Here is a 72,089-nt window from a genome sequence, read left to right as displayed (position 1 = left end):
CTGGGATGCAGAGGACCCAGGTTCGAGACCCCGAGGTTGCCAGCTTGAGCACGGGCTCATCCGGTTTGAGCAGAACTCACTAGCTTGGACCCTGGCTCTGGCTTGAGCAAGGGATTACTCAGTCTGCTGTAGCCCCACCGTCAAGGCACATATGAGAAAGCAATCAATGAACAACTAAGGTGCCACAACGAAAAACTGATGATTGATGCTTCTCATCTCTCTTTGTTCCTGTCTGTCTGTCCCCATCTATCCCTCTCTCTGACTCTCACTGTCCCTGTAAAAAAAAATAAAATAAAAAACAAACAAACAAAAAACACAACAAAACTCTTAGAAGAAAGCATAGGATAAAAGCTTTACAACATTGGATTTGGCAATGATTTCTTGGATATAACACCAAATCACAGGCAGCAAAAGAGGAAACAGACAAATTGAGTTTCATGAAAATTAAAAAAATTTGTGCATACAAAGGCCTTGGCAGGGTCACTCATGGATAAAGCATTGTCCTGACCCGCTGAGGTTGCAGGTTTAATCCCTGGTTAGGGCACATAGGAGAAGCAATCAGTGAGTGTACAACTAAATGGAAAAACTAAGTGGAACAATGAGTTGATGCTTCTCTCTCTCCCTCCCTTCCTTCTTCTCTGTCTCAAATCCTTTGGGGTGTGTGTGTAGGGGACACTAACAGAGTGAAAAGGCAACTCACAGAATAGTAGAAGGAAATATTTGCGAACCGTATAACTGAAAAGGGATTCCTATCCAGAATATATAGAGAACTCCTGTTTTCAACAGTAAACAACCTGATTCAAAAATGGGCAAAGGACAAAAGAGTTGAATAGACATTTCTCTAAAGAAGATATACAAGTGGCCAATAAGCACATGAAAAGGTGCTCAATACCATTAATCATTAGGGAAATACAAAGGAAAACCACCAGATACCATCCCTCATCCATCAGGATGGGTCATTATCAAAACAGAAAACAAGAAGTGTTGGCAAGGATATGGAAATATTGGAACCTAATACACTATTGTTGGAATGTAAAATTATATCGCTGCTGTGGGAAACAGTGTGGTGGTTTCTCAAAAGTTAAAAATCAGATTACCGCCTGACCAGGCGGTGCACAGTGGATAGAGTGTCGGACTGGGATGTGGAGGACCCAGGTTCGAGACCCCGAGGTTGCCAGCTTAAGCGTGGGCTCAGCTGGTTTGAGCAAGGCTCACCAGCTTGGACCCAAGGTCTCTGGCTCGAGCAAGGGGTCACTCGCTCTGCTGTAGCCCCCTGGTCAAGGCACATATGAGAAAGCAATCAATGAACAACTAAGGTGCCGCAAGAAAGATGTTTCTCATCTCTCTCCCTTTCTGTCTGTCTCTGTCCCTCTCTCTGACTCTTTCTGTCTCTGTCACACACAAACACACACAAAATCAGATTACCATATGATCCAGCAATTCTATTTCTGGATATACACCTCAAAGAATTGAAAGCAGTGTCTCAAAGAGATATTTGTACACCCAGCTTCGTGGCAGCATTATTCATAGTACTTAAAATGTGGAAGCAGCCCAGGAGTCCACTGATGGGTGGATAGATAAGCACTTATGAAGTACATATATAATGGAATATTATTTGGCCTTAACAAGGAAGGAAATTATCCTGACACATATACAACTCAGGCACACCTTGAGGACATTATGCTAAGTTAAATAAACCAGTCACGAAAGACAGAAACTGCATGATTCCACTTATGTAGGATGCTTAGTGTAGTCAGATTCATAGAGGCAGAAAGGAGAATGTTGATTGCCAGGGGCTGGGGAAGGTGGGAATGGAAAGTGTTCAAAGCAAGACAACAGGCCAAAATGAAGTTGCCCCACGTCACCAAATCAAGACTTAATTACAGTTTCGGCTCTCCCAGAAATGGGATCTTAAACCAGTCAAGTAGGAATCACTTGATTGGCACCAGTGAGGCAATCTGCCTGAGAGTTCCCTGCCACCCTCTAAGGAAAGGAACACAATAACTCACCTGCTTTTGTCAGTATAACCTCCTTGTTCCCGCTCCCTTCTGTCTATAAAAGTATTTGATTTTGTAAAGCTCCTCCGAGCTCTTTTCTGTTTTCTAGATTGAAAACTACCCAATTTAAATAGATTTTTTTGCCTGACCAGGCGATGGTGCAGTGGATAGAGCGTCGAACTGGGATGCAGAGGACCCAGGTTCGAGACCCCGAGGTCGCCAGCTTGGGCACGGGCTCATCTCGTTTGAGGAAAAGTCCACCAGCTTGAGCCCAGGGTCGCTGGCTCAAGCAATGGGTTACTCGGTCAGCTGTAGCCCCATGGTCAAGGCACATATGAGAAAGCAATCAATGAACAACTAAGGTGTCGCAACGAAAAACTGATGATTGATGCTTCTCATCTCTCTCCGTTCCTGTCTGTCTGTCCCTATCTATCCCTCTCTCTGACACTCTGTCTCTGTAAAAAAAATTAAATTAAATTAAAAAATAAATAGATTTTTGCTCAAATGAGCTCTTTAAAAATTTTACTATGCCTAGTGTAGTGTATCTTTTAACAAGAAATATTGTTTAATGGGTATAGAATTTCAGTTTTACAAGAGGAAAGGAGTCATGGAGATGGATGCTGGTGATGGTTTTTACAATAATTTGAATGTATTTACTACCACCAAACTATACACTTAAAAATGGTTAACATGCTGGCCCTGGCTGGTTGGCTCAGCAGTAGAGCATCGGCCTGGCATGTGGAAGTCCCGGGTTCAATTCCTGGCCAGGGCACACAGGAGAAGCACCCATCTGCTTCTCCACCCTTCCCCCTCTCCTTTCTCTCTCTCTCTTCCACTCCCGCAGCCAAGGATCCACTGGAGCAAAGTTGGCCCGGGCACTGAGCACAGCTCTATGACCTCCACCTCAGGCGCTAGAATGGCTTTGGTTGCAATGGAGCAACATCCCAGATGGGCAGAGCATCACCCCCTGGTGGACTTGCCGGTGGATCCCGGTTGGGCGCATGTGGGAGTCTTGTCTCTCTGCCTCCCCGTTTCTCACTTCAGAAAAATACAAATAAATAAGTTTATTTTCAAAGGCAAAAAGAAAAATGGTTAACATGGTCAATTTTATGTTATGTGTATTTTAACACAATACAAATTTTTGATTAAAAAAAGTGAAACAAACAAAAGTAAGAAAACATGAAATTTAGGACAGCATTCCCTCTTGATGGGGCCGACAGGAGGAAGGAAGAGGAAGACACAAGCTATTGAGTGCTTCTCAGCTTTCGTTGGGTGGCAGGATCAGGGTTGTTAACTGTGTTGTGTTTTATAACTAACAGTTTGTTAGATGTCTTTTTTTAATATATATATATATATTTTTTTGTATTTTTCTGAAGCTGGAAACGGGGAGAGACAGACTCCCGCATGCGCCCGACCGGGATCCACCCGGCACGCCCACCAGGGGCGACGCTCTGCCCACCAGGGGGCGATGCTCTGCCCCTCTGGGGCGTTGCTCTGCCGGGACCAGAGCCACTCTAGCGCCTGGGGCAGAGGCCAAGGAGCCATCCCCAGCGCCCGGGCCATCCTTGCTCCAATGGAGCCTTGGCTACGGGAGGGAAAGAGAGAGAGAGGAAAGAAGGGGGGGGTGGAGAAGCAAATGGGCGCTTCTCCTATGTGCCCTGGCCGGGAATGGAACCCGGGTCCCCCGCACGCCAGGCCGACACTCTACCGCTGAGCCAACCGGCCAGGGCCTAGATGTCTTTTATATACAGAGAATATTGTATTTTAAAATATAAGTAAAGCCTGACCTGTGGTGGCGCAGTGGATAAAGCATCGACCTGGAATGCTGAGGTCGCCGGTTCAAAACCCTGGGCTTGCCTGGTCAAGGCACACATGGGAATTGATGCTTTCTGCTCCTCACCCCTTTCCCCCTCTCTCCTTTCTCAAAAAATGAAAAAATAAAATCTAAAAAAATAAATTAAAATATAAGTTAGAAAATATTCATAGATGAGAGAAGGAAAGAGTCTAGGTTGGAGGCAGGCCAGTTGGTGTAGTAAGCATGGGCCGGGGCGCAACCATGACACCCATGGGACAGCGGGCCCAGAGCTCTGGGAGGAGGTCACTGGTGGGTGCCAGAGGACAGCCTTAGAGCCTGACGGCGAGCCTGCAGGGCTGGGCTTGCCCACACGAGGGCGCTCCACACTGCCACATGGGGGGTTGGAGAGGCCAGATTCTAAGGAAGGTAAAAAGGAGGTCTTCTTGGGGGCCGGGGGATTAGGGAGGAGAGCATCCTCTCTGCTCACAGATTAGCCCCTCTCTCCAGGTTTCTTATGTGGTCCAGCCTCGAAGGTCAGTGTGACGTCCCTCTGGAAACTGGAGACAGCTGGCTTCCAGGCCCTGAGGAATTCACGCATCTGTATGCCAGCACAGCCTTCGTGGGGGGGAGGGGGGAGTGTCTGTTGAGGTGTGAGTGGTATGCCTGTGTCCTGTGTTGGGAGTGACTATATAGGGTGTGGGTGTGTGGCCTCCTCCATAAAGACAGTGGAGGGTAGGAGGGCGTGTGGGAGGGGCAGTGCTGGCTTCCCAGACTGGGTCTGGGACTAACAAGGGCTACTAAGCAAGGTCCAACCCAAGTGCTTCAGCTGGCTGTCCCCATTAAAGGAGTCCCCGGTCTGAAAGAGGAGGCACACACCTTGGCCTTCAGACTGGCCCGGCAGGACTGTGTGTTGGGGATGTTGGGGACATCCCTGTGGGTCTGCAGCTCCCGAACCTTCTAGTGGCGCCGTGCAAAGGCCACGCTGCGCAACGGCCGCCAGCCCTGGCGCCTGCCAGTCCTGCTGCTCGGGAGCCTGGTGTCACCAAGATGTACCCGGGGCATAGCCCAGCAGTGACCCTAGAAACACCATTGGTCTCATTTTGGATGAGAACATTGTTTTCTCCTGAAAGCTGCCCAGGGCAGTGGCAGGGAGCCCAAGTTTGGGGATGGCAAAATATGCCATTCTAAAATATGCCTCTTGGGCATAATGATTATTTTGAGAAACAACAGATACAGGAGAAGCTCTGAAAACAGAGCAAAGATTACTCTTTCAAAAGGGAAACCTGCATTCATAAAGAAAACCTTAATTTGTAAGGTTATCTCCCTTTCTGTGCTGGGAAGAGACGGTGACTGGATCTTGAGAGCATCTGATCGCTGGAGAAGGCAGCGATGTGCCCGGCTTTTCCTGGTGACCTTCTGTAACAGGCCCCTCCACTCCCACCTTTTTCTTCTTTAGCTAAAGATGGTATTTAAGATGCTGGCTGAGGCCACCTGGGAGAGTGAATGCATTTCTCCCTGGACACCTCCCATGTAGGAGAGGTGTAGAACTAGAAGCTTCTGTTTGTTTTTCTCGTGCTATTCTGTCTTTTATTTCAGGGGGCTTGGCCAAGGACTCAGAAGGGAAATTGCTTTTTCTCCCCTAAGTGGGGACAGTGACCAGAGTCCAACAGTCCTCTCCCCTCCTGCCATGGTCACTGGACAGCTGCTGCACGTGAGTGAGCTCTGCAGGCTGTACCCTGGCCTGGTGTCTCAGCCGGATATTTGAGAGATTAGGGCTGGTGGCACTTAGACCCACGCTGGAGCCTCAGGCCAGCAGGCCGAGGCCCTGGACAATGTCCCAGGGCAGCGGGAGGACGAAGTTGAGGTTTCTCTTAGCCAGACCAGGAGGAGGAATAGCAAGCCCCGGACTCCCGGGGCCTTGAACCATGGGGACAAGCGCAGCATGCTGCAGAGCCTAGGAGACCGAGCTGGGGAGAGGAGACCAAGGACAGAGCCTCAGTGAGCTCTGGGTGGTCCGTGTCCTTGCCAGACTTCTCCCCAGCTGAGCTTCCCCTCAGCAGCCTCGCCTTGTTTAGTACACACCCTCATTCCCAGGAGCGCAAACTCCTAGGCCAGCCCGAGTACCAGGAGGGATATGAGAGAGCAGCACCTTCTGGGCGGGGCCACGCTAGGGTACCGGGGGCGGGGCAAGGCTTCGTGAGCATGCTGCTGAAGGGAAGCGGAGAGTGCCACCCAGAATATGCCTCTGCAGATATTATTTTAAGCTGCTTATATATATATATTTTCAAGTAAAGCAAGAATTTATTGGCTGTGAAATAATATGCTCAGAAGGGCCTGAGCAAGCATAAAAAAGGGCGCCTTGAGGACAGGTTCGGGGGTCAGCCCCGACAAGCTGCCGCTGCGCCCCTGGTTGCAGTTCTCCTGGGGACCCTTAGAGCTCAGGAAAAAGAGAGGCAGGGAAAAACATGCTCTGGGAGTGGGGAGGGGAAAGAGAAGGAGGAGGGGGGAAAACTGGCATGCTCCCCTCCCCCTCCCAGAAGGGAGAGCGCTAAGCTGGTTATTTTTAAAAAACAATACCCTCCCCCAAAACTGCGACCTTCCCCTCATTGTCTAAAAGAATTTAGATGTCCCCCACTCCAGGAAGGGGACTGTCATCATAGATAGCTAGTTTAACATGACCCGAAGTGTGACAGACAGGGAGGGACCCAGCCAAGGCCCTTTGATCAGAGTCATCCTGTGTCCCATTGTTAAAGAAGGCCCAGCAAACATTTGTTTACCGCCTTTGCTGTTCCACCTGGTGTGTGAGGTGCTTCAACTGCCCGGGCAGTCCTCGGGCCCATGTGTCTATGTGTGAGAAGTCTAGTTATTTTCCTCTAGTACAGGGGTCGGGAACCTATGGCTCACGAGCCAGATGTGGCTCTTTTGATGGCTGCATCTGGCTCGCAGACAAATCTTTAATAAAAAAACCCCCAACATTCTCATGTATTACAATCCATTCATTTCCTACCACTCATATTCATGGTTGTGGGTGGCTGGAGCCAATCACAGCTGTCCTCCGGGACAACACCAAATTTTACTGGATAAAGCGTAATGTTCACGGGTCATTGTATGGCTCTCATGGAATTACATTTTAAAATATGTGGCGTTCATGGCTCTCTCAGCCAAGAAGGTTCCTGACCCCTGCTCTATTACATCTGTCTTGTGTTAACTTGGTTATTAGACCAGCCAGAAGAACCTAGAAGGGTAGAAGGAAAGTTGTTTTTCTTTCTTCAATGGTCATTAAATAGGAGGCAATGGTATCAGGCCTGAGTTGGTTAAAATTCCAGCTCAGCCATCTAGTAGCCATGTGACCTTAAGTGAGCAAATTACTTAACCTAACTGAACCTCAGTTTGATCAACTGAAAAACGGGAACCATAATTACCTTGCTGAATTTAGAAGATGTAGAAATTAGGAATATAGAGTGCTCAATCAGTAGTAAATGCTGTTACTATCATTATTTTCTGAGGCCCAGACCCCCTTAGACTGACTCCAGGCCTCCCCTCAGCGCAGGCAAACCCTATAATCGGCCTGTGCTACTGTGATAGCGAATGGTAGGAAGTTAATATGTTACCCAGGCAGTAATGGGTGATGTCCCTGTTGACAAGTCTCTGGGAAAATACCCGATTCCAAGGACTAAACCTGCTGGGTGGCAGGCAGCCCGTGGATGTATAGGTGGGTGACTCCCTCCCTCTGGGGTCTCACAGCAGGAGGAGGACAGAACTTTCAGAGCAGAAAGACCAGGGGTGGCTGCCTGTTCCAACAGAGGTGGGGGCCTAGTGGCTTTGTCTAAGGCCGTTGATGTCCCTTGTACTTTTCCTGTCATGGGGGTGAGGGGTGAATGGGCAAGTTTTTCCAGTGCTGAGGGAGGAGAGAGGACTGAATACCGGCCATGCGTCCATAGCTTTTCCCTCTCCTTGCCCCTCTGCGGCCTCCCGTCCTGCCCTGGAGCCTGCAGCGGTCCAGTTACGTTCTCTTAGGCGAGGAGCCTTCCCGGTTCCTGGTACGTACGAGCTGCCTCACAGATGTTGCAGGGCCTTGCATACAGGCCGTAAGTTAATGGGAGGGGGGAGCTTTTGGGAATCCAGTCCAGAGGCAGCTTCAGAGTCAGGGAACCTGTGGGTGGGTACCACTCTGGGATCAAGGACCAGGAGCGAACGGGGCCCCACCCTTCTGGGTGTGCCCGCTGTTGAAACCTGGCAGCCGTGCCAGGTTCCTCCCTCACCCACTCCCTCTCCTCTCGGTTCACTCGGCCTCCTCCTACACTCCCCGCAGTCTGCTCCGCCTTCCCCATGTCCTCCAGACACCATTATTTCCAGCTTAGACGTGGCAGTGCCATAACCGACATCCTGCCCCGTCAGAGTGATGATTCTGAAATCAGAGTGGTGGGGATCCTTCTCTCTGCTTGAATCCCTGCTAGTGCACCCTACGGCCCACAGTGACGTGTGACGTCCCATGGGATCCTCATGGCCCTGCTTTCCTCTCCAGCTTCTTTTCTTACCCATCACTCTGTGAACCGGCCAGGCCAACTGTCCACGTGTGCCCGATGCCAAGCTCCCTTCACCTTCAGGGTTCTGTAGAAGTATGTGCTCCCTTAAGGTGGTGTCCAGCATCATCACAGGCACGCACGCACGCCCCTTGTTTTCCTCTGCTTGATCTGGTTAGTTTCTAACTCTTCCTCCCAGCCTCTGAGACCACTACTGCTGGAAAGCCCTCACTGACCTCCTCAGGTTGGTGCCCCATCTGCCCTCACAGCTCCCAGAGCTCCCCAGGCTTTTATGACCCACTTTGACTTTGACCACTTTCCTTTATGATTCCACTCCCTGTTCGCCAGAATCGCGTCACTTCTCCAGGGAGGCCTGTCCAGCTCGCTGCTGTACGTCCCAGGGCTGAGCCCGGCACTGGCACCTGGCAGGCATGGAGCCGCCTTCATTGAGCACGTGTTGTGAGCCAGGGGCCGTGGGAGAGCTCACAAATGCGTGAACACTCGTGACGCTGCATAGCACCCAGGACCCGTCCCCACCGATGTCCTGTCGTCTGGAGGCAGAAAGCTACAGCTCCGTTTTCCAGACCGACTCCTTCTAGAGTGCTGGGTGCACGTGCGATCCAAGGCACATGCGATCCAAGGCTCAGACCCTCCCGTGGGGTGTGGGAGGTGGAAGGGAGCCAGTGGCTCCTGCCTGCTGCTCTGGCTCCTGCCCTCTGGCCAGCAGGGACACACAGATGGGCACCTTTTCTGCAGCTGTGTGCAGTGCACCCGCCTAGGGCACTCCCTGTCACAGCCCTGTCAGCGCCGTGGGGGCTCAGCCGTGCCAGTGGCAACTTCCTGCCTGGCAGAGGGAGCAGATCTTCCAGGCTCAGCCACACCGCCCCTCCCCCATCCAGCTACGCCGCCATCCCAGAAGCACCTAGCCCTCTGGATCACATCCCTTTCCCTGCACTGAACTCTGGCTGATACCATTATTATTATGCTTATTCTACAGATGAGGAAACTGAGGCACAGAGCCACACAGCAGGGAGTGGTAGAGCCAGGCTCTGCACCCAGGTCTTCCTGAGCCCACCTTGCTCTGGGGAATGTGCTGTGTGTGCCGGGCGTGGGGGGAGGCCCAGCGGGCTGTCAGGCCGTGGGCTGGGCCCATCCCAGGGCAGGTCCCGAGCAGGTTCCCGAGGCGTCCGCCCTTCCTGAGAAGCACAGCAGCTCAGGTTCCGGTGGCTGTCCCTGAGGCTGAGGCTGACCCACATGGGACAGCCCAGGTGTCTGAGCACCATGTCAGAACCTCCCGTGGTTGTTGGGCTGGGGTTTGCCAACCCAGATCGGCAGTGTTTGGAGAAACAGTTCAGTGATCCGTGCAGAATCAAAAAGAGGTGGATGGTACCTGACCAGTGGTGGTGCAGTGGACAGAATGTCAGCCTGGGGCACTGAGGACCCAGTTGCGAAACCCCGAGGTCGCTGTCTTGAGCGCAGGCTCATCTGTCTTGAGCGCAGGCTCACCAGCTTGAACGTGGGGTCACTGGCTTCAGCAAGAGGTCACTGGCTCTGCTGTAGCCCCTGGGTCAAAGCACATATGAGAAGCAATCAGTGAACAACTACAAGTTGATGCTTCTCATCTAACTCCTCTCTCTCAAAAAGAAAAAAATCAACAAAACACCCTTGGGAATCAGGTAAGACCTCCTGTAAGAAGACACATGAACCAAGTTTCAAAGGATAAATGAGTTGGTGGGGGGGAGGGGGGAAGGGTTTCTGGGAAAAAGTTAGGATGTAGGAAGGCAGAGAGGTCTGAAACCAGGTCCTGCACTTAAGAAACTAAGACATCCAGCTGGGCTGGGGAGCAGGGTGTGGGCGGAGGGGAGGATCGGGGAGATAAGACTGAAGAGGTGTACACAGGGGCTGATCAAGAGGGCAGTGCGTCAGGCTCAGGAGTGTGGACTTCATCCGCAGCTATAGGATTTTATGGAGTGGAGTGACATTAGATTCTACTGTTTTTATCTTTACTGCTTTTATTAAACTTATAAAAGCAGTTGAGAGGTTTGGCCTTTTTAGAGAAACCATTTTGGCAGCAGTGTTGAGGCAGGATTGGAGGTGGTGAGCACAGAGATAGGGAGGCTGTTGGAAACCAAGCCCACGGCAGGGAAAAGACCAGGAGGGGACGGAATGGAGAAGAGTAAAGCAGTGGAATCTACACAGCTGGGCAGTTGAGGAAGTTCATGGGTACAGGGGGAGGGCTGGGCAGGAGTGGGAGCTTAGGGGCCCTCCAGAGTGCCCAGCTCAGCAAAGCTACTGCAGGCCTGTTCCTGCTCACTCCTAGCAGTTGAGAAACAAGATAGTACTTGGAATTTGAAAGGAAAAGGGTTGTTATCAAAAAGCCTCTACTGCTCCCTTCTGAAGAGCATATGTAAACAGGGCCTGACATAAGCATGCGGACCCTTTCCTTCTGGCCTCAAGGGGGGAAAAAGCATTGCAGAGAAATGAGAGGAGAGATGAACCACAATGACAACCGTCATAAACCTTCTCTTGATAATTCTGCATGTACAGATTGTTAGCACACCAGGTGATTTTTAAATCCCAGCCCAGTTCCCCTCCTGGCTTCTTAATGGCTGTTGGCCACTTCCTCTTGGGACCAGGCCAGAGTAAGCTCAGGAAATGCAAACTTTTAATTCTGGAATCAGGAAAGCATATTAGGAGAGGAAATCCACAAATGAAGAAATCACATTATGAATTCCAGAGTTTTTTTTTTTTTTCTTCCGAAGCTGGAAATGGGGAGGCAGTCAGACAGACTCCCGCATGCACCCGACCAGGATCCACCCGGCATGCCCACCAGGGGCGACGCTCTGCCCATCTTGGGGCATCGCTCTGCTGCAATCAGAGCCACTCTAGCGCCTGAGGCAGAGGCCACAGAGCCATCTTCAGCGCCCGGGCAAACTTTGCTCCAATGGAGCCCTGGCTGCGGGAGGGGAAGAGAGAGACAGAGAGGAAGGAGAGGGGGAGGGGTGGAGAAGCAGATGGGCGCTTCTCCTGTGTGCCCTGGCCAGGAATCGAACCTGGGACTCCTGCACTCCAGGCTGATGCTCTACCACCGAGCCAACCGGCCAGGGCTGAATTCCAGAGTATTTTTAAAGTTTTATTTATTCATTTCAGAGAGAGAGGAAGGGAGAGAGAGAGACAGGAACATCAATCTGTTCCTGTAAGTTCACTGATCCAGGATTGAACCAGTAACCTCTGTGCTTCGGGACGACACTCTAACAGAGCTGTCCGGCCAGGGCACATTATGAATTCTAAAGCCAAGGAAAAGTGTTATAAGATTGTAAATTTGTTGGGGACAGGGCCATTTTACTCATTTTGGTGCGGGACCCTAGTGATCAGTTTGGTCATTGTTCATCCTTCAAGATGATGCAGAATTTGATTTGGCCTCTTCCATTCTTGTACGTTTCCAACTTTCATCCACTACAACCTCCACTCTAACCATTGAGCTATCTGCAGACTTCCTTTGCATTTTTCTGAGGGCAGGGGAGATAACCTGCTGGAGAAAGGCCTACTTAACGGGTATTTTTCATTATGCGCATTCACCTGGGATTTTGCATGAATCAGATGATAGAATATGAGCTATACAAATATTACCAGCTCTTCATTGTTTTGGTCGATGGTTTAAATGACACTTGCTATATACTGCATTGCAGACTATTCAGGCAGATTCAGATTATTATTTTTTTAATTTATTTATTGATTTTAGAGAGGAAGGGAGATAGGGAGAGAAACATCGTTTTGTTCCTGTATGTGCCCCTGACCAGGGATTGAACCAGCAACTTCTGTGCATTCTAACCAAGAGCTACCTGGCCAGGGCTAGATTTTATTTTTAAAACTACTATGTGTTCAGTATACTACCATGCACTCTACAGTATGCTTAGTCCTCACAATAATTTTATTTACCAAAGAGCTTCACAAAAATTAACTTGCTCAGGAATATACTTTTTGTTCCTTTTAGGCCCTCCTGAGATTGATTGGGTTAGAGCAGTGTTCTTAACCACCAGTCTGCAGATCCGTGCCAACCCGCCAGAAATTTTGTGCCAATCTGCAAAAGTTAACACTCTGATGCTGTATAAAAAATTCACTCTATAATCATTGGGCAATTTCTGGCAGACTAGCGGTTGAAAAACACTGGGTTAGAGACTTCCCCACAGAGTACCCATCACAGTGCCAACATACTCATTCCCACTAGACTGGGAGTTGTGGGCCAGGAACTAGATTGTGTTCAGTATTGTCCCTCTATCCAGCAAATAGGCACATTAAAGATACTCCATACTGTTCACTGTCTTCCACTACAAGATGCATGGCATTAAAAAAACAAAGTTCAACCAAGTAAATGTGAAGATCTAATTGTCTATTAAGCTGTTCATCCTATCTAACAACTGGAAGGGTGCTCAGATGAGTTGTACAAAATGGAAGGTTTTCCAGGCAGAGGGTGGGACTGAGAATTTAAAAGACTGGGTTTCAGGCAAGGACACCTCTCTTTTGGGAGGCCAGTGGTCTTATCAGGCAGATTACCCACAAGCATTGATCAGGAAATTCCAGACTGATTGGGTTAAAATTCCACTCCTGGGAGAGGCTGAAACTCTTAATTAGGTTAGTTATTGTTTGGTTTGGTGCTACGGCTTAACAAAAGTGACTCCAGTTTGGTTTGCTGATTCTTTTTTTAAAAATGGGAATACATACTGTGTTTCCTTCATGGATTCTCAAAGCCTAGATAATTAGGAACTAGTAAGGGTCCGTAAATGCTTGTAGGTAAATAAATGATAGCTGGGAAGACAGGCAAAGTCTATTCGGCTTTTTTTGTGTGTGAGTGGAATCAGTGTTATATTTTTCTGATGCTGATTTCAGTGAGATAATATTTAAGACTGTAGCACTGTAACTTGGGGAACTGCTGGCCACTCTGGCTTCCTGTGTTAGATGTTCACTTGCAGCTGAGTGATGGCATACCTTGAGACCACTGTGCTCTTGAATTCATGTCACATTCAACTCCCTTTCATCAGATGCAACCCTTGAAGCAGGAAAAAAATAACCTGTTTGTAATAATCATCAGGGTCATTTTCTAGGTCAAATGGAGTTTTTTTCCTCTGTAAACCAGTAGTATGTGCTATATTAAATGTTTTCCTTTAGAATAAAAGTAACTGCCTGACCAGGCGGTGGCGCAGTGGATAGAGCGTCGGACTGGGATGCAGAGGACCTGGGTTCAAAACTCTGAGGTCACCAGCTTAAGTGCAGGCTCATCTGGTTTGAGGAAAAGGTCACCAGCTTGAACTCAAGGTCGCTGGCTCCAGCAAGGGGTTACTTGGTCTGCTGAAGCCCCGCGGTCAAGGCACATATGAGAAAGCAGTCAATGAACAACTAAGGTGTTGCAATGCGCAATGAAAAACTAATGATTGATGCTTCTCATCTCTCTCCGTTCCTGTCTGTCCCTGTCTATCCCTCTCTCTGACTCACTCTCTTTCTCTGTAAAAAAAAAAAAAAAGTAACCATCATATTAAAATTTAGAATATGGAGAAAATATAGAAGTCACCTGATTTTACTATGCTCACAAAATGATGAGCACATTTGTGTCTGTGCATGTACTGTGCATCTCTGCGGACACAGCATGGTAGTCTGTGTTCTTTTCCTTTAGCGCTGTGCCATGTTTACCTCCCAAGGGTCCATTTATATAGTTACTGATAAATATTTTAGGATTTTTTCAAATAAATTGATAATTTCAAAGACAGACATAGTTTTTAAAAATAAATACCAAATCTGGAATTCTAAGTAAAAGATGTGAATTCATAGTACTTGACAAAGATTATGAAATTGCTTTTGCCAATGTTATACCAATTTATTTGGCCACCAGCTGATGATAATTTATCATTTAAATCATGTTATCAATGTAGTAGGTAAAACAGAAGCTTCACCAGTCTTTCCTTTTTTGTGTGTGTGTGTGACAGAGACAGAGAGAGGAACAGATAAGGACAGACGGGAAGGGAGAGAGATGAGAAACATCAGTTCTTTGTTGTGGCACCTTAGTTGTTCACTGACTGCTTTCTCATATGTGCCTTGACCGGGGGGCTATAGCAGACCGAGTGAACCCTTGCTGGAGCAAGTGACCTTGGGCTTAAACTGGTGAGCTGTGCTCAAACCAGATGAGCCTGCGCTCAAGCTGGTGACCTTGGGGTCTCGAACCTGGGTCCTCCACGTCCCAGTCCGATGCTCAATCCACTGTGCCACCGCCTGGTCAGGCTAGTTGATTCTTATATGTGCCCTGTCTGGGGGTTGAACTTATAACCTTGGTATATCAGGATGATGTTCTACCCGACCAGGGTCCTCATCTGTCTTTCAATTTGCATGTAAGAACATTGCTAGGGGAAAAAGAACTTGAATCATGATTGGTTACTAGTTGTATTTCTTCTCTTTTAGAATCATCACAAATATTGAGGGGAGAAGTTTATCTGTTAATTGGGCATCTATCTCTTCTCTATGGAAGCAGAGTAATGTTAGAGTAGAAAGAGCAAGGACTTTAGGTTTCAAATCCACCTTCCTGAAAGAACTGGACATATATGCACCAAACCTGTGAGTTGTTTGTTTCATCTATTCATTTAGACTAAAGGGAGGATCTGATCAAAAAGGAAAATTTGACTGTTTAGCTAATACTCTATTATTATTTTTAAGAGTCACTCACACACTGTCCTCTGCAAGAGATGTCACGTATCAACTAACCTTCAATGACAACCCTAGGAAGGTTAATATCAATTATTAACACCTTACAGAAGATAAATCCAGATGCTTAGGGAGACAAAGAAACTTGTTTGAGGTTGTACAGCCTCTCCCTGAACCTCAGCAGCCTACATTGTAAAGTAGCCAGGAGACTGGGATTTCTGTTGCTACCCAAGCCACCACTAGCAAGTCAGGGTAACGTCAGCAAAACAGTAAGTAAATCACTGAAACTAGTCTCTCTCGTGAATGCTTTCACTACAGCCCAGACGGAATGAAGGGAGTGACTGAATCTAACTCTGCAGCCAGACACATTTTAGGAGTGCTGTACTTGAAATCTAAATGCTTCTAAATGCCGAAGCAGCTTGGCTTAATTGCCCACATTTGGGCACATCAGGCGAGCTTGGGCTGTCACTTTCTTGTCAGGCAGTGAAAGAATTTTCATAGTGACACAGTCTGTCATTCACTTTTTCATGTCTTCTAGGCAAGTGCTTGCCCTGATGATTAAAACAAGCCATGTGGCAAAGGTGGAAATTTACGGTTAACCTTTCCTCATCTTTCCAGGGTAGAGGGGCACAACAGATTATTAAGTTTATTATACTGTGAACCATTTGCTAGGGAAGGTAAACCCAGAGATTTAGATTTTCCAGACAATCCAATACCCAGTTTATCAACCTGAAATTCAATACAAGAAAACACTGGCTCATACAAAAAATATTAAATGGCTATTAACTATTTTCCTTTTTAAAATACAGGAATCAATACTGACATATTTATTTATGGTACAAACATAAAAGTCAAGTTCAGACAACCCAAGAATCCAGAGGCTTATTTGTCATTATGATTAAATCGGGGATAAAAATACCTCTTTGAATTTTCCATAATTTGTTTTACTATCATCCTTTCCTGAATACTTTTTGTAGAAATTATTCCTTTATCTTGGCTAGTTAAGGGAATTCCAGTTCTCAATAGGTTTGACTACAACATGCTGATAGATAATACAGTCTTTTTGGTAGCAAGGTCACCTGCAATTTTCTAACCCATCATGTTTCTTAAATGGTTTTCTAGCTGTTGTCCTGGGAGCCTGTTGTAGCATGTACTCTTGAAGGCTTTATGAGCACAACCATGTAAGAGCTGCTATGTTCTCTCTGTGACTTTCAGAGGGTGTGGGGCAGGGAAGAGAAAGATAGGCAGGCACTCTGTGTGTACATCGATTTTTCCCAAAGCAGTCACTGAGACTGTGTGACCTGAAATGAAACTTACATAAAGTAAGGGACAAGAGCCTGCGTCAGAAGGCCTCCCTGCTTCACTAGTGAACACAACACTGTGACAGAGGATTAGCTGCTTGTCAACAGGAATAGAGGGCACAGAGTAGGCCAGTGTCGGGTTTGAGTGGTTAGCTCCCTGATCTTACCTAAACTGATATTAAATAAATCCCTTAGGCCTGTATCTTCAGTGGGAGGAAGTCAGGGCCGGACTGGGTGATAAAAGGTTTAGTTCCAGCTTTGAGCCAGTTTCTTAACCCTTGCTTCTGAATACAGCAGCTTCAGAACCTTTCTTCTAAGAAAGGGTGGTTAATCTGCACCATAAATCCTTCCCTTCACTAACAAGATTCAGTTAATGACCAAAGACCAACAAGCAGGGCCTTATTTGTGGTGGATATAGCTCAACAGTTGGGACAGAGGAAAATAATCCTATACACCTGCTCTAGTTCTCCCCACACATTTCCTTTACTGATAGTCCCTCACAGACAGTGATGGTTTTAGTAGAAGGGGAAAGAGGCACACAGAGGTTATAGACTCAGGTCCATGGAAAATGGCAGAGTCCAAACTAGAGCCAGGCCTGTCAGCAGTCACAGCAGGCTTCTCCCGTGAATGCCTCCTCCATCTGCCATGACACTGGGGCACAGGGAGGGATTCTCACTGTGTCCTACGGCTAACTGCTCTGGCTACTTCCAGAGGGTTTTTCAACATTTCCCTCTTGCTTGCCTTCAAGTAGAAAAGAGGAAAGGAGAAAAATCAAAACAAAGAAGCCATGTACACAAAGCCCAAAGCACATAAGCTGAATGATTTAATTTAATATTAGCAAGGGTCAAATTGAATTTTAATAATGAAAATAAAGACAGTAATATTTCCCTCAAAACATTTTGGGGAAGAAACATTTCTAAAAAATAAAATAAAGGAAAAAATGTTTATTTGGAAAGGCCAGCCTCTTACATTAGGTTTTTATCTATACTTTCACTGCCAATTACAATAATATTTTAAAATACATTGTATGAAATGTATAATTCACTGAATGTCTATCATTGTTCTACCTCAATTTAAAAGCTATTAGGTTAAAAAATATTTAGTTTTCATTCTGGCCCGCCTTCCCTCCTGTCCTTATACTAAATACATTTCTCTACTTTTCAAATAATTGAAAAGGGTCACAAAACTTTTAGGTTTGTGTGGAGAGAGAGAATGTGTCCAATAATTCTAACCAAAACATAATTTTATTTAAGAACTAAAACAAAAACTTTGCAGAAAAAAAGTTAGTTATTAAACTATAAAACAAAACAAAAACCTTTAGCAACTTTCCTCCCTTACAGGTTTGCCTAGAACAAAATCTTTCTGGCTGTCTTTAATTAGCAAACATGAAAACAAAAACAAAATAAAAAAAGACTAAGTATCTCACACATGGCTGTAAGCTAGACATAAATATAAATGGAACTGCTATGAATCAGAGGGAAAAACTTTCAGGTAAAACAACAAAAAGATTCTAAGTCTCGTAGTTTTAACTGATGTTTTAGAAAAACCTAAGCTGAATTTAGCTGCTGTTTGAAATATCTGTATACATTTAATTAGATATGTTGGATTTGCTAAGGAGGCACAAATAGTTTTGTATATTTTATTACTAACTTTTATAGTGAAAAAATAATACTAAATGACGTCAAAAATGACAGTGATCTATCTGTAACCACTCAAAACGTGTCTTTGAAATGGGGGGCAAAAATAGTTAACTTAATAAAGTTAACTCAAGAACTTGGCTTCCGATAAGCATCCTAAGAAAAGATACCAGAGGGGTGTTGCTGAGAACAATGTGTCTAGAATAGCCAAGATATTTCTAAAAATCTGTCCCTTAAGTTTCCTAAATACATAGCAGGCAGGCACATATGCCACGCAACTGTTGATGCTAGGAAAATATTTCAGTCAGGATTTTATAAAATCCCCAACTTTCAACCAGTATTTCTATTCAGTCTGTTGTAATGATGTCTGACAATATGTTACAAATAACATTGAAGCAAGATTAACTTTAAATATTAGATTTGCTTCGAACAAATTAGTTCTTTTTCTTTGTAACGGAACACTTAAAATAGATGAATTCAGCAGAATGGTTAAAAAAGTTAAGGCTCCCTAAAGATTCTAAAGACTAAAACTTAAGGCACATATTATAATCTTCATGACACTGTTAAAAGCTAAGATTAAAAAAAAATATATCCGACTTCTTTTCCTCATTCTTTGCCAACCACTCCCTCCCCAGAGGATATGGCGTTTTAAATTTGGGCTAATTGTCAGGAGTGAAAGATGAATTCCATCAAGGAACACCAGGTAGGATTTCCACACAAACGTCCACTATTTGCATTGAGCACCACTGGGAGATTACAGGCCAGGAGAACATTTTTAGACATCTTGGATCACAAGCTGCTCCATTTACTCTCAGCCCCATGATTTCAGACTGGACTCTCCTCCTCTCTGGGGCTTCCTTCCGGGCCTTTCTGCTCTGGCGGTTCCGCTGTGTCGGTCTCTTTCTTTGGCTTCTCAAAATCCAACCCAGTCTCTTCTTCTTTACTCTCCTTTCGCTGCTGCCTCTCTGCATTCTGTTCTCTTTCCACAAGTCGATAATTGATGCCCATGCCAATGAAGAGATAGATGCCTGCGACAATGAGAACTATGCCACAGGCCCAGTACGTGTACTTGTAGTCCCCATACATGTCATTGAGACGACCTAAAGATGTCCAGAAAACAGGTTATGTGGATAAAAGCAAACACATATATTATATCCTTTCCGAAATAAAGCTTAAGGATGCACTCAGATGATGTCAGTCTAATTCTTAAATAGCCCAGGAAAGGCAAATTAGTTTAAAAAAGAACTGCTAAAAATTTGGTTATGATGTCACACTTGATTTTGGAAGGCTTTGCGTATTATTATTTTTAACGACTTGAAAAAAGTTAAATCTTGCCAAACGTGAACTGGGACAGAACTAGAGGTTATCTAGAAGCAGTTTCTCTCTGCACAGTGGAAGAAAACTTGCTCACAAGAGGGTTAGGAGTCTTGCGCAAGGCCCCGAGCTCACCCCAGCCCCTGGCCCCTGCTCCTGTGACACCAGCATTTCCCAAAGAGCATCCCTATGCTAAACACCCGTCCTATGGGAAACAATGACCTAACAGGAATACCTTTCTGAGTGCTAAGCCTCACAAAGGGCAGATTCTATCACTCCCACTGTAAAATGTAAGAACTGCAGTGCAGAAACCTTAGGGAACTTGTCCAAGGCCACAAAGTTAGAAACAGGCTGGCTTCAAACCCAGGAAGTCGGCCCTGGCCGGTTGGCTCAGTGGTAGAGCGTCGGCCTGGTGTGCAGGGGTCCCGGGTTCGATTCCCGACCAGGGCACACAGGAGAAGCGCCCATCTGCTTCTCCACCCTTCCCCCTCTCCTTCCTTTCTGTCTCTCTCTTCCCCTCCCGCAGCGAGGCTCCATTGGAGCAAGGATGGCCCGGGCGCTGGGGATGGCTCCTTGGCCTCTGCCCCAGGCGCTAGAGTGGCTCTGGTCGCGGCAGAGCGATGCCCCGGAGAGGCAGAGAGTCGCCCCCTGGTGGGCGTGCCGGTGGATCCTGGTCCGGCGCATGCGGGAGTCTGTCTGTCTCTCCCCGTTTCCAGCTTCAGAAAGATAAAAAAAAAACCCAGGAAGTCCGAGTCTGAGCTACACCTGTGGCCTCTGTGCTACAGGATCCTCCCTAATGTTTCTACAGTCAGACATCTTTAGTAAAGGCAAACTGTATTCTTTTCTATTCAAGACTCAATGCAGCCAGACCTGTGGTGGCGCAGTGGATAAAGCGTTGACCTGGAAATGCTGAGGTCGCTGGTTCGAAACCCTGGGCTTGCCTGGTCAAGGCACATATGGGAGTTGATGCTTCCAGCTCCTCCCCCCCCTCTGTCTCTCCTCTGTCTCTCCCTCTCCTCTCTAAAATAAATTAAAAAAAAAAAAAAAAAGACTCAATGCACATTAGCATGTCACAGGCTTTGCAAGATCCTACAGTACAGAAATCTATTTAACCTGGTGTTTTTAAACTTTGTTTTTGCCATGAAATCCTTGTTAGAATAAAATTCACTAGTATCTTATCAGATTGGCATCTGAAGAAGTTGTCTAGAAAACCCTACTCTACCCCTACTCATATAGCCAATTCGATTATGACTCCATGTGCCTTTCTAACTCAGGGCATCATCCACTCGGAGCGTTTACTCTCCATACAGCACACTGGGTCTCCTAGGCCCCAAGAGAAGGATGAGGAAAGGAAATAGTATCTATAGGCTAGTGGAGAGATATTAAATAATTACACAAAATGTGACAAGCACTACTAGGAGGGTTTGAAAGCAGAAAACAGGGTTAGGACCAGTAGGTGGAGTCAGGAAAGTGTCTCTTAAGGAGTAAACTAAGCCCAGACTTATAGGAGGGAGGCGCTGTCTGGGAGAGGAGATGGGGCAGGGGTCCAGGCAGAGAACAGCGAGTGCACAGGCAGGTGGTGGAGGAAGCACAGGGGTGAGAGAAGGCCCGGCTGCAGGAGGAGAGCACAGGCCAGTGGTGGGAAATGAGGCTGGAGGAAGGTGGGCGGGGCCAGGAGGGGCCCTGTGGGCCACATTAGGGAATTTGTTCTTCACCCTAAGAATGATGGGAAGCAACTCGAGAGTTCTAATCAGCTGAAATATCAGATTTGCTTTTGCAGGGATAATTCTGCGTATAGAGTAGAAAACAGACTAAAGGCTCTCTAGAGTGGATATAGGTAAACCAGTGAGGAGCTACTGGGGCAGCCCAGGTAATAACTATGGATAAGGGAGGCACTGTGATGGAGAACAGTGTGTAAATTAGAAGAATATTTAGGAAGTGAAAACTGACAAGATTTGGCAACTCACTAGGTTTGTCAGGAGGAAATATGAGTTACATCCAGGAAGAGAGTCAAATTATTTTCCACCTTTGTGTTATCTATTGAGCTATTAATTTAAAAGATGAAGTATTTAATAACCTTGGGAAATATTTCCCAAATTATTTCTCAGTTACTAGCTGCGTAATATACGGCAACATATTACTTTTCGAGGCCTCTATTTCTTCACTTATTAAGTGGGAACTCTTAACAGTCCTGACCTCATAGACTTGTGATATATAAGAGGATACAGAAAATAGTTAGGACAGTACATTATGAGCTTACATGGTAGCTATTATTATTACTACTACTTTAGAGTATTTTTTGAAAGAGAGGAAGGGAGAGAGATGAGAAGCATCAACTCATAGTTGCATCGCTTTAGTTGTTCATTGATTGCTTTTCATATGTGCTTTGATGGAGAGTGGGGCTCCAGTCATGTTAGTGACCTTGTGCCTAGCCAGCGACCATGGATCATATGAATTATCCAATGCTCAAGCTGGTAACTCCTCGCTTAAGTTGGTGAGCCCGCGCTCAACCTGGCAACCTTGGGGTTTTGAAGCTGGGACCTCAGATTCCCGGGTTGAAGCTCTATCCACTGTGCCCCCACCAGTTAGGCTTATTACTACTACTTTAATTATTACTACTAAAATAAACTCCCATGATTAAAATGTAATTACCACCAGTGCTTTAGAGGTGGAGTTATGTATGTTTCTTATAATAAGCAGGTAAGTTTTACAAAGAGAAACAATGTCATCTGTAAAAATACTTGACTCCCCTTTCAGCTCCTGGGTTCAGTTTAACTCAGTTCTGTAGTGGTTGAGCAGTTACATTGTGCCAAGCATTGTGTCAGCACCGAGGGTACAGAAATGAGAAAGACTTGCTGTCCTCCAACAAGGGGCCCACTGATCTCGGCTTTCTGTCACCTTCCCAATCTTCTATGCCTGTTTTGTGTTAACAGAAGCATGGAGATAGGGAGACATACTATACCTAAAAGTGGTGGCCCCAGGAGAACGGGACAGCACTCTACAATGGTCACCAATCCCACGGCGCTGGAGAACTTCTGGGGTCCAATGAGGTCCATCAGTGTTTCAAACAATACTGAGCTGAGCCACCCAAATGCAAATCCAAAAACTCCTGCATAAATACAGAACCCAACGTAGCTGGTGGACAAAGGTACCAGCAGGTGACACACTCCATTGGCAATAACAGCAGCAGCAAAAAAATACTGAATTCGAGGTCTTATCCACTTTGTGTTGGCTACAAGTCCCATAGATGGTCTGGCTACCATGTCAACAAAAGCCAGAATGGAAAGAAGGAAGGCAGACTTCTCATTAGAGTAGTGCTGACTCTTGCCATAACTACTGAGAAAGACCAAAGGAGCAAATAGTCCAAAAAACATGAGTACGTTTCCAGAGAGGTACAGCAAAAAGCCTCTGTGAGTGAACAGAGAGAAGTCCAGGAATTTATTTATTGTTTGGAAGACAGACTGTTTCTCCTTTTTTGGGTGTCCTCCAATGAGATCTGTGTTTGCATCACCTGACACTTTTTTTCCATCAGATTTTCCAGCTTCCTGAAAGGTTTCTTTAGCCCTATATTTCTCTGCAGTGGCCGGTGGGGGTCCTATTGGTCTCATCAGGGATCCGGCCACACAGCAGTTCAGTAGGAAGCCTCCAAGAATTAGGAAGCTTCCTCTCCAGCCAAATATATCAAAGAAAGCTTGATTGAGGGGGGCCAGGGTACAGAGGAACACAGGGCTGCCTGCCATGGCCAGTCCATTTGCCAGCGGCCGCTTTTTGTAGAAATACTTGCCAATCATGGTCAGAGCTGGATTCAAGTTGAAGGCAAGCCCAAGACCTGGGAGGAGGGGAAGAAAGAATCACATACTATAATAAGTGTCAGAGATATTTGGAATTACTTAACCAGACCAATAAATTAAAATAAAGGTATACTGAAAGGAGACAAGGATCTTCATTATTGGAGGAAATACTATACAGTGGTTTAAAGTGTGAACTATAAAGCCGGACTAGGTGGGTTCCTATCTCAGCATCACTTCGGTGGAATGTCAGACATGTTGATCCTCCTGTGACTGTTTCCTAATATGTAAAACAGGCGAACAGCACTGTTGTGAATAAAGCACTTAGAACAGTGCGTGGCATGTGGTAAACCTTAGTTATTTTTATTATTGTTTATATTATTGAAAGGTGAATAACTATTTGTCAAATCTAGCAAAATCACCTGAAGGTTCACTATAGCCATAGGAGGACTTTAAGTAGACTGTTACCAGAGAGAAAATAGCATTACAATAGAAAAGACAATACAAAATTATTTCTTTTACAGCAGCACCCAAAAAACTAAAAATGTACAGTTAACAAAGGCTACAAGTATGTAACTTTACTGAAGTGTTGAAGAATTAAAAATGGCACAAAGGCCTGACCAGGCGGTGGCACAGTGGATAGAGTGTCAGACTGGGATGCAGAGGACCCAGGTTCGAGACCCCGAGGTCACCAGCTTGAGCACGGGCTCATCTGGCTTGAGCAAAAAAAAAAGCTCACCAGCTTGGACCCAAGGTCGCTGGCTCCAGCAAGAGGTTACTCAGTCTGCTGAAGGCCTGCAGTCAAGGCACATATGAGAAAGCAATCAAATGAATAACTATGGTGTTGCAACAAAAAATTGATGATTGATGCTTCTCATCTCTCTCTGTTCCTGTCTGTCTGCCCCTATCTATCCCTCTCTCTGAATTTCTCTCTGTTCCTGTAAACAAACAAACAAACAAAAAAATGGCACAAAGTTTTCGGATAATAAAACACACACTGTCAAGATGTTAACACTCCCCAAATGAATGCATGAATTTTATGTGATTCCAATGAAAATATCAATGTGTTTGATTTTGGAGTTGAAGTAAAATGACTCTAAAACTTACTTAGAAAATACATGGGAGTCAACAAAGAAATATTTGGTGGTGCAGGAGGAGGAATTGAACTAAATAGCAGATATTTAAAAGGACTTCTAGCCCTGGTCAGTGGCTCAGTGAATAGAGCATCAGCCTGGCATATGAATGTCCTGGATTCAGTTCCCGGTCAGGGCACACATGAGAAGCAATCATCTGCCTCTCTCCCCCCTCTCTCTCCCTTCTTTCCCTCTTCCCTTCTCACAGCCAGTGTCTTGACTGGTTTGAGCGAAAGCTCCGGGTGCTGAGGATAGCTCAGTTGCTTTGAGCATGGCCTTAGGCACTAAAAATAGCTCGGTTGATTCAAGCATTGGCCTGACAGGGGTTGCCGAGTGGATACCAATCAGGGGGCATGTGTGACTGACTCTGTCTGACTTGAAAAAATAAAAATAAATAAATAAATAAAATAAAAAGACTTTTAAGCCTGGTTGGCTAGCTCAGTTGGTGAGGGCATCATCTTGATATACCAAGGTTGGGGGTTTGTTCCTCGATTCATTGGTTGGACTCAGCCAACCAATCAATGCATAAGTGGAACAACAAATAAATGTTTCTCTTTCTCTCTCTCAAATCAATAAAATAAAAATTAAAGGACTTCTAAAAGCTATTCTCATTAGAACAGTGTGGTCTGGCTCAGGAATAGGTAAACACAGATCTGTGAAGTGGATAAAATTCAGGAACATACCTGAAATATACATATAAATATTTAATGTAAGATAAAAGTGACATTTTAAATTGCTGCAGAAAGAATTATTTGATAAATAGTGCTAACACAAGTAAAAAACTTCTAAATGCTTTTCTTGGCCCCCTCTTGCTCCCTTCCATTTAGGTTTAAGCTGTTTACACAGGCTTAAACCAATTAAGCAGAGCAGGTTACTTCCCTATTTCAAATCTGCTAATGGCTTTCTCCCCAAAACCTTTACCCTGGCCCTTACCTCCCTCCCCGATCTCATACCAGACCATTCTCACCTGTGCTAATAATAATAAGCATGCTGATTAGGGCTTCTGTTCCGTCAGATTTTCACAAAGCTAGTTCTCTTTGACTACCCAGTCCTTCCCTGTTAGAATACTTCATACTGAGGCTTTGTAAAGCATCTAACGTTACTTGATATTTTACTATTTATTCATATCTCTTTTGTGTGCCCTGACTGGAAATCGAACCTGGGATTTCCACATGCCGGGTGACGCTCTACCACTGAGCCAACTGGCGGGGCTCAAAATATTTGAAGAATAAGAGCAAATGAATAAACTGACTAACCACGTGGGATCAAACAGAGGTTTATTCTTCTCATTTTATGTTAAATATATTCATCCAGGAGTTTTAAATGTAAAAAAAAAAATACATATTTTAAAAGCTAGGCAAATATTTTCATAATCTTGGAGTGGAGAATAACTTTCTAAGAATAACATATGACAAAGCATAGATTGAAAATATTGACTACCTGAAAACTGTAGACATTTAGTGATGGAAAAAAAGGGGACTAAATTTAAAAATTTTTTTTAATTCAACAGGAAAAAATTTGAGAACAAATAATTGTATGCTCATGTTCATAGCAGCATTGTCCACAATACCAAAAAGGTGGAAGCAACTCAAGTGTCAATAAGCAAACAAGTGGATAAAGAAAATGTGTTCTATATATACAATGTCCTTAAAAAGGACATTCTGACACATGCTGTGACATGAATCTTGAGAACATTATGTTAAGTGAGTTAGCCAGTCACAAAGACACAAAAACTGTATGCTTCTGGGAGAAGATATTCACCAATGATATATCTGATAATGGGTTAATATCCAAAATTCACAAAGAACTTGTACAACTCAACATAAAAAAAAATTCAATTAAACAGGCACAGGACCTGAATGGACACGAGGACATGCAGATGGCTAATAGACATATGAAAAGATGCCTAATGTCCATAATCATCAAGGAAATGCAAATTAAAACTACAATGAAATATCACCTCACACCTGTCAGAATGGCTATCATCAACAAATCATTAAACAAGTGCTGGAGAGGATGTGGAGAAAAGGGAACCCTCAGACACTGTTGGCAGGAATGCAGACTGGTGCAGCCACTGTGGAAAGCAGGATGGCATTTCCTCAAAAAATTAAAAACAAATCCAGAACACTAACTTGAAAAGATATATGCACCCTAGTGTTCACTGCAGCATTATTTACAACAGCCAAGAGATGGAAGCAGCCCAAGTGTCCAACAACAGACAAGTGAATCAAAAGTTGGTACATACAGGGGTTGGCAAAAGTAGGTTTACAGTTATTTATATGGAAAAAGACACACAGGTTGTGATTATTACAGTAGCTTCATTAGCTCAAAAAAATATCACAATGGTACAGTGCACTCAGGTACAATCTTATAAATGCCATTGTCCCTATTACTGTAATTACGTAGGGTGCCAGGTGGGTATTGAAATATCAGGGAATATTTTTTTAAATACATAATTGTCTAACAACTGTGCTGTACATCCAAAACTAATACAAAATAACACTGAATGTAAAAAAACCCCAAAACTCCCACCAAAATTGTATGATTCCACCTATGAGGTACTGAGACTTTCCAAAATCATGGAGACAGAAAGAATGGGGTTTACCAGGAGCTCGGGGGGGGGGGGGGAATGGGAGGATAAGGAGTTATTATTTACTGAGTATAGAGTTTCATTGTTTTAAAATTTTTATTTTTATTTATTTATATATTATTATTATTTTTAAAATTTTTTTTCTGAAGTTGGAAACGGGGAGGCAGTCAGACTCCCGCATGCGCCCGACCAGGATCCACCCGGCACGCCCACCAAGGGGTGATGCTCTGCCCATCTGGGGCATTGCTCTGTTGCAACCAGAGCCATTCTAGCACCTGAGGCAGAAGCCACAGAGCCATCCTCAGTGCCAGGGCCAACTTTGCTCCAATGGAGCCTTGGCTGCGGGAGGGGAAGAGAGAGAGAAGGAGGAGAGGGGGAGGGGTGGAGAACTTCTCCTGTGTGCCCTGGCCAGGAATTGAACCCAGGACTCCCACACACCAGGCCGACGCTCTACCACTGAGCCAACCGGCCAGGGCTATTTTTATTGATTTTATAAAGAGAGGAGAGGTGGGTGGAGACGGAAGTTATCAACTCATAGTTGCTTCACTTTAGTTGTTTGCTGATTGCTTGTGATGTCGGTTCCACATCTTGGCTATTGTAAATAATGCTGCAGTGAACATATCACAAGCCCAGGTTTTTGAACCAGCAACTTCAACATTCCAGGTCGACACTCTACCCCAGTGGTTGGCAAACCCACGGCTCGCAAGCCACATGCGGCTCTTTGGCCCCTTGAGTGTGGCTCTTCCACAAAATGCCACGTGCAGGTGCTACTTCGATAAGGAATGTACTTACCTATATAGTTTAAGTTTAAAAAATTTGACTCTCAAAAGAAATTTCAATTGTACTGTTGATATTTGGCTTTGTTGACTAATGAGTTTGCCGACCACTGCTGTACCCACTGTGCCACCACAGGCCAAGCTAGAGTTTCAGTTTTGCAAGATGAAAAGTATTCTAGAAATGGATGGCGGCGATATTTGTACAACAATATGAATATATGTAATACCACTGAACACTTAAAATACGTATGTTTAAGAAGCTAAATTTATGTATTTTTACCAAAATTAAATATTTTAAAAAGTTGGAAAAATAACTGTCTCATACAAACAGGTAATAATTTAACATGTAAAGTCATCAAACATTATTCTTAAATCAATACACAAAAGCAGCCACTAAGCATTTTCTTTATTATTATTTTTTTTGTATTTTTCTGAAGCTGGAAACAGGGAAAGACAGTCAGACAGACTACCGCATACACCCGACCGGGATCCACCCGGCACGCCCACCACCAGGGGTGACGCTCTGCCCACCAGGGGGCATCGCTCTTTTGTGACCAGAGCCACTCCAGCCCCTGGGGCAAGAGGCCAAGGAGCCTTCCCCAGCGCCCTGGCCATCCTTGCTCCAATGGAGCCTCGGCTGCGGGAGGGGAAGAGAGAGACAGAGAGGAAGGAGAGGGGAAGGGGTGGAGAAGCAGATGGGCACCTCTCCTGTGTGCCCTGGCCGGGAATCAAACCCGGGACCTCTGCACGCCAGGCCGACGCTCTACCACTGAGCCAACCGGCCAGGGCCAGCCACTAAGCATTTTCTTAAAAAAAAAAAAAATACACAGGCTGCCTGACCAGTGATGGTGCAGTGGATAGAACTTCGACCTGGGACACTGTGGTCCCAGGTTCAAAACCCCAACATTGCCGGCTGGAGCACGGGATCATCGAAATTATCCCATGGTCGTTGGTTTGAGCCCAAAGGTCACTGGTTTGAAGCCCAAGGTTGCTGGTTTGAGCAAGGAGTTGCTGGCTCAGCTAGAGACTTTCCCCCGAATCAAGGCATATATGAAAAAGCAATCAATGAACAACTAAAGTGGTGTAACTAAGAGTTGATTCTTCTCATCTCTCTCCCTTCCTGTCTCTCTCTCTCAAAAAAAAAATATTAACACAAACATAAAAATACTTACTTTCCTAATAAAGAGATGAAAATTAAAACCAGGAGATACTGTTCATTTGTTGAACTGGCAATGATTAAAAGATATAATATCCCATTATTGTCAGGGGTATATCCTGTCTTATATATCATACAGGAACTTTTATAAATGAGTATAACCTTTCTGGAGGGAAAATTAGCTTATATGGGCCCTGGCCGTTTGGCTCAGTGGTAGAGTGTCGGCCTGACGTGCAGAAGTCCCGGGTTCGATTCCCGGCCAGGGCACACAGGAGAAGCGCCCATCTGCTTCTCCTCTCCTCCCCCTCTCCTTCCTCTCTGTCTCTCTCTTCCCCTCCCACAGCTGAGGCTCCATTGGAGCAAGGATGGCCTGGGCGCTGGGGATGGCTCCTTGGCCTCTGCCCCAGGCGCTAGAGTGGCTCTGGTCGTGACAGAGCGACGCCCCGAAGGGCAGAGCATCACCCCCTGGTGGGCATGCCAGGTGGATCCCGGTCGGGCGCATGTGGGAGTCTGTCTGTCTCTCCCCGTTTCCAACTTCGGAAAAATACAAAAAAAAAAAAAATAGCTTATATGTATTTAAAAAACAGCAGTTCCACTTTTACAAATTTATTGTAAGAAAATATTCATGTTTACAAAGGACTATCAATGTAATACTGTTTACTAATAGTAAAAAAGTGAAAAGAACAAAACCACTAAATAATAAGTAACTAAGAGACTGGTCAAATAAAATTATGGTGTATATATTCAATGGAGATACAGAGATTTAAAATGTTTTCTATCAGGATATTTAATAACATAGAAAGATGTTCACATGATCTATTTTGTAAAAAAAAAAACACAAAAAAAACTGGCTATAAAACATGCAATCTGCCCTGGTTGGTTAGCTCAGTTGGTTAAAAGCAATGTCCTGAAATAACAAGGTTGTGGGTTCAATCACCAGTCAGGGCACACATGGGAAGCGACCAATGAATGAATGACTGAGTGGAACAACAAATGAATGCTTCCCTTCCCTTTACCCCTTCTCTGCTTTCCTCTCTCTGTCTCTCTAAAAATCAATCAATCAATCAATAAAACTCTGCCCTGATAGCTCGGTTGGTTGGAGCTTAGTCCGGCGCAAAGGTTGTCATTTTGATTTCCTGGTCAGGGGCACCTGCAGGAGCAGCTCATGTTCCTGTCTCTCTCCCTGCCTCCCCTCAAAACAAACAAACAAACAAACATGCAATCTGATCCTGTTTTGTTCTAAAAAAGGTTTTGGCCTGACTTGTGGTGGCGCAGTGGATAAAGCATCGACCTGGAAATGCTGAGGTCGCCGGTTGGAAACCCTGGGCTTGCCTGGTCAAGGCACATATGGGAGTTGATGCTTCCAGCTCCTCCCCCCTTCTCTCTCTCTCTCCTCTCTCTCCCTCTCTTTCTCTCTCTCTCCCCCTCTCTCTCTCTTCTCTAAAAATGAATAATAAAAAAAAAGGTTTTATGTTTGTACATAGAAAAAAGTTTAGAAGGATATATATCAAAATGTTAATATTCATATTCTCTGGATTGTGAAGTTATTAGTAATCTTTTAGCTAAGAGGGGAGAGGATTATCAAGAGGATCCTCTATCCCTCAGAAATATATTACCAGATAATTCCTGCTTTATGTTTTAACACTCTCACCTTCTCCAAAAGAAGCCTATCCCCCATGAGAGGAAGAACTAATGAGAGAATTCCCAGTAACCACCCTTGCAACAAATTGCCAGACAGTTTATCTACTACACCACTAACTATTCTTAAGACAATCTCCTATTTTCATGGTCCTCAAGCGTAAAAATGTTGAAAACCACTGATCTAAAAGACAAATGCAGGGAACACCAAATAGCCAGCAATAAATTAATGCTTGAAAATGAATCAACAGCAACTTACCTCCAATGACTCCAATACACACGTAAAGTTCCTGTACACTGTTGCAGAAAGAAGCTGCAACCAAGCCAGAGCCTGACAAGCAGCCGCCAGCAATCATGACTGGTCGACTGCCATATTTATTCACCAGGATACTGCTGATAGGACCTAAGAAAGAACCAAAAATTTAGTGGTATAGAGGAAAGGAAACTGCCCCTCACATCTACATAAGGAATAAATGACAAGTCCTCCAAAATAAACAGATACAACAAAGGCAGTGGTAAGAAAATCGCTTTCTGTAATTATATTTCCCAGTTATAGGTAGGTGTACTGGAAAATAAAGAGGTGAAAAAACATCATTAATTGGGTAGCTTTTATATCTAAATACACTGGATGGAATTTTACTAAAATATAAAAGACTAGACCCTTAATCTTTCTCTATACGGCAGAACAGGCTGAAAATGCCTTGCTAATGGATGTTCATAGGCTTCTTGATGTATATAGGATATAATCAACATATATTAGGTAAGTTTGCTTTATTTTCATTTTTGGACAGGTACATTGATATAACATGGTTTTAGAGCATTATTTACACATGATCATAAATGTGGTTTGTATCATATTTTTTAAAAAGAAGAAGAAAATGAGAGACATAGGGACCGTAGGGAAGAAGCCCATATGATGGCTAGGGCAGAAGGTGGCGTAATGCAGCTGCAGGTTAAAGAACTTGAAGGACTGCCAGCCGCCATCAGGAGACAGAAGCAGGGAACAGACTCTTCCCTAGAGACTTCCAAGGGAGCATGGTTCTGCTGACACCTATTTCAGACTTCTAGCTCCCTGTGCTGTGGGAGAATGAATTTCTGCTGTTTTAAGCACCCCTACCAAAAAAAGAAAAACAAAGGCAAAATACACCATTATTTTTTCCAAGTTTAAATAGTTTTGCAATTAGGACATCTAAACTTAAAACCAAACAAAACTGTTTCCAGTTACATCTAGACGTCTGGGGTACTGAACTGAATTATGTCTTTTAGAGACTTAACCTAGTTCCATCCTATATTACTGTTTCGTGTGAGCCAATACTGTGGGGAAAAAAAATGCTTGTACGAGAAGATGGAGTCAGATAATGGTCAGAATATCCTTGGGTCGAATGCCTCAAGAGGACAGGAAATGGAGTGTTAGCTAAGAAAACCAGATTCAATTTCCTCAGCTAAATAGATGCATACAAAAAAATTTTTTTTTTCCAGTTTTTCTTGAATGTTGAGGAAGGAACCAAATAAAGAGTGAAATATTAAGGATCAAGAAGAAAAAAAGATTTTATGCATTTCACATACCAGTTTTTGAATACAAAAATCAAATGGCCTCTCCTTATTTGCTACAAATAGGTATAATGTGTAATTCCCCATTTCCAAATTTGTCTTAATTATAAGAAAGACTTATTGAGAGCAACCAATGGTTTAAAAGCTATAACACAATATTTTTTTTAATCTCTGAAAACCTTACATGATACGCAAATTTATTCTTATCTGGTACACAGAAATCTACTGGCTCCTACCAGGGGTCCTCCTTTCTGCACCTCTCCCCTCTTTTCTTCCCACAGACCATCCTCCTTCCCTGAGGGCTTCTCTTCAAGATGCACAGTTTGGGTGTGAACACACAGACATTCAAGTAAAACAACCCTGACATAGACTACTATTGGCTGATTACAAATTGAATGACATTCACTGAATTTATTTACATTTATAAGAATACTTATGTCTCTACTTCATGGATATGAACTTGTGGACATGACAACTTTGTTTACATGACACTATAACTTGTCTGACATTCACTGAATTTTACTTATTTACATTTATAAGGATACTTATGTCTCTACTTCATGGATATGAACTTGTGGACATGACAACTTTGTTTACATGACACCATAACTTGTCTGCCTGGTTAAGGTGATTGACTGTAAATAAGAAAGGGTTACTGCAGTGCAGCAGGAGGGAAGAGGATGTTTGACCTTGTGAGGTCACTAAGCTAGTGAGATCTAAGTTTCAAATCCAGCCTGTTTGCTTCCCATTACATACATTTTATATTTTTGGATTTAAGTTATAAAACAGAAGATATACTTAAGAGTGTCATCCTGAAATGCCAAGGTTGTAGGTTCCATCCCTGGTCAGGGCACATTCAGGTAGTAACCAATAAATGCATAAGTGGAACAACAAATGAATGCTTTCCTCTTTCTAAAATCAACCAATTTTTTAAAAAGCAGAAGGCATACAAATTCTACTTCTATCAGCACAGTAAATCATGACCTTATTTTGTTTACTGTATACTTAGCTCCCTAGAATATGGTTAAGTCTATTTTAAAAACATATAGAATGAATATATTCAGAATTTACTATTATATGTTGACATTTTATTTCTAAACATACTAAGGAAAATTCTGCAGTTACTTATATTCTAGTAGTACTATTTAGAATTACAGTATGGTAATTTTGTTTTTTTTAGAGAGAGAAAGGGAGGGAGAAGAGAGATGGAAAGCCTCAACTTATAGTTGTGCCACTTCAGGTGTTCATTGATTGCTTCTCATATGTGCCTTGACTGGGGGGCTAAGCTGAGCCAGTGACCCCTTGCAAAAGCCAGCGACCTTGGGATCATGTTGATGATCTTGTACTCAAGCCAATGAACCATGCTCAAGCTGACGATGATTTTGAACCAGGGACCTCAATGTTCCAGGTTGACCCTCTACTCACTGTGCCACCATTGGTCAGGCTACAATATGGTGTTTTAAGATGAAGAAACAGGCTCTAGCCTGACCAGGCGGTGGCGCAGTGGATAGAGCGTCGGACTGGGATGCAGAAGACCCAGGTTCGAGACCCTGAGGGCTCCATCTGGTTTGAGCGAAAAGCTCACCAGCTTGGACCCAAGGTTGCTGGCTCGAGCAAGGGGTTACTCGGTCTACTGAAGGCCCGTGGTCAAGGCACATATGAGAAAGCAATCAATGAACAACTAAGGTGTCGCAACCAAAAACTGATGATTGATGCTTCTCATATTTCTCCGTTCCTGTCTGTCTGTCCCTATCTATCCCTCTCTGACTCTCTCTCTGTTCTGTTAAAAAAACAAACAACAGGCTCTGGCCACAGAGAACCCAAATTCAAATTATGGTATGTATGTAGGCACATGTGTACATACACATGCATGTATACATACATATGATATGCAAGAAAAAAATTAAGGCTTTTGATAGTCCAGTGTTTCAGAAGACCAAGTCTCCCTAAGATGCTGGGTCAATAACTGGCTGCCAGGACAGACTTCAGGCTCAATGAAGTATATGTATAAAGAAGTTTTCATTGATCTTCTAAGTCACTTCATGCAAATATTAGGCCACAGCTGGTATGGAAATGATTTGGATTTATAGTTTGTGTAAGATGAAAGAATGAAATATTTCCATATAAATTATTCATGAAATAAATCTAAATTACAAAGATCAAAATATTGCCACATTGTTGCCTCTATGAAGTATAAGTTAATGTTGTAAAGTTTCCAGTATTTTAGGTAGGAAATGTGAAGATGACATCACTGTAGAACTGAAAACATGTAAATTTACACTTTTACACATTAGAAAAAAAAGGGAACAACTAAAGCAAATATTATAAATAAGCAAACCAACAGCGGGTAACTAAGATCTTGCCTAAAAAATACACTCTAACAAGCATCAATAATGTATCTATGAACCAAAGCACTTAAAAAAATATATAAAAAGAAACAAAACAAAACCACTCAGCTCAAAACCTATTAGTGTTGAGGGTGTGGCTCCAATGCACAAGTTAAAGGATTATAGCAGCTTTTTTTTTTTTTTTAAGACCATTTTAAAGAGGAGAGAGAGAGAGAGAGAGAGAGAAGTGGGGAGGAGCAGGAAGCATCAACTCCTATATGTGCCTCGACTGGGCAAGCCCAGGGATTTGAACCGTTGACCTCAGTGTTCCAGGTTGATGGTTTATCCACTGCACCACCACAGGTCAGGTAGATTATGGCAGTTGTAAACTGATAATAATTTGTAGGGTACATACTACTTAAGAGCCAATCAAAACAAAATATCCCATTTAGTTAAAAATTCTGCCACAAGGATCACAATAGGCAATTTGTCTTTCAGAATTATTTCAGGAAGGATGGACCCAATTAGCTATCATTAAAAATAGAGAGGGATACAGTTTCTAGGCCTACTATAACAAAATTCAGAGAAATGTGCTAGTTATCTCTGGGTGAGGACAAAGAAGGAACTGTTTTCCCGAAAGAAAAGTGTCATGTGCAGTTAGCAGAACTGACATCACTCACTTTTGGTGCAAAATACAAGTGGCTTTCAAGCTCTTTGGAAGCTTGGAATTGCAACAGTGGACCTCTGATTTGCAGCCCGGTCAAGGCACATACAGGAAGCAACTACTACAAGTTGATGCTCCCCCCAACTCTCTCTATCATCTCCTCTCTCTCTAAAAAAAAAAAAAAGAAGAGCACCTGGAGTACCTCTGGATAATGTTTATACCAATTTCTTCAAGCCATCATTGTCAAAACCTGATCAGAAATCCTGGCAGATGGAGTTCAAGTCCTCCAAAATTACTGGCTCTCAGAAACTAGATAATGTTATCACTTCTTGGCCTTTTGGTTAAGATCAAGTGTAGAAATTAGATAATGTCCAAATTTCCTTTTGATTTCTGTGAACTTCTATTTGAAAAAGCACTATAATTTAGCACATGTTCTTTTAAAAAGTAATTTAATCGACAAAACAGGCTTGTTTTCAAAACTTAGAAGACTGAATGAAAGATATACAGCAGAAAAAAATGCCTTGCCACACCCATTCCCAGTCAGTCACCCCATTTATCTCTCTCTAAGGAAACCAGGTTACCTGTTTTTTCTGTGCAATGAAATTATGCACTTAGCCCTGGCCAATTGGGTCAGTGGTAGAGCATCACCTCAGCATGTGGATGTCCCAGGTTCATTCCTGGTCAGGGCACAGGAGAAGCACCCATCTGCTTCTCCACCCATTCTCCTCCTCTTTCTCTTTCTCTCTCTCTTCCCCTCCTGCAGCCATGGTTTGATTGGTTTGAGCATATCAACCCTGTGTGCTGAGGATGGCTCAGTGGAGCCTCTGCCTCAGGTGCTAAAAATAGCTTGGTTTCTAGCATGGCCTCAGGTGCGCAGAGCATCAGCCTGACGGGTGTTGCTGGGTGGATCCTAGTCAGGGTGCATTCAGGAGTCTGTCTATTTCCCCTTGTCTTACTTGGAAAAGAAGAAATTATGCACGTAATTCAATTATGACTTCAACTACTTATTTCTGTGTAATGAATTATGTTATTGACTCAACAGGATTTTGAACTTCCCAAAGGCAGGGCTCAAGATCAGTGTTCTCTATCCCAAAACCTAACCTAGTGTGGAATATGTGCACAGTGCTTAAAAACTAGATGAATCTGATACCAGGTTAGAAGCCTAAGGCTCAGGTTTAACAGTTGAACTATAGAACACTTATATAATTGCTCTTAAAGACTACATATGAAATCATCTGAGGTACTAAATTGACACCAAAAATAAAATTACCAGGCCCTGGCTGGTTGGCTTAGCGGTAGAGCATTGGCCCAGCATGTGGAAGTCCTGGGTTCGATTCCTGGTCAGGACAGGAGAAGCACCCATCTGCTTCTCCACCCTTACCCCTCTCCTTCCTCTCTATCTCTCTCTTCCCCTCCTGAAGCCAAGGCTCCATTGGAGCAAAGTTGGCCCGGGCGCTGAGGATGGCTCCATTGCCTCTGCTTCAGGCACTAGAATGGCTCCAGCTGCAACAGAGCAATGCCCCAGATGGGCAGAGCATCGCCTCCTGGTGGGCATGCCGGGTGGATCCCGATCAGGTGCATGTGGGAGTCTAACTGCCTCCCCGCTTCTAACTTCAGAAAAATACAAAAAAAAAACAAAAAAAAAACATTACCAGAAGTGAAAGCTTGCCTAAATAAGCAGTATGAGACACTGCCAAAATCCCAGTAAATAAATACATTTGGCTTTAGAATCTCTGCTAACTAAGCAACTACATACTTTAAATACTATGGTAGGTTTTGACTTTGACATGTTAAATTGTGATTTGGTTTTTCAAGAAACAAGTATGTTAAATGATGCTAAGTACTAACTTACTCTCCCCATTTCTTTTATATGTCAAAGACCTTAGAAGGAGGGAAATGATAAAACTTAAGTTTCAGGTGAAGTTGAAATACTTTTAGGACTAATAATATTACAAGGAACCAGGGGGAGATTTTATTCCTTTCTTTAATTCTAATACCATGAAAAACTTTTGTTTGAGACTTTGAATTGGCTATTCAGGTTAACCTGATTTACTTTCATTCTCCCAACATCAATTTTAAAAAATCTTTGTTTACATCTGAAGAGTCTAGCAGAGAACAATAAGAAAAATCAGTTGTGCGTGTGTTATTTTTCTGAGAGCTTTTTAAAGCTCAATGATACTGAGTGGAAGCAAATCAATTGCTAATTTGTTTCAGACTAATGTAGTGGAACAAACAGAGCAAAGCTGTCAATGCTAACGGAAATGAAGAATGTGACTCTAAACATAAAGCTTCAAGAAATAACATTTCAAACCACCTCACTGAATGAGACCCCCCCCCCCCCCAAAGCAGCCTAATCCAGAGCTTCCAGCCACTTAATGAACAGTATAACACGGGTTGGGAACCTATGGCTCGCAAGCCAGATGTGGCTCTTTTGATGGCTGCATCTGGCTCGCAGACAAATCTTTAATAAAAAATGTTAAAAATATAAAACATTCTCATGTATTACAATCCATCCATTTCCTACTGCTCATGTTCATGGTTGCGGGTGTCTGGAGCCAATCACAGCTGTCCTCCAGGACAACGCCAAATTTTTATTGGATAATGCCTAATGTACATGGGTCGTTGTATGGCTCTCATGGAATTACATTTTAAAATATGTGGCGTTCATGCCTCTCTCAGCCAAAAAGGCTCCCAACCCCTGGTATAACAGCATTTCTTTCTTTCTTTTTTGGTGACAGGGAGAGGGACAGATAAGGACAGACAGCCAGGAAAGGAGAGAGATGAGAAGCATCAATTCTTCATTGAGGCACCTTAGTTGTTCATTGATTGCTTTCTCATTTGTGCCTTGACCAGGGAGCTACAGCAGACCGAGTGACCCCCTGCTCAAACCAGATGAGCCCGCGCTCAAGCTGGCGACCTTGGGGTTTTGAACCTGGGTCCTCCGTGTCCCAGTCCAATGCTCTATCCACTGCACCACCACCTGGTCAGGCAAAATAGCATTTCTTTCTTTCTTTTTTTTTTTTCCGAGACAGAAAGAGAGTCTGAAAGAGGGATAGATAGGGACAGACAGACAGGAACGGAGAGAGATGAGAAGCATCAATTATTAGTTTTTCATTGAGACACCTTAGTTATTGATTGCTTTCTCATATGTGCCTTGACTGCGGGCCTTCAGCAGACCAAGTAACCCCTTGCTTCAGCCAGCGACCTTGGGTCCAAGCTGGTGAGCTTTTGCTCAAACCAGATGAGCCCGCGCTCAAGCTGGCGACCTCGGGGTCTTGAACTTGGGTCCTCCGCATCCCAGTCTGATGCTCCACTGCACTACCGCCTGGCCAGGCAAAAATAGCATTTCTTAATGGGTACTTACCCCCAGCATACATGACAGCCAACATGATGGAGGATATCCATGACACTTCACTGGTGGTGGCATTGAATATTCCTTCAATTTCTTTGAAGAACACAGTGATAGACTTGGGAAATGCATAAGAGAAGCCAATGGAAATGAAAGCTCCAACTACCACTGCCCATCCCCAGCCTCCATCTGGGGGGGTGTATCCAACTGGACCTCCAACTGCTGGTGGCATTTTAAGGATAAATGAATTCCAAAATGCAGTTCAATGCTGGATATCTGAAGGACATAAAATTAAAATAGTATGTCAGCAACAAAGCACTCCCCCACCGAGCACTGCTGACAACAAACACTCCCACCATTCACATTAAGCTCTCAAGTGACTGAATTGTTTTTCAATGTTACTGTCCAATAGGCATTACCTTCCGAGGACGTTATTACAAGTCTTAGCGCCATGGTACTTACTGGCCATAGTTTTTAGTAGCTTAAAAGAAGATAGCTCCTCACGATTTAAGAAACCATAGCTACCCTGACCTGGGTGGTGCAGTGGATAAAGCATTGATCTGGAATGCTGAATTGGCCAGTTCAAGGCCTCAGGCTTGCCCAGTCAAGGCACATATGAGAAGCAATTATAAGTCAATGCTTCCTGCTCCTCCTCCACACCACACCCCTACTGCCCTGGCCTTTCTCTCTCTCTCTCTCCTCTCTTTAAAATCAAAAAAGTCTTGTATTCTTCAGTACCTTTCTCTCATTTATATGCTGATTAAAAGTATCAGGAAGTAGGTACCTAACTAAGTAGATAACAACAACAATTTACAAAATAGATCATTCTGAACACAAACATTTGAATAGATAATTATGTCAAATGATGGTAGTTTTAAATCAAAGATTATCCCTTTTCTTTCTTTCTTTTCTTTTTTTTACAGAGACAGAGAGAGAGTCAGAGAGAGGGAGAGATAGGGACAGACAGGAATGGAGAGAGATGAGTAGCATCAATCATCAGTTTTTGTTGCGACACCTTAGTTGTTCATTGATTGCTTTCTCATATGTGCCTTGACCATGGGCCTTCAGCAGACCAAGTAACCCCTTGCTCAAGCCAGCGACCTTGGGTCCAAGCTGGTGAGCTTTGCTCAAACCAGATGAGCCCACGCTCAAGCTGGCGACCTCGGGGTCTCGAACCTGGGTCCTCCACATCCCAGTCTGACGCTCTATTCACTGCACCACCGCCTGGTCAGGCAAGATTATCCCTTTTCTTGAAGCCACCTCATACTAATGACTAGCATATTTAGAAAATGAAACTTCCTGTTAGACTATGAATAAGGAGAGAATGGGAGTGTTTGGTGGTAGGCTTACCCATTTTCTCGTAAAAGTCTCATTTAATTTATTTAAAACCTGCATCTACCCTATACTATAACTTATCCTGCAACAGTATGTCAGCATGTTCATTTCAAATTATATCCACTCAAGACTATATTATAGGTACTACATACATAGGTCATAGATGACAAGCTCATTCTTGACTACATCTTTTGTCTAAAACACAATCCTAGCTCCTTAGTGTAGTAGTCAACTACTAAATACTGTCCCTTCCAACCCATCTATACACTTCAAGTATGAGTTGGAACAATAGATGTTGAAGACGTAGGAAGAAAATAGCCTGTAGGGGAAGTTTCCCTAAAATCAAGGGTATAGGTTTCATCACTTCTACTCAACACTGTGATGGAGGTGTTAGCCAGTTTGCAGGCAAGAAAAAGAAAAAGCATAAAGATTAGAAAGGAAGAAGTAAAGCTGTCTTTATTTACAGATGACATAACTATGGCAATGCTAAGGAATATACAAAAAAGGCCCACAACTAAAAATGGACTTAACCAGGTCTCAGCATATAAGATCAATAAATCAACTGTCTGTATAAATCAGCTGTCTTTTTATAAACCAACAGTGAACAATTCAAACTTGAAATTTTAAAAAATACCATTTACAATAGCATTAAGAAACTGAATAGAGGTAAATCTGATAGATGATGTATAAAATATGTACACTGAGAACTACAAAATATCACCAAGAAATTACAAACTAAACAGATAACCCATTTTGTGGTTTGAAAGACTCAATATTTAAATTAGGCAAATATTTCTGAAGGCACATTGAGGCACTTCTATCAAAAGTTTATGAATTGCATAATCAAATGTCAAAATAACCTAGAGATGTTTTCTCTGAACATATGTACCCTCATTTATCAATGTCACCCCATTTAAAATTTATAAAATAAAAAACATTTTTTTAAAAAAGTTTATGAATTGGATTTCAAGCTACAGATTGGAAGAAAGTATATTAAAAACATGTATCTAACAAAAGACATGTCCAGAACATACAAAGAACTTTTATAGCTCAACAGCAAAAAGACCAACAACCCAATTAAAAAATTGGCAAAAGATCTGAATAGATACTTAACCAAAGAAGATCCATGGGTGACTAAGCAGCATATAAAAAGTGCTCAAAATTATTTGTGAGATGCAAATATATACATTAGAATGACTAAAATTAAAAATGATAACATCAGCCTGACCAGGCGGTGGCACAGTGGATAGAGCGTCAGACTGGGATGCGGAAGACCCAGGTTCGAGACCCTGAGGTCACCAGCTTGAGCGAGGGCTCATCTGGTTTGAGCAAAAGCTCACCAGCTTGAGCCCAAAGTCGCTGGCTCGAGCAAGGGGTTACTTGGTCTGCTGAAGGCCTGTGGTCAAGGCACCTATGAGAGAGCAATCAACGAACAATTAAGGTGTTGCAATGCGCAACAAAAAACTAATGATTGATGCTTCTCATCTCTCCATTCCTGCCTGTCTGTCCCTGTCTATACCTCTATCTCTGTAAAAAAAAAAAAAAAAAAAAAGAATGATAACATCAAAAGTTGGTGAGCATATATATATATATATATATATATATAGAGAGAGAGAGAGAGAGAGAGAGAGAGAGAGCGCGCGCCAATGGAACTGTTACACTGTTGGTGGTGAAGCAAAATGATACAACCAGGTTAGAAAACATTTTCACAGTTCCTTACACAGTTAAACATACATTTAACATATGACCCAGCCATTATATCTCTTTGTATTATCCAAGAGATACGAAACACATATCTTCAAAAATTTAAATGAGAACCCTCTAGTAGCTTTATTCAAATTAGCCCAAAGCTGAAAACCACCCAAATATCCACCAATAAGTGAACTGATAAACAAGTCATGGTATGGCCATATAATGGAATCCTATTCAACAATAAAAAGGAACCACCATGCATGCAAGAACATGGATGTGTTAGAAAAGCACTGTTAAGTGGGGAAAGAAAAGCCCAACATGAGACGTAACACTATATTCTATATGGTTACATTTATATTAAGTTCTAGAAAAGGTAAAATTCTAGTAATAGAAAAGAGATCAGGGATTGGGGAGCAAAGAGATCAGGGATTGAGGTAAAATCCTAGTAATAGAAAAAAGAATGCTAAGGGGCACTGGAAAACTTTTTTTGGTGATGTAAAAAGCTCTTATTATGATTGTGGCAATAGCTACTTATCAAATAGTACATTTAAAATTGGTGAATTTTACTATATGTAAATCATACCACAATAAAGCTGATCAAAAATAAAAGTAGTACAAGGACTGTGAAAAGATAAAACCTGTTCAGTGGCACAAGGAGACAATATAAGAAGCAAAAGGAGATGGTAGGCAAGTTTCTTCATCTGGCTCTCTTGATAGTTGAAGAGAAAAAGAAAGAGGATGAAGAAGAGGACAGAAACTCTCTCCTGAGAATTCACCACTAGAGGCCTATGTAAGCTTATGCTTGGCAGGACAATGTCTATGGGAAACCTCTACTCTTCCAAAGATATAATTATGTTCAATTTTGCTAGCAAAGATTTCCCACAGGCAAAGCCCTGCCAAATATAAAATGACAACCTGAAATTGCAAAACTGCCCTGGCTGGTGGCTCAGTGAATAGAGTGTCAGCCCCACTTATGGATGTCCCAGGTTCGATTCCTGGTCAAGGCACACAGGAGAAGCAACCCATATATTGATATATGCTTCTCCCTCATCCCTCTCCCCTTCTCTCCCTCTTCCCCTCCCGCAGCCAGTGGCTCAACTGGTTCGAGTATGACCCCAGGTGCTGAGGATAGCTCCACTGGAGCACATCGTCCCCAGGCATTAAAAATAGCTCAGGCCTGACCAGGCAGTGGCGCAGTGAATAGAGCATTGGACTGGGATGCCGAGGACCCAGGTTCGAGACCCCGAGGTCACCAGCTTGAGTGCGAGCTCATCTGGTTTTAGCAAAAAGCTCACCAGCTTGGACCCAGGGTCGCTGGCTCAAGCAAGGGGTTACTCAGTCTACTGAAGGCCTGCAGTCAAGGCACATATGAGAAAGCAATCAATGAACAACTAAGGTGTCGCAACGAAAAACTAATGATTGATGCTTCTCATTTCTCCATTCCTGTCTGTCTGTCCCTGTCTATCCCTCTCTCTGACTCTCTCTCTGTCTCTGTAAAAAATAAAAATAAAAATAAATTTAAAAAAATAGCTCAGTACTTGAGCATTAGCTCTTGATGGGGTTGCTGAGTGGATCCTGGTCAGGGTGCATGCAGAAGTCTGTCTATTTCCCCTCCTCTCTCTTAAATAAATAAATAAATAGAAAATTTCAAAACACATCAAGAATCAATTTCCTGACTTGTGGTGGCACAGTAGATAAAGACCTGGAATGTATTGGCCAAGTCACATATGAGAAGCAACTACTACGAGTTAATGCTTCCCGCCTCCCCCTTTCTCTCTCTCCTCTCTTAACAAATAATTCAATTAACCATAAGTAAAGTAAAACCAATCTAACATAGCTGGATTAGACGCTCAAGAACTACAGACATTGAGAATGCCAAATATTTTAAAATGTAATTCTGTGATAGCCATACAACGACCCATGTACGTTATGCATTATCCAATAAAAATTTGGTGTTGTTCCGGAGGACAGCTGTGATTGGCTCGCTCCAGCCACCCACAACCGTGAACATGAGCAATTGGAAATGAATGGATTGTAATACATGAGAATATTTTATATTTTTAACGTTACTATTTTTTTTAATTAAAGATTTGTCTGCGAGCCAGATGCAGCCATGAAAAGAGCCACATCTGGCTTGCGAGCCATAGGTTCCCGACCCCTAGAATAGGAGGATCAGCAGTGGACAGCATGACAACCCACAGCACCAAGGTTGTTGGTTCAAAGCCTGAGGTTGCCAGCTTGAGCATGGGGTCACCAGTCCAATCCCAAGTCAAGACACATATAAGAATCAATGAATGCTCAACTAAGGAGAGCAACAAGGTGATGATTTTCTCTTTCCCTTCCTATCTCTCTCTTGCTAAAAAAAAAAAGAAAGAAAAAAGGAATGGGAGAATTGAGCATACATCTAATAGGGACTTTTGGAAAAGAGAATAGAGAGAGTGGAAAAGAGGTGATTTTCAAGGGTTAGTGGCTAAGAATATAGACTTGATAAATAATATAAACCTGTAGTTTGAGAAAACCCAACAAGACTCTGGTGTTGGAGGACGAGCAGTTTCCAATGGCCCGAGTAGTGCTTTGACTCCATAATCCTATCACTGTTGCCACAATTAGGAAGCCAGCAAGATAAGAAGCTGCCAAAATCAGATAATCATCAAAATCAGGAAGTCACAACAATCAGAGGCTGTTTAGTCTGCTGTTATAGCTCTAGAACCACATTTGCCTCCTCTGACAGCACCATTGAATGGATCCCATCTTGTCCTACTTCTCAAAATCTCAAAGCCAGTGACTAGACACGGAGATATCTGTTCTCATTCTGCCTTACAAATGTCACACAAATACATGTGACTAGCAGAATTCAAGTCAAATCCAGAAATATAGTTGCAAGGCAACCTGGAAAATGTAGTTTTTAGTTTTAAAGACAGGGCATCATAGCCAAGTACACTAGAAAAGATGCTGCAATGGATGCCAAACACAATTTCTAAAACCCACAGACACATGCAGTGTATGATTTATATAAAATTTCCAATCACACAAAACAGTATGTTGGTAAAAAAAAAACAACAAAAAAAAACCCCCCATTATGTTGTTTATAGACATATACATAAGTAATAGAGTCATGGCCACTTTGCTTACTGACAGGTATACATCCTGAGAAATTCACCCTTAAGTGATACCACATCATTTAAGACGTCATAGAATGCACTTGCGCAAACACAGATGGTATTGCCTCCAGACTACAAACATGTACTGTACTCAATACTGTAGGCAACTGTAACACAATGGCATTTGTCTATGAAAGCACATCTAAACATAGGAAAGGTATAGTAAATAAAGCCTGACTAGGTGGTGGCGCAGTGGATAGAGCATCGGACTGGGACGCAGAGGACCCAGGTTCGAAACTTTGAGGTCACTGGCATGAGTGTGGGCTTACCAGCTTGAGCATGGGATCATAGATATGACCTCATGGTCACTGGCTTGAGCCCAAGGGTCGCTGGCTTGAAGTCCAATATCACTGTCTTGAGCCCAAGGTCGCTAGCTTGAGCAAGGGGTCACTTGCTCTGCTGTACTCCCCCCCCCCCCCCCCCCCCCCCCCCCCCGCCCATCAAGGCACATGAGAAAGCAATCAATGAACAACTAAGGTGCTACAATGAAGAACTGGTGCTTCTCATCTCTCTCTCTTCCTGTCTGTCCCTATATCTCTGTCACAAAAAAGAAAAAAAGAAAAGGTACAGTAAAAATACAGTATGTAAGATAGTGGTACACCCTTAATAGGGAACTTACCATGAATGGAACTTGCAGAACCAGAAGTTGCTCTGGGTGAAGGGTAAGGCCTAGGACACCACCATACACAACTGTAGACTCTAAACATTGTACACTTAGGTTACACTAAATTTATTTTTAAAATTTCTTTTTTTCAATAAATTAACTGTAGCTTACTGTAACTTTACAAACTTAAAAATTTTAACTCTTTGACTAAGTTTAACATGCATCGGGCTGTTGTCTCCTGTGATAACATACTTCTTTGGAATATCTCCTAAGAACTAAAGACTCTTCTTGAGCAAATGTCACTCTTTTTAGAAATAACATCCATGGCAGTTCGCTTCGTTTGTTTCTTCTTTTAAATCATGGATTTGCTTGTAAGCAGATAATGTACCATAATCATTCCTCTTAATTAATGAAAATCTTTGTGTTGGGTCTCTTTTTAAATTTTTAAAAGAGCTTGTTGATCCTGGCCTGTGGTGATCCAGTGGATAGAGCGCTGACCTAGAATGCTAAGGTTGCTGGTTCAAAACCCTGGGCTTGCCCAGTCAGCACATAATGAGAAGCAATTAATGAGCAACTAATGTGAAGCAACTATGAGTTGATGCTTATTGTTCCACGCCTCCTCCTCTCTCTATAAAAACAATAAATATTTGCAACTCATTCCACTTAGTTGTTCCGTTTAGTTATATACTCATTGGTTGCTTTTCGTATGTGCCCTGACCAGGGATGGAACCCAGAACTTCAGCATTCTGGGATGACGCTTTATCTATTTAGTCACCTGGACAGGGCATTTTATTTCTTCTTTAGTTTCCTTTTCTCTTGCCTCTTCTTCAGCTATACAGGAGCTCCAGTTCCAACAACCCCTCAGTCAATTCCCACGAACCACTTCTAGGTTGTCCTCAACAATACCAAGGTTAAAGTTGTTTACTATCTCAACCACAGCCTTGTGGAATCTTGCAACCTCCTCATCCTTGGCAAATCCTTTAAGTTATAGATGAATCTCTTGTGTGTCTTCTTACATATGACATTCATACACTCCTTGATGACATCACGCCAAGCCCCAGAAAGGTTCCTGATGCAGTCATAGATATGATCTTTCCAGAACTGCATCAGTGTCTTATCAGGGTCTTCCTCAGTTGCAGCAATAGGTTGGGCAAAGATCCTCATCAGGTAGTAGGCTTTAAATGCTCCTATCACTCCTGATGCATTGGTTGGATCAAAAAGATGGTGTTCGGCCCTGGCTGGTTGGCTCAGTGGTAGAGCGTCGGCCTGGCGTGCAGAGGTCCCGGGTTCGATTCCCGGCCAGGGCACACAGGAGAGGCGCCCATCTGCTTCTCCACCCCTCCCCCTCTCCTTCCTCTCTGTCTCTCTCTTCTCCTCCCGCAGCAGAAGTTCCATTGGAGCAAAGATGGCCCGGGCGCTGGGGATGGCTCCTTAATCTCTGCCCCAGGCGCTAGAATGGCTCTAGTCGCGACAGAGCGATGCTCCGGAGGGGCAGAGCATCGCCCCCTGGTGGGCGTGCCAGGTGGATCCTGGTCGGGCGCATGCGGGAGTCTGTCTGACTGTCTCTCCCCGTTTCCAGCTTCGGAAAAATACAACAACAACAAAAAAAAAGATGGTGTTTGGAGGCAGAAACACCACTTTGATATTAGGATGAAGGAGGGTGCCTGGGAGCATTCTTAACAATAAGCAAAATTTTGAAGGGTGTTTTATTCTTCAAACAGTACTTTCTCCATTTCTTTGGCACAGCAATTCAAGAGAGCATCTTGGAAGAGAAGCTGGATTACCCATGACTTTTTTTTTTTTTGCAGAGACAGATTGTCAGAGAGAGAGGGATAGACAGGGACAGACAGGAACAGAGAGAGATGAGATGCATCAATCATCAGTATTTTGTTGCGACACCTTAGTTGTTCATTGATTGCTTTCTCATATGTGCTTTGACCACGAGCCTTCAGCGGACCAAGTGACCCCTTGCTCAAGCCAGTGACCCTGGGTCCAAGCTAGTGAGCTTTTGCTCAAACCAGATGAGCCCGCGCTCAAGCTGGTGACCTTGGGGTCTCAAACCTGGGTCCTCCACATCCCAGTCTGACACTCTCTCCACTGCACCACCACCTGGTCAGGCCACCCATGACTTCTTATTGCTCCTGTAGGACACTGACAATGTGTGCTTACTGATACGCTTGAAGGCCTTGGGGTTCTCACTGAGCAGATAGCAAAAGGTTTCATTTGTAGCCTGCAACATTGCCCCCAAGCAAGACTGTTATTCTGTCCTTAAAAACCTTGAAACCTGGCATTGAATTGACTTCCTTATGGATTAGAGTCCTTTTAGACATTTGTTTCCACAAAAGGGAGGTTTTAGCTATATGTACTGAGTATTTGTTCTGGCAAATAATTTTCCTCCACAATCAGCTTATCAGGAGTTTCCAAAAATTCCTCAGCTGCCTTCACATCAACAGCTGCAGACTTATCACTCACTTTCACATTATGGAATGAATAATGATTCTTGAATTGTTTAAACCACCCAGAGCTAGCAGTAAGTGCAACACTGTAGTTGGGTTCAGCCTTTTTCGTAGCTATGGTGGAATGGACATGCCTGACTGCTGAGCAAGAAACATCCCTGATTTTCTACTTTTGTAGTCTTTAATCACTTTTATTTTTTTTGTGACAGAGACAGAGAGAGGGACAGCTAAGGACAGACAGGAAGGGAGAGAGATGAGAAGTATCAATTCTTCATTGCGGCACCTTAGTTGTTCATTGATTGCTTTCTCATGTGTGCCTTGACGGGGGAGGGGGTGGCAAGGGGCTACAGCAGACGTAGTGACCCCTTGCTCAAGTGGGTGACCTTGGGGTTTAGAACCTTGGTCCTCCACTTCCCAGTCCGACACAACCCACTGCGCTACCACCTGCTCAGGCTTTAATTACTTTTAATTTCATTTCCAGGTCAGTCAACTTGGCCTCTTGCAACATTAGCAGTGGATTCTGTACACTTAGGGGCCACAATGAACAAAATAATACAAGATCAAATCAGGCACAGGAGAAAATGATGCAATCAAGAAATGGAGCAAACTAGATGTAGAATGCTGCTGCAAACTTAACATGCATACTGTTTTACAGAAAACTATTTTTTTATAAGTAAAAAGAATACTCAAAGTAACGGTAAGTATAGTATAGTAAATACAATTGACCTTTGAACTGAGCAGGTCTACTTATAAGCAGATATTTTTCACCTGACCCATGTAGTTCAAATGGAAGTTGAGAGTCAACTTTGTGGCTGGGAATCTGCATATGCGAAGGTCTAACTGTAGTTATATGTGGGTTTTCAACTGCAAAAGAGGTTGGTACCCCTAACATCTGTGTTGTTCAAGGTTCAACTGTACATAAACCAGTAACAGTTGTTTATTGTCAAGTACTATGTACTGCGCATAGTTAATTTTATGAGCTAAACTTTTATACACTGGCAGAGCAGATTGGTTAACACTAGTATCACCAAACACATGAGTAATGTGTTGCGACCCTATGATGACTATGATGTCACCAGTAATAGAATTTTTCGGCTCCATTATAATTTTATGGGACCACCGTCATATCTGCAGTCTGTCATTGACTAAAACATCTTGCTATGGCACATGACTATATACAAACATGAGATGGCTGTTGAAAAGCTGAAGTCCCTAGGGAAACAGAGAATACACCCTCCATTTCCTATTAGAAGGTTTAGTCACTATAAGCAGACACTTCCCAGTTATTGCCAATCTCAGAATTGCAGATTGACCCTAACCTCCTGAAGTATAATTCTCTGTTGTCAAAGAATACTGTTTGCATAGCCATAATTGCTGGCTTCTCCCAATTTCAGACACTTGCCCCATCCGAGGATCTTCAGCTTGTTTCCTATGTGAAAATAGTGTCACATCCTAAAATAATATTTTCCTTGTAACTGTAGTCTTTCTTTTAATTTTTAAAAAGATTGTATTTATTGATTTAAAGAGAGGAGAGAGAGAGAGAGAGAGAGAGAGAGAACAGGACACATCCATTCATAGTAGTTGCTTCTCTTAAGTGCTTTTGACCAGGCAGGCCTGGGGTTTTGAAACTGCAACCTCAGCATCCCAGGTCAATGCTTTATTCACTGCACCATCACAGATCAGGCAGAACTGTAGTCTTGAATAAGCTTTACTCCTAGTATGCACATTATATAACATATTACCCAGAGTTCATAATTTACCTTACGGTTCACTCTTGGTATTTTACAGTTTGGGACAAATTATAATGACATGGATCCACAATTATAGTATCCTAATGAGTAGTTTCATGCCTCTAAAAATCCTCTATGTTCCCACTGTTCATCCCTCCTTGCTCTTTTTTTTTTGTATTTTTCTGAAGTGAGAAACGGGGAAGCAGAGAGACAGACCTGCATGCACCTGACTGGGATCCACTCGGCATGCTCACTAGGGGCGAAGCTCTGTCCATCTGGGGCGTTGCTCTGTTGCAACCAGAGCCATTCTAGCGCCTGAGGCAGAGGCCACAGAGCCATCCCCAGCGCCCAGGCCAACTTTGCTCCAATGGAGCCTTGGCTGCGGGAGGGGAAGAGAGAGATAAAGAGAAAGGCAAGGGGGAAGGGTGGAGAAGCAGATGGGCACTTCTCCTGTGTGCCCTGGCTGGGAATAGAACCTGGGACTTCCACATGCCGCGCGGACACTCTACTGCTGAGCCAACCAGCCAGGGACTCTCCTTCCTCTTTAACCTCTGGCAGCTACTGATATTTTTACTATCTCCACAGTTTTGCCTTTTCCAGAATGTCATATAGTTTGACTCATATATTATGTAGCCTTATCAGATTGATTTCTTTCATTTAGTAATATGTATTTAAGTTTCTTCTGTGTCTTTTCATGGCTTGATAGCTTATACTTTTTCAGTGTTGAATGATATTCCATTGTCTGGATATACCACAGTTTATTTATCCATTCACTTACTGAAGAACAGGCTGGTTGCTTCCCAAATTTTGGCAATTATGAATAAAGCTGCTACAAACTTCCAGGTGCAGATTTTAGTGTAGAGAGAAAAAAATTATGTACCCTCTATATATTAATTTGAAATCTAAAATTTGTTATTAAGCCTAATAGTTACAAAGACTATAATTTCTGGTATATTCTATGTTGTAGTCTATGTGCTTTAAATATATTTATCAAAACTTCTGCACTAAAGGTTTAGCGCAGGCCGTGGCCAGTGGCTCAGTGGATAGAGCATTGACCCAGCACATGGATGTCTTGGATTTGATTCCTAGTCAGGGCACACAAGAGAAGTGACCATCTGTTTCTCCCACTTCTCTCTCCCCTTCCCACAGCTAGTGGCTCAACAGGTTCCGTTGTGGCCCCGGGCGCTGAGGATAATTCTGTGGGAGCAAGACAGCCTCAGGTGCAAAAAAATAGCTTGGTACTTGGGCATCAGCCCCAGATGGTGTTGCTGGGTGGATCCTGGTCAGGGCACATGTAGGACTTGGTTTTACTATCTCCCCTCCTCTCACCTAAAAAAAAAAATAATAAAAAAATCCTAATTTATGGAAAACACCATATAATCTAATTGGCTAGTCCATTTTTAAACAAATCAAGCAAAATTAATTTCTGTCAAAGCCACACTTCATTTTCCTTAAAATAAATGTGTTGATACCTATCCTTTAGCTAACTCTCACTCTCTAAGTCTAATTTTAAGTTAGAAAATACAGAAGGAAGGAGATTGTTGTCCACATGGAATAAGGTTCTGCTATGTCCAATATTTCTGACCTAACCTTCTTTAGATTTCTGTCATGGGACTTTCTCCTTCTGGGACTATGCACTCTGAAACAGTCTCTTCTTTGGGGGCTCCAGAGATTTTTATAGCCCGGGGCAGTGAAGCACAGTAAGAACTGAGATAAACGATGGCTCTAACTTTACCATGTAGTGGAGGTAAGGGCTTTTAGATAAAGCAAAGTGACAAAGGAGAAGCAGAAGACCTCAGGCATCTATTTTTGAGAGAGATAATTTTTAGTTAAGGGTACATCTGAATCTGAAAATCTGGAGAATAACTTCCTTAAAAATATAACCTACTTCAAAGATTAAAGATCTCTGTCCTACAATATTTCACTTGTCTATGATTCAAATGGGATAAAAATATTTATAAGTTGAAAGTTCCTAAAATTTCTTTGGAATTAATATAATAAAAAGCTACCAGCTCAGTTCTGCTATAGGAAAGTCTGGATTCTAAAATTATATTAAATAGAACTGCTCCAGGCATTAATTTAATGGGTTTTTCCTTCATCTATGTATGAATAAAGAGAAAAGCACTTGAAAATTTTCAATCAAAAAACCACTAAAAAGATTAATTCACTTCAGAATGTTTACACACAGAGCGAGACACCCACACACAGACGGTGGAGCTATTTAACACGTCAAGCTCTGGCTCAATCAGCTAATACGTGCTGGACGTGATTAAACTTTGAGCTTAGCTGCCAGCTATGATTTGTCCCAGTTAGCTAAAGCAGTAAGAATTTTTAGTCACTAAGACTTGCCTCATCAAGTTAGTGATACCTTATTCCTTGGTGTCAAAATTAGATTAAAAATTTCAAGAAACTTTAAAGATTCAAAAGAAAACAAGAGGTATAAGAAATAAGAGTATCCAAAATTTGAAAAACAAACAAAAGAACACTTCAAAAAACCAGACATGGTTTCTACACAATTCTGCTACCATCTGACAAATGCCTATCCTTATTAACTCCAAAATTTAGATAGTATGTAATAGAAAAAAATTGTGTAATATCATTATCTATACATGTTATTTTCTTTTAAACCGACTAAATCTCAGCCATAAACAAAAGGGTTCATTCAAGAAGTAAATTATGAGAGCAGGCCTCTTTGTACAGTATTCAAAGCTCCATTGAGAAGAGGCAGTACTAAAGTCCAGAGGCTAAAAGAGATTAAAGTTTAAGATATTAATCCTTACAATGAACACAGTAGCCTTCCTATTAGGTTAGCTATTATTTTATGCTTCTAGTAGTTGCCTGAAAGTAATGGGGAGATTAAAAAAAAATGATGAGAAAGTTCAGAAGACAATGGGAAACAATAACCCTAACTTTCCTTGGCAATGATGATGGTGACAAGAACCATGCTGAGATCATCTAATTTCTCTTTTTCTCGTAACTCAGGAATTGTCCAAATAAACTAATCGAAAAAGTCAAAGGTGTGGCCTGACCTGTGGTGGCACAGTGAATAAAGCCACCTGGAACGCTGAGGTCGCCAGTTCGAAACCCTGACTTGCCTGGTCAAGGCACTTACAGGAGTTGATGCTTCCTGCTCCTCCCTCCTTTTTCTCTCACTCTCAATCTCTCCTAAAATGACTAAAATTTTTTAAAAAATTAAATTAAAAAAAAAAGCGCCAAAGTTGTGCTCCATACGTCCAATGTTCTGCCCCATTTGGAAGAATTACAAAAGCCCTCAAAAATAATATTCATTTATATTCTCCACATTTTCTCCAATCAATATTTAAAACAAAGCCACTGTCATTCCCTAATAGGACAATGGCCAATTTGACTTTTGATACTTTCTGCCTCTTTTAAGTTCACAATCTTAAAAGAATTTGTTACTGAGTTTAGACCACTTTTAGGTTTGAAATTCACATGGAAACATTCAAATCCAGAAAGGCCCATACACTGAAGCTGTTTCTGCTAAAGGAGCAAGTCTACTGTGCTTTATACTGGCCCTGGTCCCATTTCATGGCTTACAGAACCCCCAGCCCAAGGTAGATTCCTAAATTCAAGGTCCAAGGAACCTCATCTTCTTCTGCAGCCTTTTCCATTTTGAGACTGAGTAGAGTGAAGGAAAGAAACAGAAAGCACAGAGAAAGGAGAAACAGAGCACTGCAGCTGGCCAGCTAAACAATCAGCAGGTAAGAAACGTATAGTTGTGATCAAACTGCATTTAAACAACCTAAAAATATATAACCTGGCTCTGTAAACTTTCAAATGTTTGTGTCTCCCTTATCATTCATAGCAAATCTAACTCACATTACAAGAAGTCAAATATATTGTACTATCTTGATAGTTGTTAACCAGAATGCTTAAAGAAAGACTTTGGGTCTATCTTTCAGAGTATATGAAAATTGATTTTAGATATTGTTTTTATTTAAATCATATTTATAATTCCTAAAAACATCAATATTTTAGTTACAAATTATTTCTAGGTTTTTTATTATTTATATGGTCAGACCATCCTATCAGTAAATAATATATATAGTATATTTCTTTTTTAAGAAAATAGATCTCAAAGTTTTTGGTCTAAAGCAGGGGTCCCCAAACTTTTTACACAGGGGGCCAGTTCACTGTCCCTCAGAATGTTGGAGGGCTGCCACATACAGTGCTCCTCTCACTGACCACCAATGAAAGAGGTGCCCCTTCCAGAAGAGCAGCAGGGGGCTGGATAAATGGCCTCGGGGCCGCATGCACGGCCGTAGTTTGGGGATGCCTGGTCTAAAGCTACCTTAAGCACATATATAGTTTAAAAGGAAGTGTTTTAATAGTCTTTTCATTTAATTGTAGATATTCTTCTTTGATATTGCACTAAAACTTGGTAAGTGATTCTTCCTCAATGTTAGTTACAACTCTAACTATAGGTCTTCAGGTCCTTGAGTGGTCCATAAACCACACTATGAGAATAGCTGTTGTTTTAGAGAGAGAGGGAAAGACACTGATTTGTTGTTCCACTTATTTATGCATTCATTGGTTGATTCTAGTATATGCTCTGACTGGGAACTGAACTCGCAACCTTGGCATGCTGGGATGATGTTTTAACTAACTGAGCTACCGTGCCAGAGCCCAGGAATGGCTGTTGTTTTAGACCATTAACTATTTGATCATGAAAGTGACTAAATATGTAACTTGGATGTATTAGTTACAGAGAAGGCTGATGTATATAAATATGGGAAATGATGGTTGCAGATGGTGCAGAATGGATTAAGTCTTCAGTCTATTGAAACTACATATATATGATTTTGTAGTTTGATAAAAGTTGTAAATATCTGTATAACCTCACTTATTAATTTTGACAGTGATTATTTCATAATATATATGTATATATCAAATTATTATGTTGTATACCTAAAACTAATACAGTGTTCTAGGTCAATTATATTTTTTATGTTTGTTTTATTTTTTGTTTTGTTTTTGTGGCAGAGACAGAGAGAGTCAGAGAGAGGGACAGATAGGGACAGACAAACAGGAAAGGAGAGAGATGAGAAACATCAATTCTTTATTGCGGCTCCTTTGTTGTTCATTGATTGATTTCTCATATGTGCCTTGACTGTGGGTTACAGCAGACAAATGACCCCTTGCATGAGCCAGCGATTTTGGGCTTAAGCTGGTGAGCCTTGCTCAAACTAGATGAGCCCGCACTCAAGCTGGCGACCTCGGGGTCTCGAACCTGGGGTCCTCCACATCCCAGTTCGATGCTCTATCCACTGCGCCACCGCCTGGTCAGGCTAGGTCAATTATATTTCAATTAAAAAAAAGAAGGTATTTATTGAGCTCCCACTATTTGCCCAGTGGCTTGGCACAGTATCTGGCAAAAAGGAAGCACTCAATAAATACTAGTTGAAGGAATGCATGACTAAGTGAATGGATAAATAAAGATTATATAAAGGAAAAGGAACCAGTCTCAGCACATAGAGATTACATTCTAATAAGGAAGACATACACAGCTATAACTATGAGGCCAGGTGATAAATTCTTTAAAGGAAACGCAAAGTGCTAAGAAAGCATATAAAGTATAAAATCCACAGAACTAAGACTAAAAAAGGCTCAGTCATAAAGGGCTATAATGCTAGAACAGGACCAGAATTAAGGATCACGCTCAACTGGAGAAGTAGAAAAACAGTGTAGCAACTATTAATTTTATCTACTCAGCACCTCTTCCTCCTTTTGGAAGAAAGAAAAGCTACATAAATATCCCCTCCACTCTGCCTGACCTGAGAGTAAGCATGTTAGAAATAGAAAGAGAGAGAATGAAAATATCACTGTGCTCTCAACAACAAAAAAAATCAGTAATCAAGTTCATCACTCACCATGTTACTGTTCTGCTATCACACTACATATATACTGCTCACAAAAATTAGGGGATATTTCAAAATGAATAGGAAGCGATAAAAAACATTTGATTTTTTTTTTATTAAACAAGAACATCAGAAAAGCAAACGACAAGTCAAAGAAAGTTGTTCTATTATGCCAATGAGATGCAAAACCAACTTTTATTTCATTGGTGAAAATGCACTATACAAAAGGCTGAAAGTACTGGAGTATCTGCACGTTCCCTGGTCCCCTAATTTTTGTGAGCTTGCCTGTCTTTGTTCATGGAACAGTAGACGCAACTCTAACTGCTGCTATATTGATTGATATATTGATACAAAAGGTTGCCTGACCTGTGGTGGTGCAGTGGATAAAGTGTGGACCTGGAACGCTGAGGTCGCCGGTTCGAAACCCTGGGCTTACCCAGTCAAGGCACATATGGGAGTTGATGCTTCCTGCTCCTCCCCTCCCTCTCTCCCCCCTTCTCTAAAATGAATAAATAAAATCTTAATAAATAAAAGGTAATATACTGATTGTCAGGAAGCCATGTAGGAAAACATAAACCCATTTCATTCAACAAGCCAGGACTATTTCTGATGCATGTCATTTGGTGGTGGCACTATAATTTAATTTTCTAGAAATCTGGCTCAGTGTTGGGTTGTTATGCCCACATCTCTCCATGTTATGGCAAATTAGTGTTTCTGCCTTTTCAGAAACATTTCCGCCTTGAGGCTTTGCTCACCTAAGCAAAAGTAGCTGACTAATATTTAGTGAAGATCCTGCATAGAAAGCCGTCATTCACAAGGTAGAAAAGTGTCATACTTGAACAATCTGTACATAAGACTGCAGTGGACAGAGGTGGCAGAAAGGCTGGGAATTAAAGGGTATTAATTGTTTATGTTGGAGAAACCCTCACCCTTGACCTCCAACACTCTCCTCTGTCTTATTTTAGGTGGCAAAGGGTCCTGAGATCTAACAAACACCCTCCATTTCATCATCTGTCCTTTGCACATGGTACATTTACTTGAAACAGAGCAGCCCTTTTCTAGATCACAGCAGGAATGAGGACAGTTGTTTTGTTCCATAATAGAATTATTGCATGTTCTTATTCTTTTTAATGGACTAAAAATAGCAAAATGTGACACCCTTGATCAAAATTATTTAGAGGAGTTATATATATATACACAGGTATATATATGCATACATATATTTACTTATTTAATCCTCTTTTGTCAATCTCAGCCAATGTCATGTTTAATAATTTGAATATGTAGCAAACAGTTGATTCTTGTAAGACAATGATTTTTGGCATCTATTCATCCAAATATGCATGATTTTACACAAGGCAGTAGGAGGAAGGAGTATGATATGTAGAAACTCTCAACTTAGGTTCTGGTTTTCCTGTTGAGGGTTACTTTTAATATTTCGTTAATTTCTTCTTCCCACAACAGTGTAATTTCTTTCAAAAGTATGTAATCTATTTGTAGACTACAGAATAGATGACAGGGGGGCCCTGGCCGGTTGGCTCAGTGGTAGAGCATCAGCCCGGTCTGTGTATGTCCAGGGTTCAATTCCTGGTCAGGGCACACAGGAGAAGCACCCATCTGCTTCTCCACCCTTTTCCCTTTCCTTTCTCTCTATCTCTCTCTTCCCCTCCCGCAGCCAAGGCTCCATTGGAGCAAAGTTGGCCGGAGTGCTAAGGATGGCTCCATGGCCTCCGCCTCAGGCGCTAGAATGGCTCTGGTTGCAATGGATCAATGCCCCAGATGCATCACCCCCCAGTGGGCTTGCTGGGTGGAACCTGGTCGGGTGCATGCAGGAGTCTGTTTCTCTGCCTCCCTGCTACTCACTTCAGAAAAATATATATAAAAAAAATAGAATAGATAACATGATATTTATTAATATGCATTTTAAATTAAGAACGAGTTTTCAAAATAAGGAAAAGAGAAACTTCTTGTTAAGTATGATTTGCAGAGTATAGCATAATCAAACAAATTCCAACAAAAATATTTCTCCCTTTAGAAATTCCACTTGAAGGTCAAGATTTCATGAAAAATTATGAAATACCTATTAAAATGTTTATTATAAAGAGATTTCAAGAAACTAGCAATTATTTTTACTTCAGCTGACAATCAGCAAAACATGAGGACAGAGTACAATGATAAGTCAGCATCTTTTATTACTAGGGTTACGGCTCAATTCTTAGAGCAAGTAGAAATCTTTTTTTTTTTTAGATGAGAGGAGGGGAGATAGTGAGGCAGACTTCTATGTGTGCCCGACCAGGGTCCACCCAGCAACCTATCTGGTGCCAATGGTTGAGTCCACTGAGCTATTTTTAGCACCTGAGGCTGACAGGCTCAGACCACAGAGCTATCCTCAGTGCCTGGGGCCATGTACCACTTGAGCCACTGGCTGTAGGAGGGGGAAGAGGGAGTAAAGAGGGAGAGAAGTGGGAGAAGAGAGAGAGGGAGGGGAAGAGAAGCAGATGGTCACTTCTCCTATGTGCCCTGACCAGGAATCAAACCCCAGGATGTCCATATGCTGGGCCAAGGTTCCATCCACTGAACCACTGACAAGGGCCATAGTAAATAGATTTCTTTTAATGGGAAATAACATGAGAAACATACATGTCCAGTTCAGTTTGCTCCTAATGAATTGTGACTTCAAAAAAAGGAGCCCAATAGCTATTAAACACATCACCCAAGGTAAACAGTAATAGACTTATAGTAGCAGATTAATGATCTATTCTTGTCTAAAAGTTGGAGGCTATGTCTTTCAGTGGCAGATTCTGCATGAGAGAATTCCAGGTTATATTCTGGAATACCTGTTATCTATTGTTTTCTACCAAAAATATATTACACAAATCAAGATCTAAGTGGGCCATTTCAATTTACAAATACATGACCTACCTTGTTCCAGAATCTGAGGATGAAACGTAGTGGCTGAATTAAAATTACAAATAGATGTGTTGTCAGGATTGTGTTGTTTGTATTACTTCAAATATAAATCCTTAGTATTTGAATATAACAGATGGTATTTCTGCTAGAATCCAGTTCACTTCCAGTATTCTGAAGCCTAATGGAGAGATAAGTAGATTACAATTCATTAAAAGATGAAACAACAAAGAAAGCGTTTATTTTCTTACAAAGAGATGAGGTGAATTATTCGCTTGTAGAAAAACTTAACTCTATACTTAGTTTCACATAAAAAATACCTTAAGTTTTGAGTACTAGAGACAGAATAGCAATATATAATTACAAGTTCTCTTTACAAACAAGTATTGACTGTTATGTAGAGGAAGTACAAGTTCCTATTGGAAAAAATACTGTGTGTTGTGAAGGTGTGAGAAGACAACCAATTTAGTATATATAGAAGCAATCTGAGTAGGCCTTTTGGCGGAAAAGCTATTTAGCCTGAGACTTGAAGGATAAATAGAAACTAGCTAGGCTACAGAGTGATGGTGGAAAGAGCATTCCAGCCAGACATGAGTACTGAAGCTACGGTAAGAGTACAGGGTGCATGGAAAAAACTGGAAGAATTTTACCAAAGCTAAATAAAGCTAAAGAGGAACCAGAAAGAATGGAGAGTCAGAAGTTGGAGAAGTAGACACTGTCGGATTGTGGAAAACCTTTAATTATTTTAAGGAGTTGGGGAAGGGAATAGGTCAAAAAATTTTAAGGAGGCATTCTGGTCTTGAAGCTAATCAGAAGCAGTTTTAAGTGGGGCTAAGATTAGATGCTCAGATTTTGAATGTTCGGAACATCACACTTTATACAATGTGAAGAACCGGCTGGAGGGAAGCTGCTGGAGGGTTGAGAGACCACGGTGATAGAGAAGATATATAGTAGTGGGAGGATGGGGTGGGGGGGAGCAGACAGGACTCGATGGCGGACCAGATGTGGGAGACCGGGGAAGCCAGGAGTTAAAGAAACCTCCCGCTTTCTAAAGAGTTTGAGCAAATAGGAGTTTCTGAGTTTATTAAGTGGTATTTGTCTCCATTTAACCAAATAATGACATTAAGAAGTTTGTGACTAGCCCAGGGCTGCTTAGCTGGTGAGGAATGGAAACAAACTCAAATCCATTCCTGTTTTTGTTGGTGTTATTGATAGTGATTTTTTTCTTATTTTTTCCTTTTAAACAATTCATAATGGAAAATTTCAAGCACAACTGAAAGCCACTGCTATTTCATCTATACCCACACTGATCCCCCCCCCCCCCATCTAGCCGCTAGTGGACTATTATAAAGCAAATTCTAGATGCAGAATCATTGCATCTATAAATATTTCAGTATATCTCTAAAAGATATGACTTTTTTTTTTTTTTTTTACAGAGATAGAGAGTCAGAGAGAGGGATAGATAGGGACAGACAGACAGGAATGAAGAGAAATGAGAAGCATCAATCATCAGTTTTTTGTTGGACACCTTAGTTGTTCACTGATTGCTCTCTCACATGTGCCTTGCTGGGGGGGGGGGGGGGGCTACAGCAGATCGAGTAACCCCTTGCTCAAGCCAGCGACCTTGGGTCCAAGCTGGTGAGCTTTGCTCAAACCAGCTGAGCCCGCGCTCAAGCTGGCGACCTCGGGGTATCGAACCTGGGTCCTTCCTCATCCCAGTCCGACACTCTATCCACTGCGCCACCACCTGGTCAGGCAAAGATATAACTCTTTAAAGAATCATACCACGAGGTGGGGGGGAAGAAGAGGATAAAAGGGGGGATAAATGGTGATCAAAGGAGACTTGACTTGGGGTGGTGAACACACACTACAATATACACATGTTTTCTAGAACTGTGCACCTGAAACCTATATAAACCTATATTTAGTTGGGTAATATTAACCAATGTTACCCAACTAAATTCAATAAAAATTAAAAGCATAACTATAATACCATTATCCCATCTTTGAAAATTAACATCACCAAATAAACAACAGTGTTCAAATTGTCCTAAATTGGTTTCAAATAATTTGTTTGTTTGATTTGGGATACAAACAAGGTCATGCATTGTATTTGGTTGGTATTTTTAATCTAAAGGTTCTCCCTTTCTCCGTTTTCCTCATAATTTATTTGTTGAAGGAACCAGGTTATTTTTTCTGCAATTTCCCTCATTCTGGATTTTGTTGAATGTGTCCCTCTGGTATAGTTTTAACATGTCCTAATTTAGCTTATCCCTCTATCTCTTGTATTTCCAGTAAATTAGTAATTAGATTAAAGACCTTGAGCATGCTTCGATCAATTTAGGTTTGATTTCTTGAGAGTAGGGACTGTGGGGGAGAGGGCAAACAGAAGTCACAGGTGGTAGTGTGGATTTCTATCAGGAGGCATATGATGTTTGCTTGTCCCCTCTCATTCCGCTGTACTAATACCCTACTTCCATTATTTCATTAGTGATTTGCAAATGGCAATAATTAAGCTGTGCCTTTAATTCTAAAACTTCTTCTTAATTAACCAGAATACCTCTATAAAGAGATGTAGTTGGGCCCTGGCCGGTTGGCTCAGCGGTAGAGCGTCGGCCTGGCGTGCGGGGGACCCAGGTTCGATTCCCGGCCAGGGCACATAGGAGAAGCGCCCATTTGCTTCTCCACCCCCACCCCCTCCTTCCTCTCTGTCTCTCTCTTCCCCTCCCGCAGCCAAGGCTCCACTGGAGCAAAGATGGCCCGGGCGCTGGGGATGGCTCCTTGGCCTCTGCCCCAGCCGCTGGAGTGGCTCTGGTCGCAGCAGAGTGACACCCCGGAGGGGCAAAGCATCGCCCCCTGGTGGGCAGAGCATCCCCTCTGGTGGGCGTGCCGGGTGAATCCTGGTCGGGCGCATGCGGGAGTCTGTCTGACTGTCTCACCGGTTCCAGCTTCAGAAAAGTACAAAAAAAAAAAAATTAAAAAAAAGATGTAGTTGGAATAGGAAGGGCAAGTTCAGGTTTGTGTGTTTTAAATGATTGAGACATTATCTTTTTTGAAAAATGTCTTTTAAAGTTTCAAAGTACATCCTCTTTCTTTTATTTATTTATTTTTATGACAGAGACAGATAGGGACAGACAGGAAGGGAGAGAGATGAGAAGCATCAATTCTTTGCTGCATCACCTTAGTTGTTCATTGATTGCTTTCTCATATGTGCCTTGACTGGGGAGGCTATAGCAGCATGAATGACCCCTTGCTCAAAGCCAACGATCTTGGGCTCAAGCCAGTGACCTTTTAGCTCCAGCCAGCAACCATGGGGTCATGTCTATGATCCCACTCAAGCCGGCGACCTCGCAGTTTCAAACCTGGGTCCTCTGTGTCCCAGTCCGACACTCTATCCACTGTACCACTGCCTAGTCAGGCAAGGTACATCCTCTTTAAAAGCTAGTTATTGCCTGACCTGTGGTGGCACAGTGGGTAAAAGCATCGACCTGGAACACTGAGGTTGCTGGTTCAAAACCCTGGGCTTCCCTGGTCAAGGCACATATGGGAGTTGATCTTTTCTGCTCCTCCCTCCCTTCTCTCTCTTAAAATGAATAAATAAAATCTAAAAAAAAAAAAAAAAAAAAAAAAAAAGCTAGTTATTTTTTGTTTTTTTTTTTAATTAAGTGAGAGGCATGGAGGCAGAGACAGACTCCTGCATGCATTCTGACCGGGATCCATCCAGCAAGCCTACAGGGGATGCTCTGCCAGTCTGGGCAACTGCTTTGTAGCTTGGCAACTGAACTATTTTAGCGCCTAAAGCGAGGCCATGGAGCCATCCTCAGAGCCCTGGGCCAACTTTGCTCGAACCACTGAGCCATGGTTGTGGGAGGGGAAGAAGGGGGGGGAGGGGAGAAGTAGATGGTGGTTTCTCCTGTGTGCCCTGACCACCTAACCAGGAATCAAACCTGGGACTTCCACAGACATTAATGTCCTGGCTGACATTTTATCACTGAGACAACAGGCCAGGGCCAAAAGCCAGTATTTTGTTAAAATAGTTTTATCACTTGATATTAACATTTCAAATGGCTTTTGTACAGCAGTGTGCTTTCCAGTGCCTATTTAGTATGTATCTGAATTGGTTTAAGCCTGCTATAATATATGGCTCCAAAGTTACCTTTCTTAAATTGTATGTTTATTTTTCCTTTAATTTGCCCTGGCAATTATTTTCTCTTCCTTTTTTGGTCATAGTATTCATTTTATATACCTGTATGGCAGGAAGACTAGCATAGGCAACAAGTTTGAGCTCTGGTGTTGAGGTCAAAAAAAGGGTTTCTATGGAAAGTAACCTCACAGGGTAATCTGATCGTATAGTAAATTCCTAACTGGGCAGGTCATGGTCATGCCTCAAGCATATAACTTTTTTAGTAAAAGGTTTTATCTTTGCCATAAGCAAGCCCTTGTCCATTGCTTTTGTCCTCAAACTCATAAAAATTCTCCACAGCTTTAGACATTTTTTACTTGACAGTATCATGCAGAGAAGTGATCAAAACAGCAATATAATCTTATGAAAATGTTGATTTCTCTTCTGGGGTCACAGTATACACAGTGACAGCAGGAGTTCACATCTACCACAACAGTAAGACTGGATGAAAGGGCTGAGCCATTCAAGAGTGCCACTGACTATTTATGCAGAAGCAGTAGGATCCAACTCTGTTGGTTGCCCCACTACGCTATTGCTAATCACAACAACTCATAATTTTATTGAATCTGATCTGATTACAATGACTTAGCCTTTGTATAAAGGAGAAATTCCTCAAAATATACAGGCATATAAACTGCATACTTGATTGAAAAATATTTTGATTACTTAATGAATGAAAGCCAATGATACTGCTCTGGTGTGTTATGCTGTTCTGGATAGTAACAGGGCTTTTTATAAGTTGCCTTACTGAGTTTTGAGAACCAGACTGAACTGCGGTGGCGCAGTGGATAAAGCGTCGACCTGGATCGCTGAGATTGCCAGTTCAAATCCCTGGGCTTGCCCGGTCAAGGCACATACAGGAAGCAACTACTACTACTACAAGTAGATGCTTCCCGCCTCTCTCCCCTTTCTCACTCTCCCTATCTATCTTCCTCTCTCTCTCTTCCCTTTCCAAAAATCAATAAATAAAATCTAAAAAAAAAAAAAAATTCTATTAAAAAAAAGTTTTGAGAACCAAAGTTAAGTTTCTACTTTACTAATTTTCTCTTCTGTTCCCCTATCAGGGGTTTTTAACCTGGGATCTGCAAACTGATCCTCTTTGCTGGATGGAATTCAAGTGAACTTGGAAGAAAATATTACATTTTTCAATGAACCTCTAAGTAAAGTATAGAATTTATTTCAACTGTGAATATAGGCAACAAACCATAGTAGCATTAGCAGTATCTGTGACTCTGTCACCAAAAGAAAACACATTTTCACCCTAACTGGATAGCACAATTGGTTAGAGCATCATCCTGAAGGGCAGAGGTTGCCGGATGGATCCTCGGTTCAGGGCACTTACAGGAACAACTTGATGTTCCTGTCTCTCTCTCTCTCCCCCCCCCCCCCCCTTCTTCTCTCACTAAAATCAGTAAATTAAAAAAAACAAAAACACATTTTCATATCTTGATACAGTGGTTATTACTACTTCAAAACTACTGTGGTTATTAGACCTACTACAAGATCTTCTGTTAGTTTTAAAAACACATTATTACTGAATCCAATTAAAATATTTTGACAGCTGGGTAGGTCAGTTGATTAGAGCATCATCTCGATACACCAAGGTTGCAGGTTCTATCACTGGTCAGGGAACATACAAGAATCAACCAATGAATGCATAAATAAGTGGAACAACAAATCAATGTTTCTCTCTCTAAAATAAATAAAACAAAATGCTTTGACAATTATACTTCTGTTTTTTATATGATGCATTTAAAAACATTCTAACAAGGACTCTATAGGTTTTTACCAAACTGCCAAAGGAATTAGTGGCACCAGAGAGCCCAAGGACTCCTGTTCCGAACTCCTGTACTTCCAATGTACAAGTGAAGTAAGCCAGACCTGTGATATAACACAGCACACAAATCATGATATCATAGCATTATGTAATCATGATGTCACAGATTATGTAAAATCCTTTGCCATTGACTTTTGTGTCCTAAATCATCATAGATTCTGTTCTCACAAATGAGAGAACAAAATGCAAAGGGAAAATACAATGATTTTCACAAATTCAGGCAGAATAATTTTCCTTTGTATTAGGAAGTATGTTTATATAACTTAAAACCCCTGTTCCCAAAGGAGTTCTATTGGAAGTGCCATCAAGTTAAATTCTTCACTGACTTGAGGGATTTTCTTGCCCTCATTTTGGCGCATCAGCAAATGTACTTGAAATAGCTTCAAATCTTGTCTTTAACAGCTTGCTACGTTAGATGGAGGCCTTTATTTTGCTCAACTAGGGGAATCCCAAAGAGGTCAGTGAACCTCAGGTTTAAAATACTTGCTCTGTAGATTAGAAACACATCCTCATTATCAGTCTACTGTAATGATTACTACTGATGTTTATATTTACTCCATCTCACCTAGAAAGCTATTTGATGAAAGAGATGGAAAAACAGTAGTTTAACAATTACTGTACTTTCCAAGAAAATAAAGCACTCATTTGAAAACTATATTTCTAATAAAGGAACTGATAATCATTGACAACATAGTCTTAAGATTCATACATACTGTCAGCAATTAAAAAGGCTATGTAAGCCTGACCAGGCGGTGGCGCAGTGGATAGAGCGTTGGACTGGGATGTGGAGGACTCAGGTTCGAGACCCCGAGGTCGCCAGCTTGAGCATGGGCTCATCTGGTTTAAGCAAAGCTCACCAGCTTGGACCCAAGGTCGCTGGCTCAAGCAAGGGGTCACTTGATCCGCTGTGGCCCCACAGTCAAGGCACATATAAAGCAATCAATGAACAACTAAAGTGTCACAACGAAAAACTAATGATTGATGCTTCTCATCTCTCTCTGTTCCTGTCTGTCTGTCCCTGTCTATCCCTCTCTCTGACTCTGTCTCTGTAAAAAAAAAAAAGGCTATGTAAATTTAACTGCAGTATATTTTGAGGCAATAATACTGACTTGTTTTTGTTACGTCTTTAGTGTCTATGAATATATTCTAAAAATTCTTTGCATATAAACATTTGTGAATGGTAGATAATAATGTTTTAATACTAGACCAGTGATTTTCAACCTTTTTCATCTCATGGCACACATTAATTGATTAATGAAATTCTGCAGCATACCAAAAAACTGTATATTTTTAACTAAGTTTATTGAGGTGACATTAATAAAACTGTACAGATTTCAGGTGTACAATTTTGTTACTACATTTTTGATGATCTGACAAAAAAATTAGGTATAATTTTGATTCATTCACACAGATGGCTATTGTTGTATTAGCCGTTTTTACTTTTTATTTGACAATCTAAGGGAAAAGAGATCAGTGCCCCTGACTAGTCAGGTACTACATTTTAAAAATTCTTGCGGCACACCAGTGCACCTCTTGCGACACAGCAACTGAAAATCGCTGTTCTAGACAAACTATGCTCAATTTTAACACACTTTTATGGTCTGTCTGTTACTAATCAAACAAGAAAGCAACTTAGTTCTTTATCTGAGAAACCCAGGATCAAAAGGGATATTCATTAAACAATTACAATGTGTACAAGAAGTTACAAAAGGTTGAAATTCACTAAAAAGGGATGGAAGAAGTAATAGATTTCAAAATATGGTTGGAAAACTTTTAGAATGAGAATAAAGCTTTAAAAGGAAATATTATATCCTAAGTCTCTCACAGTGCCCAGTAGACAATAATAAGCTGCTGAAAATATAAAAATTCACAACTTTCAGGTCTGTTTTTCTCATATACAAGTTCCATCTTCCTAGTGCTCATCCACAACAAAAACAGAATGGCCTTGTAGGCATTTACAGTGACCTAAAACCTGCAGAGAGATGCCAATTATGAAGTGGACTGAAAACACAATGGGAAAGAAAAACATAAGCTGGAAAAGGTTATTACTCAAAATATTAATTTTCAGTGTGAAATAATTTATATCCATATTTATAATTTTAGAGAAAGCTCAGGAGGGCCATTCTAATTAAATGAAGTAAAAACAGATTAATTCCCACCAGACTGTTAACAAGATCTCATTTATTGATTTTAGAGAGAGAGGAAGGGAAAGTCAGAGAGAAAGAGATCAGTTTGCTGTTGCACTTATTTTTGCAATCATTGATTGATTCTTGTATGTGCCCTGACTGGGGATTGAACTCATGGCCCTGGCATATTGCGACTAAGCTCTAGCTAAGTGAACCTGGCCAAGGCATAATTTCAGAACTAAGATGATAAATCACAACCTCCCCAATCTGTTTCCTAATCTGTAAAATAAGGGAACCTCATTGTTCATTAAGATCTTTTCCAGAATTAATATATGTATTAATATTTAAAAAGCTAAAAGATAATGTAAACAACTGAAACACTAATCTGTTGGTTTCATCCTATGGTGGTATGATTTTTTTTCCTTCTTAATCTGTTTAGGTATGTTATAGCCTATTATGTTAAGCTTACAGCTAAACCTTTAAACCTATTCAACTATAAAAATCTCACAAAATGCTCCCCAGACCATTAACTTGCATATTTAAAAGGGTCACTGCAATCTGATGAAAGGACAGCATCTATCTAAACCATGAATTAATTACTGAAGTTATGTTCAACTTCTGTTTAAGTAACCCACCACCTGTTTTAAGGAACGTCGTTCTCATTTCTATGGCAAATTGTACCGCAGAGTGTAAGACTTCGATTTATGGGTACTATTTAATGCTTAACTAAAAATCTGAAGATACATAGACTTTGCTTCACCTCACTGGGCTGCGAGCTGACATCAAAATTATTAATGGCTAATTCCTACTCACACTCTTCCCAAACGCTCACACAATTCAGTGTTCGCCCTATCACAACATCCCAGTAGTTACTAGTCCCACGTTTATTTTATCAGGGCATTGACGTGTACACATTTTATTTCGAAACCAGAATATTTGAAAAATTTTCAAAACTAGTTGTGAAAAAGTAGCTTGTAAACATTTTGCTGTTATCAGTAGGTGTCTAGTTCATAAGCAGACACTGGGAACTCGGCTAAAGTAGTAAGACGTTTGTTAAGATTAATTACAAACTAGTTAGCAACTGCTTGTCGCACCAAATAAGTCATGACAAAGAAACGAAACGTTAAAATGCACGTGGAAAAGGAGGATGTACTTGAAACAAAAAGAAAGCATCTGACCAAGTGTAACGCTATCCTTCAGACTCCTCTCAACAGGGACGCCGCAGGGACCACGAGTGCGAGGGCGCTGCGGCTGACGTCCCGCAGCCACAGGTTGAACGACAAAGAGCCCTCGTCCGCACGGTGTCCTCGGCAAAGTCCACTCGAGCCCTGCAGTCACGCCTTGGCTGCAGGGACTGCAGATTCCCAAACCACTCTCGCAAGTCACCAGGTGGGACAAGGATTGGCTGGCCGAGCAGGCTGGGACGGGCAATGCCACGAGTCCACAAGAACTCCCGCCGGAGTCCCTTCCCTCGGAGCAGAACGCGGCCAAGACAGTCTGCAGGCACCACGTGAGTCAGCCCCACGTCGTCCCTTTTTCAGACCAAAAGCATCTCTTAAGGAGCCTCCTGAAGACTAGCAGGGAAGCGACTCCTCCAAGGTCACCGGTACCACGACCCAACTTCTCCGCCAGGCCAGTGGCCGGCACCTGACCGCGGGGCCGCAGCTCGGCTGGGAGAGGCGCTGTCCCCAGCGCCTCAAGGTCTCCTCCCCAACGCTGCAGTCCGGGGCCACGCGGCTGCCCGCGGCCGTGATGCCCCCTACCGGGCCTCCTCCGTCCCCCGGAGACCAAGGTCTCCGCTCCGCCGAGGCTGCCTCGGATCCGTGGAGGCAGCCAGGGAACCCCGGGGTCCGCGCCGCCCGCCTCCGGCGGTTACCTAACTAACCGTTATGCGCCGCTCCGGCGTCGAGCGTGTGCGTGACGCCGCGGCACGGCCGGAGTTCCGCGAGGCCCAGGGCCCAGGTCGCGTCCTTCGCCCGTTGCCTCGTTGGCTCCCTCAGGCACCCACGCGGTCGGTAGTCACGTCGCCGCTCGCCAGCACTTTGTCGGGCCCGGCCGGCTAGGCGGCTTTTATAAGCTGCGGGGGGGGGGGGGGGGGGGGGGGGGGGGGGCCGGAGCATGCGCAAAGGGGGCGGAGTCGGCCTTCTCGGCCGCCGCCCCCTCCCCCCCATACATACACTCCAACAGCTACTCGCGCCTCCACACGCTCTCAGGCGCAGGCGCGCGCTCCCGCTCGCTCGCTCGCTCGCGCGCCAGCGCCCCCTCCCCGCCACGTGACCTGCAGCCCAGAAAGACCCGCGCGCCGCGCCCCCGCTCAGTGGCGGGGACCGAGCCGCGGTGCTCCGCCGAGACAGATGCCCCTCCGCTGCCGGAGCTCGGGGCGACCTGCAGGCGTGCGGGACTCCGACGTCGGCCTCACCCCGGTTTCCGACGGAGATGAGGGAAAGCCGCCGAGGAGCGATGCGGCGCGCCCCCGGGGCCTGACTCAGGTGTGGGGCGCGGCGGAGCGGGGAGGCGGCTGAAGTGGAGGGCCCGGGCTGGGTTTGAACGGCCCGGGTGCGCCGCGGCCGGGAAGAGGCGGAGGGGCCGGCGGTTACGCGGCTGTGGTCTCGCCGCTGGAGTTAAGTGACCTCGGGGAAGTCACTCAAGCCCTCAGGGCCTGGTTCCTGTTCCCTAAAACCGCGGCAGCGATAGACCCGACCTCCCGGGCGCTTTCGGTGGTTCTGACGGGAGAGTTTCTGGAACTTCGTTACTACAGAACCCGGCCTGTGGCATTGGGTGAATAGTGGGTGTTCACACAGAGGTCAGGAGAGCGGAGCGGTCTGCGGCGACCGCACTGGTCCCGGGAGGGAGAGTGTGTACCTGAACCACGGACCAGTGCGAGTGCAGAGAGGCCGCATTTTTATGGGCACTGAGTATTGGGACCAGGTGTAATTATAGCCGGCAGTTTTGAAGGGCTGATTACCGGCTGTCCTCACCGCCCTAGGAGGTAGCGAGCATCATGAACATTTCACACGTAAGGGACCGGAGGCTCAGGTTAAGTGACTGTACGGGAGTCACAGAGCTAAGCAGGTGGCCAGCTTCAAACCCTGGTTCTGATTCTGTCCTAAGAGCATCGTAGGTTCCAGAGCAAGTCCAAATCCTAAAGTGTATGATCATGGAGTGTCTCTGAGGTCCAGGATTTTGGAGAAATATCAGAACTGTATGAGTCGGGGGCCCTGCCACCCAAGAGCTTCAGAGTTCTTTGGCTCTATGAGTCAGGCAGCAATCAACCCGCATTTTTCTTTTTTTTCTTCAGAGACAGAGCAAGAGTCAGAGAGGAATAGATAGGGACATACAGACCGGAACGCAGAGAGATGAGAAGCATCAATCATCAGTTTTTCGTTGTAGCACTTAGTTGCTTATTGATTGCTTTCTCATATGTGCCTTGACCGTGGGGCTACAGCAGAGTGAGTGACCCCTTGCTCAAGTCAGCGACCTTGGGTCCAAGCTGGTGAGCTTTGCTCAAACCAGATGAGCCTGCGCTCAAGCTGGCGACCTCGGGGTCTCGAACCTGGGTCCTCTGCATCCCAGTCCAACGCTCTACCCACTGCGCCACCGCCTGGTCAGGCTCAACCCGCATTTGATGAGCACTTGCTGTGTGCCCCAACCCTGCCCTGCCCTATACACGCACACCTCCCATCTAATTCTAACAGCAACCTGTGGGGTTGCCCCTAAGTGTGTTTTGCATGTGAGGAACCTGAGACAGGGGTGGAGTGGTGATGCAGGATCCTGTTCTGAGAGCTCCCTTGTGCTTTCCTCTCCCGCACTGTGTCCTTCAGTAATAGTTCAGTTAGTAGAAGACAGTATGGAATCCATAGCCAAGTACTGCTCCTGAGCAATAATTGCTTTGATAAGTGCGGGGAAGAGGAAGGCATGTCAGGTCATTGGGATGACAGGGACTTAAACAGCAGCGCCTTGGGACTGTTAGGTTGGCAAGAACTTTCAGGACAGGTGTTAGGAGAGTTAAGGAGTCAAACTAGGACTGGTTCAGACCAGAACTTATCAGGGCCTGAACAGTGGGATGTAGTGGGAATACGTTGATTGCCAGGAAACCTCCAAAGAAGGCTAATAGAGGAGCATAGTGTGATAGGTTCACAATATGGACCAGGAAGCCAGATCTGAGTTCCAACTTGGCACTTACTAGCTCTGTCCTTAGGCAACTCATTGTACCTCTCTGAGCCTTATTCTTTGCTTTGTCAGGCAAGGAGAGTTCCTACCTCATAGGGTTGTTATGATAATAAAGTTGATATTTACCTTAGCGTCTGGCATATAGTAAGCACTAAATAAATGTGTAACCATGGAAAAATGTGAATCTGAATTCTAAAGATTAACCCTAAAGGCACCTCACTTGATAAGACCCCTTCCAAGGCCTTGAAAGGGGCCCTAACGATCTGTTCACAGGATCCTACTTCATGTTTATTGTAATTTTGTATACCTTTTATTGAAGATGTCCACTAAAATTATATATATTGGAGGTCCCACAAAATCTGTATTTCCACTAGTAGGAATTGTACTGTTGTGAAAAGAGAATAGGCTTTGGAATCAGAAGGCTTGTTCCCATAACTTACTGTGATGCCCTGAACAGTTAATTTGCTGAATTATTTTGGGCCTCAGTTTCCTTATCAGGTAATTGAAAGTAATATTTATTAGCCTGAGCTGTTGTGATAATCAAATCAGGTAGTATTTTCAAAAGTGATTGGTAAAACTTGGAAAGTACTCTATAAGTGTTTATGAAATTAATATTAAAATTTGTGCATAAATTGCATTAGAGGCAAAGATCAAAAGCAACGCCAACATCTTTAGCTAATAAAGTAGAAACAAGGTGGGTGAGCAGGCAAAAATGCTTAAATGGTACAGGTAACATTCATGCTTTCCTCCCAGGTTTTCTTTATGATTAATCCATGAGACATTGAAGAAATAAACTAGTAAGCATAGGATCAGAAATTTAGAGCTATGGGGAGGTTCACAATCATTTAGCATAACCCTCCACATTTTACAGAAATAGAAATTAAGGCCTAGAGAGGCTAAAAGACTTTCTAAGGCCAACTATCTAATAAATGGCATGATGAGAAGAACCAGATCTTCAGGCTCCAGGATCTTACTGTAACAACTAGTGCAATCTTTAAATAAAAGTATTTCATTATGGGTTCTTTCAAAATCAGAGAAGGCATGGTACTTGTTTTCTAGTGGCTTTTGGCTTTGTCACAAAATTCCCTAGATTTACTTTTTTGTTTTAAAGGTTGATAGACTGGATGAGGCATGGCTAATTTGCTGTTTGCAAGCTTCAGTGAGCAAAACTTCTGAAGATTTCAAGGTAAGAGTTTTAGCTACAGAAATGAGTAATGGGATAAGCAAAGCAAATGTAAAATTGGAAAATTCTAACAACTAGCTACTATTCAAGCTGTGACAGTTAATTGCTTTATCTGGAAAAGAAGAATAACAAAATTATGGAATATTGGCCATGGCCACATGGCTCAGTGGTAGAGCATCAGCCTGGCGTGTCTGGAAGTCCCGGGTTCGATTCCTGGTCAGGACACACAGGAGAAGCGACTATCTGCTTCTTCACCTCTCCCCCTTCTCTCTTTCTCTCTTTGTCTCTCTCTCTCTCTCTTCCCCTCCACAGCCATAGCTCAAATATATAGTTCATGCAGTTTGGCCCTGGGTACTGAGAATGGCTCCATGGTCTTGCCTCAGGTGCTGAAATAGCTCAGTTGCTGAGCAATGGAGCAGCAGCCCTAGATAGGCAGAGCATCACCCTGTAGGGGGTTGCCCGGTGGATCCCAGTCAGGGCACATTAAAAGCATTGGGAAACGTTGTTCTTTCATGTCCATTTCCCCTCCATCCTTCCCCTTGTTCTGCAATATATTATTTATCTGGTTTTAATGCTGCATAAATATGCATTGTCTCATGC

General features: G+C 42.9%; 1 protein-coding gene and 1 non-coding gene across 2 annotated transcripts; one reads left to right on the top strand and one right to left on the bottom strand.

The window, feature by feature from the left end:
* Positions 1-15,791: 15,791 nt before the first annotated feature.
* SLC16A1 (solute carrier family 16 member 1) lies at positions 15,792-68,171 on the bottom strand. Its single transcript, XM_066352175.1, has 6 exons — positions 68,022-68,171; positions 58,006-58,171; positions 38,242-38,502; positions 30,595-30,738; positions 22,217-23,083; positions 15,792-19,040 (listed from the first exon to the last, which is right to left on the bottom strand). The coding sequence occupies exons 3-6, from the start codon at positions 38,456-38,458 to the stop codon at positions 18,766-18,768; spliced, it is 1,503 nt and encodes a 500-aa protein (XP_066208272.1). The 5' UTR covers positions 38,459-38,502; positions 58,006-58,171; positions 68,022-68,171; the 3' UTR covers positions 15,792-18,765.
* TRNAV-GAC (transfer RNA valine (anticodon GAC)) lies at positions 28,889-28,964 on the top strand. Its single transcript has one exon. It is a non-coding gene; the product is annotated as a tRNA-Val (tRNA).
* Positions 68,172-72,089: the final 3,918 nt, after the last annotated feature.

This window comes from Saccopteryx leptura, chromosome 11 (genome assembly GCF_036850995.1).
Source record: "Saccopteryx leptura isolate mSacLep1 chromosome 11, mSacLep1_pri_phased_curated, whole genome shotgun sequence".
Lineage (NCBI taxonomy): Eukaryota > Metazoa > Chordata > Mammalia > Chiroptera > Emballonuridae > Saccopteryx > Saccopteryx leptura.
The sequence above is the reverse complement of the archived record's forward strand: the minus strand, read 5'-3'. Positions and strand labels throughout refer to the sequence as shown.

Coding starts and splice junctions, on each gene's coding strand:
- SLC16A1 (XM_066352175.1), bottom strand. CDS start 38,458: ATGCCACCAGCAGTTGGAGGTCCAGTTGGATACACCCCCCCAGATGGA. Junction 30,739..38,241: donor GGCTGTCATGTATGCTGGGG/GTAAGTACCCAT, acceptor GTTCTTTCTTAG/GTCCTATCAGCAGTATCCTG. Junction 23,084..30,594: donor GTGTATTGGAGTCATTGGAG/GTAAGTTGCTGT, acceptor CCCTCCTCCCAG/GTCTTGGGCTTGCCTTCAAC.